This window comes from Alnus glutinosa, chromosome 5 (assembly GCF_958979055.1).
Source record: "Alnus glutinosa chromosome 5, dhAlnGlut1.1, whole genome shotgun sequence".
Lineage (NCBI taxonomy): Eukaryota > Viridiplantae > Streptophyta > Magnoliopsida > Fagales > Betulaceae > Alnus > Alnus glutinosa.
In genome coordinates, this window is record NC_084890.1 from 7520985 (window position 1) to 7590721 (window position 69737).

The window sequence follows — 69737 nt, forward strand, 5'->3', positions numbered from 1 at the left end:
GGAAGGGGGCAGCCTTTTCCTCTTCAATCAACTCCACACTTTCTATGACAAATAATCTAGGGTTAGGACACTTGTGACCAGTATGCCATTTAGCATCACAGCTATAGCATAAACCCTTTTTCCTTCTTTCTTCCATCTGAGCTTGTGAAATTTTTTGAATAGGAACTGCTGATTTAACTGAACCAGCACCATTTCCACTAGAACCAGGAGCTGGTGGACCCCCTGACTTGTAATTCCCAGCATTAGAAAAATTACCAACAGGAGATCTGTAGGCTCTTCTAGAATTCAAAACATACTCCTCTTGAATTTTTGCTAAACCATAAGCAGCAAGCAACGTCTTAGGAGCAAACATACGAACTGGAAGTCGGATTTCTTCTTTCAATCCACTTAAAAAACAACTCAGCTTATACCCTTCCGACAAATCCCTCAATCTATTTGAAAGAATTTCAAATTTCCCTTTATAATCTTCCACAGATGTCTGCTGTCTTAGCCGTGTTAAAGACTCCATAGGATCATCATACGCACTTGACCCAAATCTTTCCAACAAAGCTTGAGTCAAGGCATCCCAATTAGGTAATTGCCCTGAATGAAACAAATCCTGAAACCAAACTAAGGCCTTCCCTTCCATGTTATAAGAGGCTAATAAGTTCTTGAATTCAGGTGGAGTATTGTAAACAAAAAAATATTGATTAGCCTTATAAATCCATTCAGAAGGCTCACCTCCATCAAACTTAGGAAAAATCATTTTTGCTGACCTTGGAAATAAATTGCGAGGATCATCCTGTGGAAATTGATTAGGCTGCATCTGTGCTCTTCCATTATCATGATTGAATCCCCATGCTCCCCTATCTTGATGAACAACACCATATCCATGAGGTCTGCCATTATCCTGCTGTAACCCCCATGCTCCTCTGTTTTCAGGTTGAAAACCCCAAGGAGGAATGTTTGAATTGCTTTTCTCATCCCCTCTGTTCCTTGGCTGATAACCCCAACCCATGGTATCTTGCTGATCAACATTAGGAATTGGGACTTCCACTTCTACATTCTTGGAATGACTGCTCTCACCCATGTGAATTCTTTCTGTATTGTAGGTATTCCGATCCTGCCACTGCATTGCATCTGCATTCTGTTGAACCGGTTGCACAGGAGGAACAAGTTTCTCATTCTGTAACTTCATCTGATCCACGAGCAACTGAATTTGACTCTGCATCTGGGCCTGTGAAGCAACTATCTGTGCAGCAAATTGAGCTTGTGCTTGAGCTAAGTCATCACACTTTTTTTCCAGCCCATTAACATTCTCTGTAAGCTGATGAATTCTCGTGCCTTCTGCCATGGAAGCAATGGATGAAGAATCGTTTGAGCTCTGATACCACTTGTAACACTTCAGTTATTTTTATATGGCTTTTCTGTAACTTTTGTAAGAAATCAACAATGGAACTCAATGAGAAATACTGAATTGCATTGATTGAGAATAGAATGATTCTTTTACAAGAACTGGTCTGATTCGAGGTAGACCGGGCCTCCAATTATCAACTAAGCTAGCTAACAGGAACTAAGCTATCATTATACATCAATATTCTGAATGCCCTCCAACTTCTACAGGATTGCATTATATACAAGGTTTCTGGCCCAACAAACTTCTAACGCCCAACCCATTCAGTTTGGCCGTTCAACCCATGTGCTCCTTAGCCCAATAAGCTCGAATCCACACACCTGATTATGCATCCACGTGTCTCCTTCAACTGACTCCAAATACAATGAATCTGGATGCCAACTAACTCCAGCTGTAACCCACATCTAACCCTCCTCTAGCTGTCACCTTGGCCTTCTCACACGCCCATCTTCCATACAACTTTGCTGTGACTCATCTCTTCCTTTCTCCTTTGAAAACCCTAACGCCTCCTCTCAGCACGCTACTGTATCCCTCCATCAACGGCTCTTTTTCAAAGTTCCATAAAAACCCTTCCAGCCAATATAGCCGTTACATAGTCAAAGGAGGATAGGATTGAGAAGCAAAAAAGAAAAACGGATCAAGATTGTGCGCAGTACTTAGAACGCAACAAGTGCATTAATATGGGCTATTTATTTCAAATAAATGACCCACAAGGCCACAACACATAAGAAAGGATGGCTCGGCTGCTTTGAAGTATTGGATTACCTATTTTAAATCCTTCTTTTCCACTAGATAAGGCATTAGATCTAAAGCATGTAGAAGACCTAGTTTAAGATAAGAAGATAACAGTATTTTAAGATTCAAATATTTAAAGGTGGTCTAGCCATCCTCAATTTGGTCTATAAACTATGAGCTAAACCACCGCTATGATCAAAAGTAATAGTTTGGCCAAACCAACCTAACATTTGGTTGTGGTTGAACGTCCCCTTGTGTCCAAAGATAGTGGTAGTTCGGCCACCCTAACCTGATCTTTGAAGGTGACCAAACCTTCCCTATGGCTGATCCACCAAATAGGCCGGGGCAATTCGACCACCTTGAACCTGGCTTTGTTTGCTCCCGAACTACCCCTAATAGTCAAAATGGATTGTTTGGCCACCTTCAATTGACCTTTGAAAGGTGATTGATGTAACGCTCCGACCGAATTTATATAAGGTCGATTAAATTTTTGTATATTCCACACATCGCTGCTACTTTACCTTAATGATGCAGCAAAAAAGTAGTCTGTCTATTATTTTTCAAACCCTAATACACATAATGTATCATACACACACATATCAACCAAGTCCATACTCATGCATTGTTTTAAAACATCAAAGGTGGTAGCTTTTATTTTCCCATAATCAAACCCATCATCAAAACGTTTGAATGTTATGTTCCAAGTTTGATCGTTCGATTTTCGTAAAATTTAATAATTAAAAGCCTTTTTCCAAATTTGTTTATGGAATGGGTGCATACACGTTATTTTTAAGAGGAAAATATAAATGTATTTACATCTTCATACACTACTTTAGCTATGCCTTTTCCATACACATTCCAACATATCCTCGATTCTCTTATCTACTTTCTTTTAAATATTATTTTTCATTCTTTTAATAATATTTTTGCCAACACTTTTATCAAACACCATTATCATAGTGCTTTTTTCAGAACCCCTGGCCTCTCTCTACTTCCTTATGCAGCGCCAGTTTTTTTTTTTTCCTAATTGACGAGGAAAAAAGGAACTACAAGGGAGGATTTTTCCCATTCTTGATCCGAATAGAAGAGAGAATGGGAGATCCTATGGAAATGCTTCCAAACACAAGGTCTCATTTTGCTAACACATGTGCACGAAAATTTGCACATCTAGACACCTTCACAGCAGACCAGCTATGAAAGGAAGATAGAACTAAGTTAATATTAGAGAGAAAACTAGCAAAATTCCAAGAGGAAAAAATAAGAGTATTAATAGCTAATACAACCAAAAGAGCATCCCCTTCAAAAACAAAAGAAGTCACTCCACAAACAGCAGTCAACCGTGTGGTTAATAGGGCAGCAACATCTTCCCCCATACCAACATCCGTGAAGAAAAACTTCTGAGTAGCAGCACCAATAATATTACCAGTAGAATCGCTAACAACAGCAAAATCCTCCATAATAGCAACATCAAAATTCCCTTTGACAACACCAGAAGGAGGAGCAGACCAAAAAGAATGAAGAACAAAGCCACTCCAAGCCCTCAAATGCAATTCCAGAGAAGCAGCTATCATCTTGGAAGCTTTTACAGGATCAAGTTTCAATCCTTCAAAGATTAACTTGTTTCTAGACAACCAAATGAAATCCAAAGTAAGAGCTGGAAAAATTTGAAATTTCTGAACCTCTTTCCTAGGAATTGCTAGCAACACAGCAGGATTAACAATAGCAGCAATCCAATCAGCAATAGGTCTAGCAACAAGGCTTGAGGTAATAAGAGGCCAAGGGGAATTCCACCAAAGCAGTCTATCCAAATCACACTCCAAGAATAGATGACTCAAAGTCTCCTGAGGACCTTTATAGAAGGGACAAACCCATGAGTTCAAATCAACACTCGAAACAAATCTCCCAATATTTGTACGAGAAGGCAATATATCCCAAGCTATCTTCCAAAGCAGATGTTTAAGCCTAGCTTGAAGCTTAAGACCCCACAACATAAACCAAGCCTTAGGATAAAAAGGAGAACTTCTACCAGAAGAGGAAGCTGAAACTAACATATGAGCAGATTTAACTGAAAAAAGACCTGAAGGAGATGGAGCCCACAACCACTTATCAAATGAGGTAACCTGAGGAATATGAATATTCAAAATATTCTGAACTGAATCAGTATCAAACAGATCATACAATAACTTCAAATTCCAAGCTCTAACACCAGGAAGAATCAATTCAGCCATTGTGAAGGGAGGACACTCTAACAAATTAACATTCGGCCTAGGCTTAAAATTTGGCAAAGTAGGAATCCAATGAGAATTCCAGACATCAATATTCAGTCCATTAGAAATAGAAATGCAAGCACCCAACTCCACCACTTTCCTATTTTTCAACAAACCTTTCCAAATCCCAGAAGATAGAGAATTAAAAGGAGCATTTAGAAAAGAAATACCATGCTAAAGATATTTACCTCTAAGAGCATCTACCCAAAAGAGAGGTTGATTAGTAGTCATCTTCCAACCAAGCCCACCCAACAAGGAGCTATTCTGAAATTCCATAGAACAAAGCCCTAAACCACCCAAAGCCTTCAGTGAACATATATTATCCCAAGAGAGAAAAGAAAGATTATGATTCTTGTCTTGAGGAAAACCCCCACCAAAATTTTCGTATCAAAGTATTAATCTCCGAACAAAAATACTTGGGCAGAAGAAAGAGAGACATAATATATGTGGGAATAGCATTGACAACAGATTTAACAAGAGTTGTCCAGGCCGTCTGGATAAAAGACGAGCTTTCCAACCAGTAATTTTGGCAAAAATCCGATCTTTAAGTTCAATAAATGTATCTTTCTTCTTCCGACGCATAAAAAGGGGAATGCCAAGATATTTAGCCTTAGCAGGAATAAGAGGAAGATTCAAAATACTCTTAATGGACCTTTTAACAGAATGATGACAATTCTTGCTAAAAAACACGGCAGACTTAGACAAATTTATGTGTTGTCCAAACCAAAGAGAATAAACAGAAAGACAATGTAGAATAACATTAGCTTCATTGGAAGTAGCCCGAGAAAAGATCATAACATCATCGACAAACAAAAGATGAGAGATAGGAGGACTAAGTCTCGCAATCTTGATACCATGTAAACATCCCTGAGATTCCTCTTTGAAAATTAGTCAAGAAAAAATTTCAGAATCCAAGATAAAGAGAAAAGGAGACAGAGGATCACCTTGCCGAAGACCCTTAGTAGGGTAAAACTTACCATACAGAGCACCATCAAGAAGGATGGAGAAAGAAGAAGTCATTATACATTGAATAATCCATTGAATCCATCAAGAACTAAAACCAAGCAGAGACAAAATCTTCAAAATGAAATCCCATTCCATCGAATCAAAAGCTTTCTCCATGTCTAACTTCACAGCCATAAGACCACCATTCCCTTTTCTTTTCTTTTCTTTTTTTTTTTTTTTTTTGTTTCATGGAGTGGAAAATCTCATGTGCCAAGATAGTATTATCATGAATTGAACGACCCTTAAGGAAGGCAGACTGAGTAGGAGAAATGATCTTATGCAGAAGAGGTTTAAGACGATTGGACAAGATTTTAGAAATAATCTTGTAATTGAAGTTGGTAAGACTTATAGGTCAAAAATGATTAACCTGAGAAGGATTATCAATCTTTAGACTGAGAGAAATATTAGTATGATTAAATTCCTTCAACATATAACATCCTCTAAAAAAAGACTGAATCGAAGCAACAACACTACATTTCACAATCGGCCAGTAAGACTTATAAAACAAACCAGTCATACCATCAGGTCCTGGTGCTTTGTTCAAACCTAAATCAGAAATTGCAGAAAAGATTTCACCTTCATCAGTAATAACCACATCCACCAACTCCGCAATACCCTCATCTAAGATGGGATTAGTAGTCGAAAAAAGAGAACTAAAATGATTCACCAAACTAGAACCAATGTTCTCTCTCCCAATAATAACAAAACCATCCAAATTCTTCAAAGAAGAAATAGAATTATACCTGCGTCTACAAGCTGTGGAAGCATGGAGAATTTCGTATTTAAATCAGTACAAGTGAGCCACAATTCTCTGGATTTTTGCTTCCAAAGTGCTTCCTCTCGCAATAATTGTTCCTGCAAAGCTTCTTGAAGAGCTGTCTCCTTAACCACATTAGCAGCAAAATGAGGACTAGATTGGATCACACTAATATCAGACATCAAAGACTTAATCTTCAATTGAATATTCCCAAAATGATGAGTATTCCAATGTTTAAGGGCCCCTTTCGTCTTCTTCCACTTTTTGCTCAACAAAAAGGCAGGAGAACCTTCTATATTCGAAAGCCAAGCTTCAGCTACAACCGCATAACTGGACCGATCCCTAGTCCAAAAAGCTTCAAATCTAAAAGGCTTGGGAAAATTAAAATACGAACCAGCAGTGGATAATAAAAGAGGACAATGATCTGAATTAGAGGCCGGCAAATGATTTATAATTGAATTGGGAAAGAAATGAACCCACTCCCGAGTAGCAAAACCTCTGTCCAAACGCTTTCTAATATTCGCCAAGCCAAAACGATGGTTGCTCCAAGTATACTTATTACCAACAAAACCCAAATCAACAAGAGCATTAGAATGGACAAAATCAGTAAATTCATTATGAGAAGAAGAACCAAAATCTCTGCCACCACATTTATCCAAAAAGGAAAGAATAGTATCAAAATCCCCCAACAAAATCCAATGACCACCAAAAGAATTCCCCAATTCACACAACTTCGACCAAAAAACACTACAACTCTGCCTGGAATGAGGAGCATGGATGCAAGAAAGTAACCAAGGAGAATTAGAATGATCTGAATACACCAAACAAGAAATCATATTCTGATCAAGCCAATAAGGCTCAATAATGACACCTTGCTTCCATGCGAGAAAAAGACCCCCTTTAATACCAATTAGGGGAACTTCCAACCAAGCAGAAAAACCAAACTTCTCAAAAACCAATTGAAAACGATTAGATTGCACCATAGTCTCCGACAGAAAGAAAACATCAATGATGGGCCCCATGGTAGGTCGAATCTTAAAGATCCATTGCAAGTTCCAGATGGGCCAATTACAAGGTCAAGAGCTAAGAAGATCAAGGAAGCAATGCAAGGATTGGTGCAATCCACTTGAGCCGAGTTTGCAAATTTATCGAGCAAGACCCCAACATTCAATATGGGCTTGAAAGAAGATGAACCAACTTTAATGCATGTGATCCAAGCTACATAAGGATAAGATTATGGTAGATAGGTTTAATAGTTGAGTTGGAATGAAATTCCAACTTATTAGGATTAGATTATCTACTATATCCTAGTGGATTGACAATGATCATATTAGAGTAAGAGGTGGAACTGGAATATAATACCAACTCATTAGTATTAGATTAGGATTAGAATTTATTTGAATTTGAATTTGATTTCTAGATATTATCACTTTAGATTTTATCCATTTCTATTTCTATTTAAAGACCCTTTGGGTCCTTGATGGAAACAGAATTTGATAATGAATAAAGTTTTCTTCATAGAGAATTTTCAGTTTTCTCTACTTGTTCTTTATTGAACTAAGAACTTATCAAAGGCATTTGCTTTGTGGCGTTCTCACCAATCTAGGTTCTTGAAACAAGATTTCAACGGGTCTAGATCTTCTTGACTTGATTCTTGGCTTTCTTGGGTAGGTTTCAATTTGATTGTAGGTTCAAGGGAGATCGATCCCACAAGTTCACATCAATCAGGCTTATTAATCTTGAGTAGAGCTCGAAGAGTACGAACTGTCGGGGATCGAGCCAGCCCCTGACAGTTCCATGCCATAACTTTTATAGGAGAGAGCCTAGAGAGACCCAAACATAGCTTCAAAAGCAATAGACAACAAATCATTATACGGCTTCACTGTTATTCTTTCTTTTCTTTTGCTGAATCAATGGGTTGCATAGAAAGAAAACCATAGTTAGCATAATAACTTTTGGAAGGAATCAGAAGACCCTTGGTACAAAATAAAAATTCCGTCGCCCCGAATGCTTCTAGTCCACAAATAAAATCGAAGAATTGGAAACCGCAACAGAACAACGATGACTTAGAGGGAACCACCAAAACACTGCAAGTCAAACTGGGAATCGCCGATGCTTGAGAATAGATAGAAGACAAAGGAAATTTTTCAAAGGAAGTTGAAAATTGCAAAAGGGATGAAAAGAGGTGACAAAAACCTAAGTTTTTCCTTATGAGTGAAGGAGGAGATTCTCTCTCTAGGAGAGCAGATTTTTAGGTAATCTGCACAAGGAGGAAGATAAACCTCACAAGGAGGTGGAAAAGCCACACAAGGAGGCCGGAAAAACTGCACAGGGCAGAATAGATAAAGGGAGAAAATTAGGGCAAAAAGACGATTATTTTGTTTAGGTAACTAAGCAAAACAAGGATAAGAGCTTGCCGCAAGGGCTGTGTATAAGCCTCTCAAAGAGGCTGGAAGACTATACTGATCGGAGAGAAAAAAAATCGTGGAAGGAAGAGAACTTTATTTCTAGAGAGAAGGAAGAGCCTCTCTCCCTGTAAAAGATCTTTTGAATTCACCACAGCCCAATCTCAACTCATGTATGCAGCGCCAATTTGAGTGGCTTTAAGGATGGGGTTATGCAAAATTAAAGAAGGTTGCTTTCCCCTTGGTTTCTCTAAGAATTAAATAGCAAAGCTTTTCTTAGAAAAAGTCTCATCCATCTCCTTCTAGCTAGCACACGACGCAGACTCGCAGAGGTAGAGAAGAAAAATACACCCCTTTTTCCTAGTTCATCTTCGACAAGAGGGACAGAGGAAGAGGTAAGATTTTGTTTTGGTTGATTTAGGGTTTAGCGGAAGCAATAGAAAGAAAAAAGATAGAGAATTTATGTGGTTCGGTCTTTGACCTACGTACACAGGGTAAAGCCCAAAGGGCTACATTGAGCTCATTAACTTAATTGTTTACAGTATATATGTCCCTATTTATAGTTGAATAAGTCGACCTATACAAGTAAATCTAAATCAAATTATACAAGGAAATACAAATCGACCTAGACTAAGAAATATAAATCAATTATATTATATTTAGATTCTAAGATCCCCATCAAATTCAAGGTGAACAATTCTAGAAGCTTGAGTTTGAAAATAGAAAACGAAGGCCAGTGGTGAAAACTGACGGACGCTGCAGGAGGAGATAAGAGGCTGGCAAGCGGCAGGTGACAGTCACTGGTGAAGACTGACTAACGCTGACTTGAGCATGAAACTGAAAAAGGAATGATCCACTTCTCATTTTCTTTTCTTTTTTTCTTCTTCTTTTCTCTCTTTTTTTTTTTTTTTTTTTTTTGAAAATGGGTTGACAACGGGCCAAAAACTGAAAAGAGGCCAACTACAGGCCATGACCAAACAAATAAAAAATAAAAAATTGATGAGCTCACTTGGGCGGTTATCGCTAGGCGATGTGGGCCTACAACCAACTAGGGGCCGACTGCGAGCCAAGAAGAAAAAATATGAGCTCAATTGGACGGTTATCGGTAGGTATTGTGGGCCAAGAACCGACTAGGGGTCGATTGTGGGCCAAGAAGAAGAAAAAAAAAAAAGATTAGCCCAATTGGGCGGTTATTGGTAGGAGTTGTGGGCCAAGAACTAACTATGGGCCGACTGCGGGCCAAGAAGACAAAAAAAAAAAAAAAAAAAAAAAAAAAAAAAAAAAAAAAAAGCTCAATTGGGTGGTTATCGGTAGGCGCTGTGGGGCAAGAACTGACTAGGGGCTGACTACTGGCAAGGAATAGAAAAGGGCCAACTGTGGGCCAAAGTTAAATAAATAATAATAAAAAAAAAAAATGAGTGAGCCCCACTTGGGCTGTTGTCAAGTTGGCGCACCGAACTCGACTCGCGCCTTACGCATGAAGTGATCAGTTTTTTTTTTTTTTTCCCCAACCCGTTGGATGGATTCGAATCTGGTGCATGCATGAGCAGTCTAAGCTTGTGAGCTTCGCTGAAGGATATGATCAAGTGTGGGTGAGTATATCGAAAGGAAAGTAGGACCTCAAGTCTACAATCCAATGTGGTGCGTATAGGTGAAGCAGTGGGCTGGGATCCGGTGTGGCGCAAAGAAACTGGACTTGTGAGCCTTGGTGCATGGAAGACACGCACAGTCAATAGAGACAGCGTGTGGTTGCGGCGGTCCAGTAGATCGACAATTTCTGATCCTGGATCCGAAGTTTTCTTCCTCAGATGGCTGGTGGAGGCTGCGTGTGATTGCCAGCGGAGGTGCGTGGAGCAGAGCGGCAAAAGATTCAGGTAACGCTAGATTGTGCGTGGAGGATCTGATGGCTATGAACTTGGTAGATCTGGAATTTTCGACAATTGATCTGTCCAATGGCATACTAGCAATGTTTTTGGAGGACTGAGGTGGCTCATGGCTAAACGGGCATAATTTTTGGGTTGGGCATGGCGACGTGTGACATGGACTATGTTAGTGGTTTCAGCAGCGATGGACACATCTGCTTCATATCTATCGATTGGTGCTTGTAGCAAGGTGATTGGACCACTTTGGAGGGGTGGAGTTTCAAAGGCAGAAACTCTTGACGGTGCATGGAGGCGTGACTTAACTGTTTAGGCTTAGAAAAGATGGCTCTAATATCATGTTAATATATTATCAGTAATAGTTAAAGATTAATGCTAGGGAAAATAGATTAACGAACAATTTATTTTTTATTTTTTTTATCTCGATAATGCTATGAATTGGCTATGATCCTTCTTTGGGGTTAAGAGCCGGGGATGATGGTAGTTTCAAAGCAAACTCTGGTAGGCATTATTTGAAGATTTTCTCTCGTGGTTTGGGTTTTATTTTTTGGTGAAAATGTTAGGAAAATGGTAGATATTTTCTCTTTTCCTTTTTTGTTTTTCATATGTTTTTATGAAAAGTTTTGGTTTTGCTGATAACCATTTAGTTTATGTGGTGGGTTTTGTGAATGATTTTTTAGAGCATTGAAAATTTGTGAAATTTTGGTGAAAAAAGTGTAATAGCAATCACATTAAACCCTTCAAAGTTTCTCTAAATTTAACTTTAGTTGATTTAACTAGCCACTTTTCAAAACCACTAAATATCAAACTTTCTAAATATTTTTTTACTTTAAATAAATATTCTATTTTATTGATGAAACCAAATTTATGCATTAAGAATTTACTTTAGTTGAGACGAAAGAAGAAAAATTATGAAAGAGAAAGAACATTAAAAAGTCTTTGACTTTCACTCTTGAACTCTTTACAAAAATTAAATTTAACATTGAGTAGAGTTTGTTTAAATTTAAATGGTGTATTTTGTGAGTTTTGTTAAAATTTTAGAGAAATATAGAAGTAAAGAGTTCATTATGAATACTCTACCAATGTATTTGTTTCTTCTTTGCTTCTATAAAAAGGTTTGGATTTTTTGTGATACACATGTCATTTCTGTAGGGGGTTTGGTTAGTGATTGTTTAAAGGTTTGAAAATATGTGAAATATTGATGGAAAGGACCCGTGATTCAACATTGTTTTTAGTTAGGGTTAAATACGTTTGATCACCCTATGGTTTAACACTTTTATTTTTTGCTTCATGTGGTTCATTTCATATCGTAAATGGTACATTGTTTCTGGCTAAAGATGGAAATAATACTTCCATCCAAAAGTTGACGGAAATCTACGTCAACACCTCTCAAGTGTTGATACGTGTCATATGCATTAAAAAAACTTAAAAAAATTAAAATAATAAAACTTAAAAAAAAAAAAATTAAAGCATTAAAAAAAAATTTAAAAAAAAAAATAGAAGGGGGGAGGGGGGCTCGAGCCTTTTTAGTAACTCTTCAAAATAGTTTTTTAGATAATTTGATAAAATTGTCACCAAATAAAAAAAAAATACTATAAAAAAAATTCTTTTCATTTTTTTTATTTTTAATTTTTTCTAATGCATCACACACAATTTTCTTTTTGAAAAAAATTATTTAAATAAAATAGTAATAATAGATAACCAAAATAGTAAAGCTGCTAAAATACCTTTAAAAAGCTAGTGGATGATTAAAATAAAAAAATGACAATAATAATTTTTAACTATTTTAACTTTAAAAAAAAAAAAGGTGATGAAGCTAGCTATTAAAAATGCGGAGGATCATTTCTATTCGAGCAAACATATGAGGTCGAAAAGGTGCCAGATCGAAGGTGGTGATCATACTGAACTAGCTATAAGTCCGAGGTCTGTCCCACATCTTTTTGGCTGGTTTATCCCACTTTTCTTTGCTCCCCAACTTGCTTCAATCTTTTTGAGGTGTCAATGGCGGACGAGGTAGTTCTGCTGGATTTCTGTCCCAGCATGTTTGGGATGAGGGTCAGGGTCGCGCTGGCTGAGAAGGGGATCAAGTACGAGTACAAGGAGGAGGACTTGAGGAACAAGAGCGATCTGCTTCTCAAGATGAACCCGGTTCACAAGAAGATCCCGGTTCTCATCCACAACGGGAAACCGGTCTGTGACTCCCTCATCATCGTTCAGTACATAGACGAGGTCTGGAACGACAAGTGTCCGTTGCTGCCCTCCGATCCTCACGAAAGAGCACACGCCAGGTTCTGGGCTGATTTTGTTGATCAGAAGGTACGTACTAGTGTTCTACGTAGTACGTCTCTGCAATATCTTATCTTTTTCTTTTCTTCTAATGTTATTCTAATTTTTTTAAAACCAAAGAAACTAATACCAAATTAGTTGGAGCTCAAATATTTTAGTTTATTTATTTATTTTTATTGATTAATTTATAATTATAGAGTTGATAAACATCTCCATATATATTTTAAAACTTTAATTCATTAATATTTCTAACTTTCTTACGTTTTTGTTGTATCCCTATTTGGAATAAGAAGATCTGAACTATTTAATTTAAAAAATAATGATTAGAATTTTCCAGAATTTAATTGTTTCCAACTTTCTTACCTTTTCCTTTTTAACCTTATCTCTTCCTTCCTAGTATTTTTTTTTTTTTTTTTAAATTTATTCTACTTGCAGTCATTATGTCTCAACCACCACCATATCCTTCAAACTGAAGCCCTTGATGAGAATTAAAAAATTCTGATGTGTGTTATTTATTAGAATTTAGTATTTCATAGGAAAGATTCATTTAGCATGATGACTCTACAATGTATTTGACATGCAGGTGTATGGTGTCGGAAGGAAGTTATTGGCCACAAAAGGAGAAGAGCTGGAGGCAGCAAAGAAGGATTTCTTGGAAATATTCAAGACATTGGAGAGAGAGCTTGGCGACAAGCCTTACTTTGGGGGTGAAATGTTTGGGTTTGTCGACATTGCTCTCATCACTTTCTACAGCTTCTATGTCTTTGAGACTTTTGGCAAATTCAGCATAGAGGCAGAGTGTCCCGAGATTATTTTATGGAATAAGAGGTGTATGTTGAAGGAGAGTGTCGCCAAGACTCTTCCTAACCAGAAGCAGACTTATGAGTTTTCCTTGGAAAGGTTTGGACTAGAGTAATGGAATAAGAAAGACACTTTGTTGGGTCGATCTGCTAAATGTCAGATGAAAATGAAATGAAATTGAGTCTTTCTAGGAGAGGAATGATATATATACATCTGTCTTCTTTTCTTTTTGAACTTTTCTTTTGCTCTCTAGAAAGACAACCGTGTATGATGTCTGCTAAATGCTCGAAGTTTAGAAAGACAACAAAAGCAAATTACATTCACCAATTCGACATAAGAAACAAGCAACATCATGCACGGTGCGACAGAAGTAGTGCAAGCAAATTCCAGCAGATTTGGATGTTATCTCAGACAGGGAACAAAGCCCCCCCACAACAGAAAAGAAACTAACAAAAAACCAACAAGAAAACATGATAGAAACATAGGATTATCCCAACAATCACAGCATCTCATCACAACTGGGGAGAGGAGAACCTTCGACTTCATCTTCCTCGGGCGTCGCAGGAGAAAAATCTGTGGGACGAAAATGTGCAACATTGACCTCGGGATGGAGAATGGTGTGCCTCCATGCCTCTTCCGAAGGCTTCAAAATTTCAAATCCATCCAAAAAGCCATCAATCCATGTCTCGTCGACTTGAGCCCGCTGGAGCTGATCGATCTTCAAGTTCTGCCGAGCGGATCCTCTCAACCTCCAAGTTCTGCCACGCCTCAATTGCTCCATTATTCTCGGTGACAAAGTAGACGACACCTTCAAGTACTTATCAGTGAGCATGGACTCTTCCACATTAAAGAATAACAGTCTCACTCAATCACCTGGCCAGTAACAGTACTTGACTAGCTTTGTATAACATCCATATATATATATATATATATATATATATATATAGCTCTATATATACAAAGAGAATCGTGTTACCCATACACATTTCAACAATGGAAACATTCACATTTCTCTTCTTCCCCATATGTAACCAATTTAGATTGGAATCTCAATCGATCTGCATGAAACCAATTTTGTACCTTTCTTTCTCGTACTTTGCTAAAAAAAAAAATTCAAATCTGGGACGGAATTAAAAATTTAGTTTTACAGACCGGGCTGTATTGAACTTTATTTTAGGAACTAAAATAAAATAAAAGAAGAAGAAGAAGACCTAAACTATTCTATTTAAGAAATTTAAAGATGATAATATTTTTGTTTAACATATCTTTTGGGGTGGAGGCCCTGGCCTGGAGGGTCTCCCCCTGAATCAGACCCCACGCAGCACTGCACCAGAGCTTACGTGATGCATTTGCCATATGACGAAACCACCGACGTTGCCAGGACTTCGGAAAGACGTAGAAAGATGGTCAAACCATCAAAAGCCATCCCTAGGAAAGAAAATGCATACAAAACGACACAACCAACCCACCCACCTTCATTGCAATTTGCAACCCTTTCATGCTAGGAGTCCGAGGACTGTCCCACGTATTTTGGCCTCTCTGTCCCACTTTTCTGTTAGGAAATTTATCTTATTTTTTAGGACACGTGAGATGCAAAAAATTAAAAAAAAAAAAATATAATTAAATCAGTCACATATAATATCAAGATTTAAATAGCTCATTTAATATGAGGTACATCTATTGATAGAAGCAATCGCAAAGTAATAATAATAATAATAATAATAATAATAATAATAATAATAATAATAACAATAACAGATAAAAAAAAAAAAAAAAAAAAAAAAAAAAAAAAAAAAAACAAAGAACTCTCACTCTTTTTAGTGCTCTCACCTTCTTCTTTTTCTCTCACTATAACACTTCCTCCCCCATGTCCCAATCCCAAGTCCCCCCGAACGAAACGAAATCATGTTAATCAGGAACTCCATTTCCCTTCTAGGCTCCGTTCGGCTAAGGAGAAAATCATCGCACACAAAAAATTCAACCAAACAAATTTTCTTTGCTTGGATTTCACGGCAAACAAACAGGTTTATTAGTCGACAGAGGCAGAAAATGTTGTGGTAAAGGAATCGGACTACAAATTGAAAGAAGTGGATCCTTTACCTGTAGAGATATACTCGAAAGAAAATGATTTTTACACAACAAAAGTGAGTTCCACATATATGGGTCTCACTCATGTATTTTGTTGTACATATGTTGTGCACATGCACTTTTGTTGTGCATGTATCTCTCCTCATACTCGAAAGGAAAATAGAGAGATTCAAAGCGCGGTTGAGAACAATGTTTGGGATCACAAGCGATTCTGTGATTATTAATTACTCTTAGATGGAGAAAATGAGAGAGAAAAAGAGAAGAAATGAATAAGAAAACAAATAAACAAATAAATAATATTTTAATGTTATATGAAAAGATAAAAGAAAGTTAGAGCATCCAAATCAAGCTCTCCAAAATTTTCTCCAAATTTAACCTAATCAATCTACTTTTTTGATTTTATCCCTCACTTTTGAAACACTTCCTACATCAAACTCTCTAAATATTTCTCTATTTTAATTATATATTGTTTTTTATTAGTTTGGACATCAACCAATTTAACTGTATAAACATCAAATTTTTCTACCAAAAACAATCCCACCACAATCGGCTACCTACATAACCAAAAACTTCAAATTAGGATGTGGGATTTTCTACCAATTTTCATCTCACTCTCTTAAATCAAATCCCAAAGCACAACAATCACCAAAAAATAAAAATTATTTTTCTACCAATTTGAAGACAACCCAAATCGGACGACTTTCAGAGGGATGAGGAGCTCGGATTTTCTACCAATTTTGAAGGGGCGAGGAGCTAGAAACCCGGATCCGACGACGAGGAGCTAGAAAAAAGGGATTTTCTCCGACGACGAGGAGGAGCTCAGATTTTCTACCAATTTCAGAGTGATGAGGAGATAGAAACCTAGCTCGGCTTTCAACACAGATCCAACAACGAGGACGATCCAGTGGTCAGATCCGGGCGCTGCTGCCTTGCAGTGGATTCTGGGACCGGTCTCTCTGCGGATGCACGACACACCGGCACCGTTGTTGCCGAGGAAGCCGTGGGTGCCGAGGGTTCTGCCAGTGCGAGCCAGGTGTGGAAAATAAAATCTTGGTCTTGGGCATGAAGAAAGGGAGGAAGGCAGAGGGAGATGAAAGTGAAGAAGGGAAGAAGGGGTGAGAATGAGATAAAATAATAAAAAATAGAATGGCGTAGAGATTTTGAGCGTTAAATTTGGTGATAGAATCTGACAAGATCCATTTTAGTGAAAGAATGGAAAATTTGATGCATGAGAGATTTTGAAAAGTTTCACCAATATTTGGAGAAAAATTTGAAATACCGAGTTTGATATGGATGCTCTTACGGTCGGTCTATTTGTTTAGAGAAACGAAGAGTAGTTTTTTTTTTCTACATTTAAAAAAGAAAAGAAAAAAAAAAAAAAAAAAAAAAAAAAAAAAAAAAAAAAGCTAGATAGTTGCTGAGATATTGGGCGGTGCTCTTTTCCTCCCTTATTGTGAGAAATTCGAGTGTCAACACAAAGAAACCAACCATTAAAGCTGGACCACACACTTGACAATTCAAGTCATACCACAACATTTTCTTTGCTCCCCAAGTTGCTTCAATCTTTAGGAGGTGTGTGAGCGTGACGTACAATGGCAGACGAGGTGGTTCTGCTGGATTTCTGGCCCAGCGTGTTTGGGATGAGGGTCAGGATCGCATTGGCTGAGAAGGGGATCGAGTACGAGTACAAGGACGACGACTTGAGGAACAAGAGCGATCTACTTCTCAAGATGAACCCGGTTCACAAGAAGATCCCAGTTCTCATCCACAACGGAAAACCGGTTTGTGAGTCCCTCATCATCGTTCAGTACATAGACGAGGTCTGGAACGAAAAGTCTCCGTTGCTTCCCTCCGATCCTTACCAGAGAGCTCACGCCAGGTTCTGGGCTGATTTTGTTGATCAGAAGGTTGTGCTTCTTTCTCTGCAATTTCTTTTTTCTTCGATCTGTAGACCGTAGAGTTGGAATTAGTAGGAATTAATCCCAATTAGTTTATTTCTTTATTTTTATTGATTAATTTATAGAGTTATAAAACATCTCAATAGTTGCCTCCGCGCGTTTAGACCTATTCATTGTTTCTTACGTTTTTGTTGTCTTTGGGATAGTAAGATCTGAACTATTTAATTTTAAGGGTTAAATAGCTAATTGCTACATGTGATTTACAAACTTTATTTTTTGTCTTTGAGTTTTCATTTTTATCATAAAAGGTACTTGTGTTATGAAAAAGACGGAAATAGTACCTCCGTTTATTTTTTCGTCCAAAACTAACGTTCCGTCATGTCATCCTACATATGTCGACTTACTTGTAAGACACCTGTCCTCAGAGCCATGCTAGCGCTAACGTGACTACTATCTATTTTATTTTTATTTTAAGGACTAAAAAAAAAAAAAAAAAAAAAACTCAGCCACCCCCAAGGCCAATTTTGGGGGTGGCCGAACCACCCCCATGGCCCTTAGAGGTGGTTCGGCCACCCCCATATCGGCCGGTCTTGGAGTGGCCGAATCACCCCTAGGCCAAATTGAGGTGGCTCAAACCAAATGGGAGTGGTTTCGACCACCTCCAAGGGCCATGGGAGTGTTTCAGCCACCCCCTTGGCCAAAATAGGAGTGGCCAGCCACCCTCATGTGACCCAAATTAAGGGGTGGCTTAGAATTTATTTTTTATTTTATTTTTTTAAAGTCCTTAAAATAAAATAAAATAAAATAAAATAAATATATATATATATATATATATATATATATATATATATATATAGTAGCCACGTCAGCGCTGACATGGCTCTGAGGACAGTTGTCGCACAGGTAAGCCGACCGTGTAGGATGACATGGTGTGACGTTAGTTTTGGACGAAAAAATGAACGGAGGTACTATTTCTGTCTTTTCCCATAGTGCAAGTACCTCCTATGATAAAAATGAAAATTCAGGGGGTAAAAAATAAAATTTTTAAACCACAGAAATGTGTAAGGTATTTAACCCTAATTTTAATGATTAAGGTTTCAAGAATTTATTTGCACGTGGGATAATAAGATCTAAACTACTTATTAAAAGAGAAATGCTATTAGGTATTCCTTTGTTCTTTTCACATCCTTCTATGTTAATTTGACATTGTTAATCTACCATTTATTTTTATTTTATTTTTAATTAAGATTAATCTAAAGGTAGATTGACAACATCAAGAAAAAAGATAAGAAAATGACAAAAGAATAACAAAGAGCATTTCTCTTACTAAAATTAAGTATTTGACCCTTAAGTTTTTCTTTTAGATTCTCAATGAAGTATTCGAAATTGAAGACAATTTAAAGTCAAGAAATAATACTTTGTATTCTCTTGTCATTTTCTCATCCTTTTTTGTTAACGTGACATTGTCAATTTATCATTGTATCTTTTTTTTAATTAAGATTAATTTAAAGATAGATTGACAATGCCACGTCAAAAAACAAAAAAAAAGTACGAAAAAAAATCGAAGAGAATAATATATATCACTTCTGTTTATAATCAACAGAGTGCTAATTATAATGTAATGCGAGTGCCAAAATACAGGTGCAGGGTGCTGGAAAGAAGTTATATACCACAAAAGGAGAAGAGCATGAGGCAGCAAAGAAGGATTTCTTGGAAATATACAAGACATTGGAGGGAGAGCTTGGCGACAAGCCTTACTTTGAGGGTGAGACATTTGGGTTTGTCGACATTGCTCTCATCACTTTCTACAGCTGGTTCTGTGTGTATGAAACTTTAGGAAAATTGAGCATGGTGGCGGAGTGCCCCAAGATTATTGCATGGGCTAAGAGATGCATGCAGAAGAAGAGTGTCGCCAAGGCTCTTCCCGACCAGAAGAAGATTTACAAGTTTCTCTTAGAGTGGTATGGACTAGTGTAATGGTCCGGCCAGAGTTACAGAATATCGAAGTGCTTTGCTTATATATATTAGCATGGTTTTGAACTTTGTTGGATTGTTTTGGTCATGTATTACGTATCTTATCATTGAATACGTCGTTGTTTGCTAAGTGTTTGATGAAACTACGTACGCGTTTCTACCATAGGAAAAAGAAAGACACAAAAGACTGTGTTAATGACTTAATGTGTTTTAGGATGTTTTTTACTTTAAAAAGTGTTCTCATAAAAATTGTTTTTTATATTTTAGAGGTATTTTGTATTTGAGTGGTTTGTTATGTCTCCTAAATATTAGTTGAAACTGAAATTGGGCCTTTTCTTTGTGAACTTTTCTCTTGCCCTTTATCGTAGTCTAAGAAGGAAAAGCAATAAATATTTTTAACAAAATCTATATCCAATTTTGATTTTATTTTTTTTTAAAAAAAAATTAATTAATTAATGAAAATTTAATTGCAAAAAAGATTGCTTAAAGGAGGATTGACAAGACGGATCGAGATTGCGTGCAATATTTTAGAACGCGACAATAGCCTTAATATGAGTCATTTATTTCAAATAAACAGCCCAAAATGCCCCAACAAGTAAAAAATTGTTATATTTTAAATAATATAACATGCACTATATAAATCATAAATTAGACAGATGAGCTTATAAGTCTTTCTTTCTATTTAATCGAGATTAACAATTGAGGGTAGTCGAACCAATACTATAAAAAAAAATGGTTGTTTCTAGATGGTTGTTTTTAGACGGTTATCAAAACTGTCTAGAATTATAGTTTTACAGTCGGTTTTATAAAACAGTCTGTAAAGTCATTTTTAACCAAATAGTCTGAAATATAATTTTTTTTTTTCTATTTTTTTTCCCCATTCCTTTCTTTTTAAAACAAAAGAACCATCGTTCTTCTTTCTTCTACTTTTTTCCTTGTTTGCCTTCTAGAAAAAACTAAATCGTCTCTCTCTCTCTCTCTCTCTCTCTCTCTCTCTCTACGGTCGCCAACTGAAGATGGGCGACGGGATCTGGACGGTCGGCGAGAAGCCAGGATCTCGCAACTGGAGAGAGTGGGTTTTCGGCTGGATCTGTCAAACCTATGCCGGTGTGTGTGGGTTTGACAAATCAGACCCGATCCGGTCGAAACCCACGCTCGGTCAGATCTCTGGCCAGAATACAGAGAGAGATCTAGTCGGATCTCTTTTTTTTTCTTCTTCTTTTTTAGGGTAAGTGAAATTCTTTGGTTTGATTTACATTTTGTGTTTGTTTTGGGTTTGGACTATAATGATTCATGGTTGAAAGAAGGGATTGTGAAAAATTTTGGGTTTGATGTGTAGGTTCGTGATGTTACTTATCCAACTGTGACAAAATTAGGAGTTGATGGTTTTGAGAAAAAGAACAAGAAGGTAGGATTTGTGAAGAATCCAGGAAGGCACAAACTAGTCGTGGGTTTGTGAAGGATTTGTGCAGAAGGCTCAGTACGAACACTATTTTCGTCCTCTCCATCGTCGACTTGGCGGCACCGTTAACAAAAATGAATCGAGACGGAAAAAAAAAAATTATGGAAAAGAAATAAATAATTTTAAAAAAAGAAATATTAATTAATGATATATATATATATATATATATATATATAAAATAATAATAAATCGAGACAGGAAAAAAAAATTATTAATTCAGAATGGTTTGGGCCAAACCATCTGAAATTCCGGACGATTTGGCCAAAACCGTCTATAACCCAAATTCCCGACCCATATTTCTGGACGGTTTTAAACCGTCTAGAATAAACCGTCTGGACTTTGTTCCAAACGTTTTTTTGCCATTTTTGGACGGTTTGAAACCGTCCAAAAATCTTTGAATTTTTTTAGTGCAACCCAAAAAGGGTGGTTGGACCACCCTCAACCTGACCTTTGGGAGTGGTCGAATCCCCATTAATGGACAGATGGGTGGTTCAGTCACTCTCAAGTTGACCTTTGTACGTAGTTAAACCATCTCCAATGATAAAAAAAAAAAATGGTGGTTTGACTACTCCCAACTGACTTTTGGGTGGTGGTCGAACCACTTTTGTTGGAAAAAATGGTGGTTCAACCACCTCCAACTTAGCATTTTTGGGTGTTCGAAACACTCACATTGACCAAAAGGGAAGGTTGGTCACTCCAACTTGATCTTTCAAGGTGTTCGAACCACCTTAGTGACAAAATGGGGTGCTTAAGCCAAACCAAATCTAGTCTATGAGCATTGCCAAACCACACTTATATTTGTGACGACGACGACAACAACAAAAGAACCACTCCAAATCTGGATTTTGCGATTATCCAAACCATCCTAGTGTTTAAATGGGTGGTTTGACCACCCAACCTAGCCTTTAGAGGTGGCTGAACGGTGGCTAGCCATGCTACTTTGTCTATACAATGAGAGAGAGAGAGAGAGAGAGAGAGAGAGAGAAGCTTTTAGTGGTAAACCGGCAATGGCTGTGACTATGGAGGTAGGGATCAACAACTAAGAAGAAAGATAGTTTAAATTTCTAATATGCAATGATGATGTGACAGATCCTAGGCCATTCATTTAAAATAAATTGCCTAAATTAAAGCTATTGTACCCCATGCAATACTTAAACCAAATCTCAATCCCAGAAAAATGACTTACTTTTGTGGATTCTTTAGTCGCTCTTGCAAAAGCCAACATTGTATGCGTCATATAGAACAATCACGTCTCCTTGTGACACGTGTCCAATTTGGATCCCCACCATGGCATGTGTCAGTAGAATCCGAACATCCGCAACCACTGATGGGTTCCAATCGAACCTGTCGGGACTTGGGCTAGAGGGAATAGGATCCTTTTCATTTTATTTAAAATGGAGAAGAACTAATTAGTTATAAAACAAGTCATAAAATTGTCATTTTAACTTTTTTGAACAATTTTACTTTTGTTTTATAATTAATAGGCTCTTTCTCCGTTTCATATGAATAGGCTCTTCTCCGTTTGATATGAAATAGATCCGTTTCCAGGCAAGAGGGAGGAGCTTTTTGACATAGAGGGATAGAGCCACTTCATAGGTAATATGTCAAACTGTTTTAGCAAACTAAAACTCACCATCGATCAGTAGAAGTCCAATTAAAAAATATTCTTTAAAAAATAGAAGGATTGGGAAGCAGTAAAGAAAAACGACTTAGGGCACTCACAATTAATTAATTAATCTAAATTTAATTTCCTAAATTTGGATAAACCCCTCCATTTTTTTCTTTTTTCCTGTTCATTTTCATCCAAAAACTAAGTCAAACTCATTTATTCACATCAACAAACAACTTCACATTCACAAAAAAAATAAAAACTAATTTAATCTTTATATCATATCAATTCATTCATTTATCTTTGGTCATCTAAGAGCACTAGTAGCATATACCATATAGGTAATTCATTTTCTTAAATATATATAATAAAAAAAAAAATCACTTGCAACAGATTCCCTACGGGTTCTCTAAACATTGGAAACGCTACAGTAATTTTCAATGAATTGGAAAGCATTGTAACATTCCCTATGATTATTATAATCATAAACTCGATTCTCTCTCATCTTATCTCTCTAAGCTCTCTTCTCCTTCTATACGCAACTTCAACCCTTCGCCCATTTCTTCTTCTTTTTTGTTCAAGCAATTCCCCCTTCCCCCTTGGTTCTTGTGCGCAAAGAGAGAGAGAGAGAGAGAGAGAGAAGGCGAGGCGGGAGGCAAAGAGCTCACTGGAGGAGGAGTCAACGACGGTGGAGCATTTTCTGTCAGCGGAGATCAGAGGTCCAACCAGTCCAAAGAGTGATATTGAGAAGATCGGAGGGCAATCTCGATCTAGATCTTGCCAAAGCTAGATCGAAATCCGTTGGCTCAGCCGCTTCCCACTCACAGCGACGGTGGCGTAACCATTACTGCTTCCTACGCAAGTCCAAGTTTGTTTAGATTTTCAGCAGATTTCTAGTAAACCCATTACCGACAAGTCTAAGATTTTGAGGCAAGTCCAAAATTAGAAGACTTTAGCTATGACTTGTTAAAAAATCAGAGCATCAGAAACTAAACAAGGTTAATTTGAAAGGAAGGAGTGGCTAACTTAATGTCTACCTTCAGACGAGGAGAGAAAGGGGAAAAAAAACAAAAAAAAAAAATGAAAAAAAAAAGTAAAAATAAAAAAAAATATATATTTTTTAATAATTTAGAAAAAGAAAATTAAAGAAAATTATTATGAAATATTTTTAAATAGAAAAATAAAAAAATAATTTTATTCCTTAAATTTTTTTAAATAATAATAATAATTAGACGTATGGTGCTAATGCTCTAAACAATCTTTGCCAAAGACGTACTTCTCTTTCTGTACTATTTCTTCTGTATAGTTTTCTTTGTTTCAATTGAATTTTGTTCTCGAATTCAGTTGTTTCTCGGTACTAACTCATCTATTTAAAAAATAAAATAATAATCCAGAGTGCCGTAAGAACAGATAGGCGCAGGATTGATATTTATGTAATGAAATTATTGTACTATTGATCTTGATGGTTATCTTAAATTACGAATCATTTTATGTAGTATAAAAAGTTTATGAAGAGTCTTTCTAATAAATTATAATTACGAATCACTCCCTAAATCCATTTTTCGTCAACCAAATTAACAGAATTCGTTAGTTTACCACGTTATATAAATAGTAAAACAACCTCTAAATATCATTTGTATTGTAATCTATTAACGGACTTTATTTACTTGGTGAATAGAAAACAAATCGAGAGAATGATTTGTAATTACAATATTACAATGAGTAATTCGTACTTTATGCTAACCTCAAATATAGTCATAATTACCCTTATGGAAATGTAAACTTTAATGGGGACCACAATTTAAGGGGAATAGCATCCTCTCCTTTAATAACGACGGATCATTCGGGGAATCTTTAAATGTAGATGGATGGAATAATTGGTAGTGGGTCACCCACCCTTCGGGATAATTGCTATATCCATATGTACAGAAACCTTTCGTACATAATTATTAAGGGAAATGATCCTTACACTTATTTCTCACAATAGCTCTACTACAAACTAACGTGGTTGGTAGTATTTTATTTTATTTTTACGAAAAGGAAAAAAAAAAAAAACAAAAAAAGTAATAAAATATCACCAGCCACGTCAGCTTGTTGTGGGACTGTTGTGAGAAATAAGTGTAAGAATCATTTCTCTTCTCCATAATTAATAAATGAAAAATGATTCTTACACTCATTCTCACAACAAGCTGACGTAACTGGTAATATTTTATTATTTTTTTTTGTTTTATTTTCTTTTCTTTTTGTAAAAAAATAATAAAATATTACCAACCACATCAGCTTGTTGTGGGACTGTTGTGAGAAATGAGTGTAGAGATCATTTCTCTTTACTCATTTCTCACAACAACCCCACAACAAGCTGACGTGGCTGGTAATATTTTATTATTATTTTTTTTTTCTTTTTGTAAAAAAATAATAAAATATTATCAACTACATCAACTTGTTACGAGACTGTCGTGAAAAATGAGTGTAGGAATCATTTTTCGTAAATAAATAAACCCCAACACACATTAGCATACTCAGTTAGCTCCTAGTCCGAGGACTGTTCCACTTCCTCATATTGTCGGTTGCTCTGTCACACTTTTCTTAGCCTCCCAAGTTGCTTCAATCTTTTTCAGGTGTTTGATAATGGCGGACGAGGTGGTTGTGCTGGATACCTGGGTCAGCATGTTTGGGATGAGGGTGAGGATCGCGCTGGCTGAGAAGGGGATCCAGTACGAGTACAAGGAGCAGGACCTGAGGAACAAGAGCGACCTGCTTCTCAAGATGAACCCGGTTCACAAGAAGATCCCGGTTCTCATCCACAACGGGAAACCGGTCTGTGAGTCCCTCATCATCGTTCAGTACATAGACGAGGTCTGGAACGACAGCACTCCGTTGCTGCCCGCTGATCCTTACCAGAGAGCTCAAGCCAGGTTCTGGGCTGATTTCATTGATGCGAAGGTACATCACTGCAATATCCCTTTTCCTTTTCCTTTTTTATTTTTTTTTTTATTTTTATTTTTATGCTGTTTTAGCTTATTTTACGGTTTGATTTGTTTGACAAATTTGATTGAACTTCAGCATTTTTTCGTAGAAGTTTGATTTTTATTTTTATTTCTTGAAGCATGAAACTAAACCCAAAATATTAGTTCAAAGGAGCTCCAATATTTTATTTTGTTGTTTTAATCTCTGGATTTTCATGGAGAGCATCCTTGTCCCAAGAGGTTATTTGGTTAAATCTGCAATATTTCTTTCAAGAAAACTATCATTTTTTTATTTTTTATTTTATTTTATATATAATCTTAAAGAAAACAATATGTTAATAATTAGACTACTCTAGTACGAATAGTGCGAAACTATATCGATAATTGATAAAAAATAATAATAATAATAATAATTAGACTACTCTCTGTAGACTCTGTGCATATATAGAACATAGAATTCACATACCCCAAGTCTTTTATCGCGAAATCAGATTCTTGGGTACCTCTGGACTGGTGGATTCCGAATTCTCAGTGGATTCTAGCCCTTTCTCGTAGGTTCCACAACCCCCCTCTTCTTCCGAACATTTATTAATCTCTGAAATACTTATCAAAAAAAAAGTCTTTTATCGCTGATCTGCACTTCAGCTACACCGGTAACAACTTTTGTATGGAAAATTTCAATTTTTTTTTTTTTGGCAAAGATTTAATTTTTTCAGCTTAGTATTCTTTTCCTGCTTCAAAGATTCGTTTTTCCAGCTTGGTATTGAGTTTTTTTTCGCATGAAAGATTGAGTCTTTCATGTGAGTATTGCTTGCTATTTGTGAACATGAGCTGAGTGTTACCTTCTGATTTTGTTCCCTTGCATTTGGGATGGATGGAATGAGTTCTGTAATTTCTGATAAATGGAATGAGTTCCTTCAATCATTTATCTCTTGTTTAGATTCTTTTACATAATATTCATCCAAAAAAAAAAAGATTTTACCTGATCAATGTAAATGTGCTCATTACATGAGTGGCCGGATGCATTTTTAGGATGGAATTAGAAGCGTGTATGTTGTTGGCAAAAAGTCATAGGTAGTTCTAGTTTGGGAGGGGAAGAGGAAGATTAACTTGTTATATGCAATGAAAACAGCCCTAAAGGATTTGTTTATGAAATGTTTGCAGTCGGTTCTTTATTAATAATGTATTCTAGATTTGTTAATGCAGTGCAGAATCTAAGAAATATAACCAATGAAATGGTTGGAAGTGGTTGCTCTAAAATAAACCCAATATATATAGGTGTATTAGTTAAAGTAAAGAAATATTTAGAGAGTTTGATATTTGATGCTTTCTAAAAGTGAGTAGCTAAAGTACTAACAAAAGTAGGCTTTTTAGCTAAAATTTGGCTAAACTTTGAGGATATATATATATATATATATAGAGGGTTAAAGGGCAACCGAGTGAAGGGATGGTTGGACTACCCCAACCAAACACTCCCCCTTAGGAGTAGCCAACCACATTAAAACGCAACCACCCTTTTTTTTTTTTTTTTTGGCTTTTTGTTTCTTTTGTTTTCTTTTTCTTTTATAATAATGTTAGAAACCATATTTTTATCCACAACTATCTCACGATGTTGACGTAAGAGTTTCAATTAACCTTTGGATTAGTCCTAGTTATATTTTTTTAAAAAAAAATAAGGGGTTGGTTAGATGATATAAAAGAAACCAAAAGCCAAAAAATAGTGGTTGCCGGACCACCTTTTAAGGTCCACGTTTCTGACTAGAGTTTTTCTTTCCAGATTCTTAAGAAATGAAGAAATATTGGAAATTGAAGGGATAACTCATAGTCTTTAATCTCTTCCATCTGCTCTTTCAATTTCGACCCACTTTCTAGTTCTTGACCCCTTAATGGCCAAAAAGAAAGACATATAAAAGAAATACAGAGAACAAAAAATAGAAAATCAATGCTTCATGTTTGCCTTTTGAATTGATTAAGATCTTTCAGATTTTCTACGTTGATTTTGTTATGGAGTTTAATTAAATTTCTGCCCAAAATGGGAATGGGCTAGGATTTTTCAAAACTCCATGGACATGTAGAAGAGAAATGCTGGTTTATTCTTTACTTTTGTATAACCTATATTGGAGTGTGGTAATACAATGTGAGTGCAAAATGCAGGTGTATAGTGTTTCAAGGAGGGTATGGGCCACAAAAGGGGAGGAGCAGGAGGCAGCAAAGAAGGAGTACTTTGAAACCTTCAAGATACTGGAGGGGGAGCTTGGTGACAAACCTTACTTTGGGGGAGAAACATTTGGGTTTGTCGACATTGCTCTCGTCACTTTCTACAGCTGGTTCTATGTTTATGAGAGTTTTGGCAACTTCAGCATGGAGGCGGAGTTCCCCAAGATTATGACATGGGTTAAGAGGTGCATGCAGAAGGAGAGTGTCGCCAAGACTCTTCCTGACCAGAGGAAGGTTTATGGGTTTGTGGAGGACTTGAGGAAGAAGCTTAGCTTGGACTAGAACAATGGTGGTTTGGCCCCAGTATGGGAAGTATAGTAGCGTATTAGCATGGTTTTGGGTGGTCGTGTTTTATGTCCGTTAAGCTTTTGTTGGACACTTCGGTGTGTCTTTATCAGAAGAACATGTCTTGTATCACGCATGTTATCGTGAATAAGGAGAGACCCTTTGTTGTGTCTGCTATGTGTTTGATGAAATTGTGCCTTCTACAACATTTGGAGTGTACATCGGTTTTGGGGTATCCGTGTATGCAGAGCATTGATGTCTATCTTCATTTCTTTTTGAACCTTTCTACCCTCTATCCATAGCCTCAGAAAGGAAAGAAAGAAAGAAACAAAAATTTAAAAAATCACGAAAGATAATGTGCAAGGTATGAATTTTTGTTTCCGTTTGTTTCTTTAGATTATATTTTTATATTAAAACATTTTTCGGAATATGATTAGGATGTTTGGTGGTTGACATCTTAAAAACTAATTTTGAAGTGTTTGGTTGTACTAAGAACACAAAAAATTGAGATAGTAACGGTTGTGGTAATGGTGGTGGTAGGAGGATTGGGGTTGCAGATGGTGGTGGTGCCAACGAGAAGTGGGGGGAGAGAGGTTTGTAGGAAGGAGGAAAAGGAGGTGGGGGAGAGAGGTGGTGTATTGTAGACAAGATCCCATAAATTGTAAAATGATGGCTAGAAATTTGTTCTTTTCTTTTGGGTTCTCATAGTAATTTTAGAATTGTGGAGAGTGCAAGGTTTGAATATGCAAACCTCGAACGCAATGTGATCTTTCAATTCAATCAGGGCGCTTTACATAGGCCTTTTGGGGTCATCCAGACATTTTGTTTACCAAGCGTTCAAACTCTATTAATTTGGTACTATTTTGGCAAATACGTGTGAAGACCTCGTTGTAGTCCTCGAACTCGGTAAGGCCGAACTGCCTGGCGTGAGGATCTCTTTTTCAGACAGCGCCCAAGTAACCGTAGAACCCTCCGCTTCGTACATCTTCTGTAGCCATTGACACCATTGATTCGCCCTTCAAGGTAAAAGAAAACAAAGAAGACCTTTTGATCATCTGGTGGTGTCCTCTGTAGTTGAAGAATTGTTCTGCACAATTGATCATGGGGTTTCGAAAGCATCCCCCTGATGCATGTCCAGCATCTACTATGGAAAGAGCAATATGCTAGTTTCCTTAATTCTTTATTATAGAGTCACGCATTTTATTCTGCTTCCCTAATTTTTTCTTTTTCTTTTACTCGGCCTTTATTTTGGATGCAGCATTCCTTTTCAGAGTCGTGCCTCTTTGGTCTATCAAACTATGTTTCAGTCATTTTTTTATAGTTACTATAAAATTATAAATTTATCTTCAAATTAGAAAAAAAAATGGTTTAGGTGGGGTGGCCGGCTACCTTTAGAACCAACCGCTGGAAGGCCAAACCAATTCTACAATAATTAGGGGTGCGCAGGACCCGACGAACCCGCCCTGCACCACCTCTATTTTTGAAACAAACTGCAGTTTAGGTGTAGTTCACGGTCTGTTTTTTATTTACCTGTGCGATGCAGTTTGTAGATGGGGAGTTTGAAAAATATCGAGGACCCGCCCCGCCTCGCCCCGCACCACATAAAACTTAAAAAAAAAAAAAAAAAAAAAAAAAAAAAAAAAACCCTAAATATAAGTTCCACACTTCCACATTGCGCCATCTACGACTTAACTCTAGAATGTTCGTTCTTCTTCAATCTTTGTTCTTGTTGACACAGATTCTGGTAGGTGACGTGTCGATCAGCAATTCGCCGAGGTGCTCCTTCTTCCAAACCTGCAAGTAAAAGCTGTGTCGGGGGATTCCGACAATCCCACTCCGATGCTTAAGTAAGTGTATTGTCTAAGAGTAAATGCTCAGAGTAATGTTACAAAGACAAAATGAGTGTACCTCAACCTCTGATGAGATCCTGGTATTTGTAGAGATCAAAGAGTAGTTAAGATAGTTCCCTGTATATGCGGGAATCAGTAGTTGAAGAAAACGTGGTCTCGGGTGCACGGATATTTCGGGTTCCATGACCGCTTATCTTGGACGCACGATCCTTTATGGGTGACATGTCCTTCGTGAAGCTTCGGGTGCACGATCTAGTTTTGTATCGTGCGTTATGTCCCTTAGATCCCGAGTAATCCCGAGATATACGTGGGCGTAGGTGTCACTAGGTACTTGGGTCGGGTAGTCGAGTCAGTTGAACCGGTTAGGCCCTAATGATCTTGACAGGTTTGGATAGATTAATTACCCTTGAACCGTTTTGACCTGGTCGGGTGGACCCAATGGGCCTGGTGTTCGGGTTGGACTTGTTACCCGAGGAGGCCAATATTCTCCCTAACTGTTCTTCTTCAATTCTTTGGTTCTTCTTCAGTTCTTCCCATCTCTTCTTTGGATGTGTTTGTATTTAAAATAATTCTTGAATATTTTTATTTTTATTTTTTTATATTGTGCCACGTGTCAACCTCTGAGAGGTTGACACGTGGCATATTGTTAAATATTGGACGGAAAAATAGACGGAGATACCAAATTCGTCTTTTTTTCAAAATTCAAGTACTATCTGTAATACGAATTGAAACTTATGTATCAAAAAATAAAGTTGTCAAAACTCATATACTAAAAGAGTATTTAGCCCTAAAAAATAAAATAATAATCCCGAGGGTCGAAAGAAGAGATAGGCCGTAGGATTGATATTTATGCAAACTTTAATGGTGACCACAATTTAAGGGGAATAGGATCGTCTCCTTTATTAATGACGGATCATTCGGGGAATCTTTAAATGTAGATGGATGGAATTATTGGCAGTGGGTCACCCTTTGGGATAATTGCTATATCTAGATGTGCAGAAACCTTTCATACATAATAAATAAATAAGGGGTAATTACCTTTTTCTTCCATGAACTACCGGCCTGTGTCATTTTGCCCCACACGAACTACCACTTCGACCAAAAGAGAGCATTAAACTACCATTTTTACGCACTTTGCCCCCTTCCGTCAGTCTAATTCATGCAAAGACTTAAATGCCCTAACTCAATTTCAAAAATGACATAAATATCCTCATCTTAAAAAAAAAAATAAAGGAAAAGGGGTTGGCGGCAGTCACCCCCTGAGGTGGCCGGGTAGCCTGCGAGCCACCCCCAGAGGTGGCTCGCAGCCCACCGCGGCCTAAGGGGTGGCCGCATGGCCACCCCAGAGGTTGTGGGTGGCCCGCGAGCCACCCCTAAAGGTGGCTCCGACCACCTCTGGGGTGGCTCGCGGCCATCCCTTAGGCCAAGGTGGGCCGCGAGCCACCCCAAAGGTGGCCGAAGACACCTTTGGGGGTGGCTCGCTGCCACCCCTTAGGCCGGGGTGGGCCGTGAGCCACCCCAGAGGTGGCCGGAGCCACCCCAGGGGGTGGCTGGCAGGCTACCCCTTTTCCTTTAGTTTTTTTTTTTTTTTTAATATTTTTTTATTAATTACTGTAGAGGGCATTTTGGTCTTTAAATCAAAATTAACGGTAAAAAATTGCATATTCCATCCAAGTTAACGGGATTCCTGACGGAATGGGCTAAAATGTGTAAAAATGTTAGTTTGATGCTCTCTTTTGGTCGAAGTGATAGTTTGTGAAGGCAAAATGACATAAGCTAATAGTTCATGAAAAAAAAAAAAAAAAAAAAGGTAATTATCCCGATAAATGGAGACTTGGCATGCTCAGCTCCTAGTCCGAGGACTGTTCCACTTCCACATATTTGTCGGTTGCTCTATCTCACTTTTCTTAGCCTCCCAAGTTGCTTCGATCTTTTTCGGTTGTTTGACTATGGCGAACGAGGTGGTTTTGCTGGATACCTGGGTCAGCAGTTTTGGGATGAGGGTGAGGATCGCGCTGGCTGAGAAGGGGATCAAGTACGAGTACAAGGAGGAGGACCTGAGGAACAAGAGCGACCTGCTTCTCAAGATGAACCCGGTTCACAAGAAGATCCCGGTTCTCATCCACAACGGGAAACCGGTATGCGAGTCCCTCATCATCGTTCAGTACATAGACGAGGTCTGGAACGACAGCTCTCCGTTGCTGCCCGCTGATCCTTACCAGAGAGCTCAGGCCAGGTTCTGGGCTGATTTCATTGATGCGAAGGTACATCGCTGCAAATGCAATATCCTTTCTTCCTTTTCTTTATGCTGTTTTAGTTTATTTTACGGTTTGATTTGTTTGACCAATTTGAATGAACTTGAGCATTTTTTCGTTGAAGTTTGATTTTTATTTTTATTTCTTGAAGCATGAAACTAAACCCAAAATATTAGTTCAAAGGAACTCCAATATTTTATTTTGTTGTTTAATCTCTGGGTTTTCATTGAGAGGATTCTTGTCCCAAGAGGTTATTTGGTTAGATCCGCAATATTTCTTTCAAGAAAACTATCAAGTTTTATTATTATTATTATTATATAGAACATAGAATTCACATACCCCAGGTCTTTCATTGCTGATTTGCACTTCAGCTACACCGGTAACGACTTTTGTATGGAAAATTTCAAATTTTTTTTGGCAAAGATTTAATTTTTTCAGCTGGGTATTCTTTTTCTGCTTCAAAGATTCGTTTTTCCAGCTTGGTATTGAGTTTTTTAGCATGAAAGATTGAGTCTTTCATGTGGGTATTGCTTGCTATTTGTGAACATGATCGAACTGAGTGTTACCTACTGATTTTGTTCCCATGCATTTGGGATGGATGGATGGAATGAGTTCTGTAATTTCTGATAAATGGAATGAGTTCATTCAATCATTTATCTCTTGTTTAGATTCTTTTACCAAATATACATCCAACAAAAAAAAATTTATTTTACCTGATCAATGTAAGTGTGCTCATTACATGAGTGGGTGGATGCATTTTTAGGATGGAATGAATTAGAAGCGTGTATGTTATTGGCAAAAAGTCATAGGTAGACTAGGTAGTTCTAGTTTGGGAGGAGAAGATGAGATACTGGAAGATGAACTTGTTATATGCAATGAAAACAGCCCTAAAGGATTTTTATTATAAAATGTTTGCAGTTCAGAAAATCGGTTCTTTATTCATAATGTATTCTAGATTTGTTAATTTTGTGCAGAATCTCAGAAATATAACCAGTGAAATGGTTGGAAGTGGTTGCTCTAAACCCAATAAAAAAATAAAAAATAAAAAATCTTTGTTAAAGTAGAGAAATATTTACTATTTAGAGAGTTTGAATTTTGATGCTTTTTAAAAGTGAGTAGTTAAAGTAACAAAAGTATAATTTTTAGCTAAAATTTGGCTAAAATTTGAGGATATATATATATATAAAAGGGTTAAAGGGCGACCGGGTGATGGGATGGTTGGACTACCCCAACCAAACACTGCCCCTTAGGGGTAGCCAACCACATTAAAAGGTGACCACTTTTTTTTTTTTTGGCTTTTTGTTTCTTTTGTTTACTTTTTTTTTTTATAATAATGTCAGAAATCATATTTTTATCCTACAACTATCTCATGATGGTACGGTAAGAGTTTCATTCCAAGTGGTTGGTAATGGTTGGAATGATATAAAAGAAACAAAAACCAAAAAATAGTGGTCGCTGGACCACCTTTTAAGGTCCACTTTTCTTACTAGAGTTTTTCTTTCCAGATTCTCAAGAAATGAAGAAATATTGGAAATTGAAGGATAACTCAATACTCTTTAATCTTTATCTCTTCCATCTGCTCATGCAATTTCGACCAACTTTCAAGTTCTTGACCCCTTTACGGCCAAAAAGAAAGACATATAAAAGAAATACAGAGAACAAAAAATAGAAAATCAATGCTTCGTGTTTGCCTTTTGAATTGATTAAGATCCTTCAGATTTTCTACGTTGATTTTGTTATGGAGTTTAATTAAACTGGTTTATTCTTGACTTTTGTATAACCTATTTGGGAGTGTGGTGATACAATGTACGTGAGTGCAAAATGCAGGTGCAGAGTGTTACAAGGAGGGTATGGACCACAAAAGGGGAGGAGCAAGAGGCAGCAAAGAAGGAGTACTTTGAAACCTTCAAGATACTGGAGGGGGAGCTTGGTGACAAGCCTTACTTTGGGGGAGAAACATTTGGGTTTGTCGACATTGCACTCGTCACTTTGTACAGCTGGTTCTATGTTTATGAGAGTTTTGGCAACTTCAGCATGGAGGCGGAGTTCCCCAAGATTATGACATGGGTTAAGAGGTGCATGCAGAAGGAGAGTGTCGCCAAGACTCTTCCTGACCAGAAGAAGGTTTATGGGCTTGTGGTGGACTTAAGGAAGAAGCTTGGCTTGGACTAGAACAATGGTGGTTTGGCCCCAGTATGGGAAGTATAGACTGTATAGTAGCATATATCAGCATGGTTTTGGGTGGTCGTGTTTTATGTGTTTGATGAAATTGTGCCTTCTACAACATTTGGAGTGTACATCGGTCTTGGGGTATCCGTGTATGCAGAGCATTGATGTCTATCTTCATTTCTTTTTGAACTTTTCTGCCCTCTATCCATAGCCTCATAAAGGAAAGAAAGAAAGAAACAAATATTTAAAAAATCACGAAAGATAATGTGCAAGGTATGAATTTTTGTTCCTAAACAAAATCAGAAGTTGTTCCTATTGGTGGAGTAGAGGATGTCGAAAGGCTGGTTAATCTTCTTGGATGTCGGGTTGCTTCTTTGCCTATGACTTATTTGGGTTTGCCGTTGGGTGCTTCTTATAAGTCCACCTCTATTTGGAATGGTGTTATTGAGAAAATAGAAAGGAGGTTGGCGGGTTGGAAGCGAATGTATTTGTCGAAGGGTGCCCGATTGACTCTTATTAATAGTACGCTCTCCAACATCCCCACGTATTATTTATCATTGTTTCCTATTCCAGTGAGGGTGGCTAATCGTCTTGATAAAATTCGAAAGGATTTTCTTTGGGGTGGCATTAGTGACGAGACCAAATTTCATCTAGTTAATTGGAACAAGATTTGCACACCTTTGCATACAGGTGGGTTGGGAGTTCACAATTTCATTCGGTTCAATCGAGCTCTTTTGGGTAAGTGGTTGTGGAGATATGGTAGGAAGAGAGAGGCTTTATGGCGTTTGGTGATTGATGCCAAATTTGAGAGCTTAAAGGAGGGGGGGAGGGGGGGGTGTGGTGTTCGAAAGAGGCTTCGAGTTCATTTGAAGTAGGTGTATGGAAACATATAAGGAGGGGGTGGGAGGAATTTCGTAATTTTGTTCGTTTTGAACTGGGGAATGGATCAAATATTAGTTTTTGGCAAGATTGGTGGTGTGAGGATAGATCCTTGAAGCAATGCTTTCCAGCTCTTTTTAGTATAGCAAGGAATAAAGACGCGACGGTAGAAGATAATTTGGTGGTACATAATGGTGCTACTCAGTGGAATGTTCTCTTCACGCGACAAATCCAAGATTGGGAGTTGGATATGGTCCTTTCTTTCTTCGATCGTCTATACTCCAGTTCAGCTCGACATGGGGAGGGTGACAGGTTAGTGTGGAATCCCTCTAAAAAAGGTTTATTTGAGGTGAGATCCTTCTACAAAGAGCTTATTAGGAAAGATGGCCCATTTGTCCCGTATTTCCCTTGGAAAAATATTTGGCGTGTTAAGGCTCCAACAAGGGTGGCCTTCTTCGTTTGGTCAGCTGCTTTGGGCAAAATATTAACGCATGATAACTTGCATAAGAGGAAGGTGATAGTAATTGAGTGGTGTTATTTATATAAGAAGAGTGAAAAGTCTATTGATCACTTGTTGCTTCACTGCGAGGTCGCCCAGGCTCTTTAGAGCTACGTCCTTATTTTATTTGGGGTTGAATGGGTTATGCCACGTACGGTGTTGGAGTTGCTGAATAGTTAGGGGGGGCGCTTGGGGGTGGTCATGCTATAGAGGCTTGGCGGTTAGCTCCTTTATGCTTGCTGTGGTGTATTTGGAGGGAGCGGAATGCTCGGCTGTTTGAAGATGTAGAGACATCCATGGTGGAGCTACGGAAGCGGTTGCTTAATACTTTATATTTTTGGATAGCGCACAATCTTAGTTTGAGTGCTTTTACTTATGTAGAATTTTTAAATTTATTCTCTGTTCGTCCCTGTTAGGGGTTCTCTTGTATACTTCCCGTGTATAAGGGTGCGCCCCTTTGCGTTTTTTTTTTTTATATAATTGCAATTACTTATCAAAAAAAAAAAATTGTTTCTTTAGATTATATTTTTATATTAAAACATTTTTCTGAATATGATTAGGATGTTTGGTGGTTGACATTTTAAAAACTAATTTTGAAGTGTTTGGTTGTACTAAGAACACAGAAAATTGAGATAGTAACGGTTGTGGTAATGGTGGTGGTAGGAGGATTGGGGTCGCAGATGGTGGTGGTGCCAATGTGAAGTGGGGGGAGGGAGGTGGTTGTAGGACGGAGGAAAAGGAGGTGGTGTATTATAGACAAGATCCCTTAAATTGTAAAATGGGGGCTAGAAATTTGTTCATTTCTTTTGGATTCTCAATAATTTTAGAATTGTGGAGAGTGTAGGGTTTGAATATGCAAACCTCGAACGCAATGTTAGCTTTCAACTCAATTAGGGCGCTTTACAAGGGCCTTTTAAGGTCATCTAGACACTCTGTTTACTGAGCGCTCAAACTCTATTAATTTGGTACTATTCTGGCAAATACGTGTGAAGGCCCCGTTGTTGTCCTCGAACTCAGTAAAGCCAAACCATGTGGCGTGAGGATCTCTTTTTGGAACCGCGCCCAAGTAACCGTAGTACTGTCCCCTTGGTACATCTTATGTAGCCATTGCCACCATTGATTCGTCCTTCAAGGGAAAAGAAAACAAAGACGACCTTTTGATCATCTGGTGTCCTCTGTAGTTGAAGAATTGTTCTGCACAATTGATCATGGGGTTTCTCCAGCATCCCCCCGATGCATGTCCAGCATCTACTATGGAGAGAGCAATATGCTAGTTTCCTTAATTCTTTATTATAGAGTCATGCCTTTTTTTTTTTTCTGCTTCCCTAATTTTTTTTTTACTCGGCCTTTATTTTGGATTCAGCATTCCTTTTCAGAGTCGTGCCTCTTGGGTCTATCAGACTATATTTCAGTCATTTTTTTATAGAGTCAGTATGAAATTATAAATTTATCTTCAAATTAAAAATTTTTTTTAAAAAAAAAATAGAAGAAAAAAAAAATGGATTAGGTGGGGCGATCGGCTACCTTTAGAACCAACCGTTGGAAGGCCGAACCAACACTTCAATAACTAGGGGTGTGCAGGACCCAACGAACCGCCCCGCCCCTATTTTTGAAACAAACCACGTTTTAGGTGCGGTTCACGGTTTGTTTTTGATTTACCTATACGGTGCAGTGCGGTTCGCAAGTGGGGAGTTTGGAAAATATCGAGGACTTGCCCTGCCTCACCTCACACCGCACCGCATAAAACTTAAAACAAAAAAAAAAAAAAAACCTAAATATAAGTTCCACATTGCGCCATCTACGACCTAACTCTAGAATGTTCATTCTTCTTCGGTCTTTGTTCTTTTTTCAGTCCTTCGTTCTTCTTCAATTCTTCCCATTGATCTCTTCTTTGGGAAGAGATGACCATAGAGAACTTGATAGGGCCTCGCCGAGTTGTCGATCCTGTGGGGATGTCATGAAGCCCCAAATCAAGGTTAACGAGGAGACCAGGAATGAGGGGAAGATCGTCGACGCTCGCTTCAAGACCAGTATTGAATGATTCCACTCTGACATCTAATCCTTTTTTGTGATTTGTTTGAATCTGACTTTTGTGATTTGTTTGAATCTGATTTTCTTGTTTGGTTCCAGAGAAAATCAGCTTTGGTTTCTCATGTTTTTAAATATAAGTATTAAACCTGCCTCACCCCGCACCCCTCGCCTCGCGTCATCCTGTACCACACGGATTTTTCCTTTTTTGTGCAGTTCACAGGTACGATTTTTGCAACCCACAAGGATGCGGGGTAAGGGCAAAAAGGGCAAAAATCCGCCCCGCCCCTAACAATAAATGTTTATGCTAATTCTCTCTCTCTCTCTCTCTCTCTCTCTCTAGGTCTCTCTCCATGGCTAAATCAAGAAAAACCAAAGCATCCAATAAAGTGGTCAAAGAAGAAGAAAATCAATTACATAGGTGACATCTCTCTATTTGTTGCTTTAAAAATTACAAATACTCCAAAACCTTTATCCAAAAAGGCCGGTTTAGGGGGTGGTTTGGCCACCCCCAACAATCGGTTCTAGGGTGGCCCAAACCACCCTTATAGGCCCACCCTCAAATTCAATCACGGGGTAGCCAACCACCCCCACCCCAACACCAATCCATTTTTATATATATATAATTTTTTATTTGATAATAAATTTGTAATTTCATAAACTCTATAGATAAATAAAAAAAAAAAAAAAATCAAAATTTGCACAAATGGATCAACTTGTTACCTAACCCCAAGCATACCCCCATAACTAATAAGTTTATTTCGATTCTTTGAAACCACGTAGATTTATTTTATTACAAGTTGGAACTACAAACTAGAAAGATGAATTTAATAACTGTTCCTAATTTTATGAGACAGAATTCACCGCCTCCAATGTCGGTCCTCTCTTTTTACTAATTGTCTTGAATTTGCTTAATTTCAGAAGCAAAAGTCACGTCGTCCGAAATATGGGCCATATGGCGCCGTGATCCCTACGTAAACGGGAATACGGGATAGAGATACATCTCGTAATCACATAAATATGGAGGCCCAGTGACACGTTCGAGGAAATACCTTGATTCTTGAGACTTCTCACCAGTTTTTATTTTATTTTATTTTATTTTATTTTTTCAAATTTAGGTTAAAAACACTAATTTTTATTTTCATATTCAAATATATTTTCGAATAGCTTTCTTTATCTTTTTTTTTTTTTTTTATTCCATTAAAATATTATCTCTTTACAAAATACAAGTTTCTACTTACCCTCACAATTTTTTACAAAATTTTAACAGTCTCCAATTAAAACAGAAAAGAGAAAACTAAAACAGTCCCTTTGATTTTCTTTAGATTTAGGTTACAAAACAATTTTTTGGTTCCTTATCCAAATACATTCCACAATAATTTTCCTTATCTTTCTATATATCATTAAATTATTATTTCTTTATAAAATACAAATTTTTCCTACTTACTCTCACATTTTTTACAAAATCCCAACACAGACCTTAATAAAAGGCAAAGAAAGGAGAGTAAAATATTATGTTTTAAAATAATAGATAAGGAAGTTATTTTGAGAGCATTCCTAGTAGCCTCACCAAATTTTACTCACCAAAATAATTAAAAATTACTTTTTTCTATTCTGGTGAGCCACTTTATTAAAATTCCTCCAACAGCCTCACCATTTTAACTAGTTAATATTCACTATTCCATTTAAATAATAATTTTTTCATATTTATTTTTTTTTTCTATATAATTTTTTTACAAAAAATCATTCATATCCATGAAATAAGGACATTATCATGTGAGAGATGGGAGATGAGAGAAGAAAATGAGAGAAAAAAGGAAAAAAGTGTGCTAATCATGTGAGAGAGAAAGGTGAAACAAAATTTGGTGAGTGGGTTGTTGAGTGAAAATGCCTTATAATTTGGTTAGTACTTTTAGTCATCAAATTTTTTTGGTTAAAATAGTGAGGCTGCTGGGAGTGGTTTTTTAGGATTTTCATCAAATTGGCTCACTAAAATAGCTAAAAAACTATTTTGGTGAGGCTACTAGGAATGCTCTAATGCATTGGGTAACATACCCAATATTTAGGGAAACAATAGGAAAACTAGTCCATATAGTTTACTTAATTTACAATTAGTTCTTTGTGGTATTAAAATGAATTCAAAGGTCCCTAAGATATGTCAAAAAAATAATTTACTCCTTATAGTCAAATTACATCAACAGAATTAACAGATTCCGATAGTTTTATGACATGTGTTCGTAAATTTTTATTCAAGTCAGTGTCACACTAACGAAATCAATTAAGTCAGTGGACGAAATTTAATTGTATGGGGTAAAAAAAAAAAAATTGGCCTACGTCAGGGACCGCTGAGTTCATTTTGATACCACGATAAACTATTTGTAAATCAAATAAACCATGTGATATAATTTATATTTCTTTTTACAAAAAAAAAAAAAAAAAAAAAATCTCTTTATTTACAGAATAAAATAGGTTATTGAAAAGCTGCTATGAGTACTATATATATACTATGTTCAACAGTTTAAGAAAGAAATATCATATCTGCTGAGGTGGCTTATGGAATTTTTATTTTTTTTTTTATTTTTTTTTTATAATTAGAAAAAAAAGAAAGAAAAAAAAAAAGAAGAAGAAGAAGCTGCTTGATTGCTGAGAGACAGAGGATGAGGAACACGTATAGTGAAAGCGAACGAGGGCTAAGACCACATGCACTGAATAGTCTGAATGATTGAATTGTGTCCCAGTGTCCACAAGGGGTTTTAAGAGTTATAAAAGAAACTAACTAATCCATCTTTTCTTAATTTAAAGCACGTCCCTTTCTCACTTACCATCAACTTCACTTCACAGGAACCACATCTTTTTGTAGCCCAATATATATATATATATAGATCCCATGTGCCCACTACTACGTACACCTTCTTTATTTATTTATTTTTCTCTCTACCATGATGCTATATTGACCCTCCAATGTTGCTTCGCATTTAAGTGGGTTTGGATCCGTCAACGTCAGAATACATAATTGCCAATTATACTTCTGATTTGGACCATTAATTCAAAATTAATTTTGATTATTGCAACAACATCGGATAAACCAAAAAATAAAAAAAATAAAAGCTTTGATATGAATAGGTAATTTATTAATGTTTGAGACAATGGGTTCCAATTAATTGAATGCATTTCTTATATGATTTTAGTTAATGTAAGGTCGAGAATACAATAAATAAACGGTGAAGTCATTGACTTGGAAGCTCTCGATTTCTTCTTACATTGATTTTTTTTTTTTTTTTTTTTTTAAAAAAAATTATTATTATTATTTTTTTTTTTGTCAGAAATTTATGATGAATATGCTTTAAGATAAGCCCTTGCTAAGGCCACCCCTCAATTGTCACGCTTAAATGGTTAGATAGAAGCTTGTGATTCAACTAACCAAGGCCTTGTTCTCAGTAGATTGATCACCACAGCTGCGTGTGCTCTTCCTCATACCCAAAACATTTACATGAAACTTTGTCCCTGCAAATACGGCTCGTTTGGCAACACTTTTTAACCTAGCTTTTTTTTATTATTATTATTTCTTTAGAGACAATCAAAATATATTAACAAACAAATTAAAATTATTTCCATTTTTATGTTACTCGAATATTCCGTTTGATAACCTACTACTAATTCTTCTTCTGCTTCTAGTAAATCAAAAGGTAATCTCTCGCATTCTAATAGGGGAAGAAATTATAAAAACGATAAACCTATAGGTTGACGCCACAAATTCCACCCCCAAAAATCATATTTTGATTGAGCCTCAGCTATATTAACTGTATTTAAACTGTTAGATAATCATAGCAGGTGATAATATCATTGTTATCATCGCTGTTACAGAACAGTACATGAGATTTTCACCTTATAGGGCTCCCTTGGAGCCATAAAATATTCATATCTGTCCTAAAAGCTTAAACTAATAGTAAGAGGTAAATTTAATCATTTAATCAAATACTAAACTTTTAAACTAGTGGTGATTTAACATCGTATCAAAACAAAGGTCCTGAATTTGAATTATGATGGGTTTGGGTGCACTACCCTTTTTACGATAGAATATCTTTTAGTTTTATTTACTAATTCTATTCTTTGATAAGCAATTCTTCCCCAAAAAATAATAATAAATAAACAAAGAACAAAAACAAAAACCAAACTTAATGTGGTCCTGAATCTTGATGCCAACAATTCTAGAAAATATATTTATTTATTTATTTATTGGCCAATCCACTACCTCCTGCAAGATTAAAATCTGATACAACTACGTACGAGATCTACAACCCACCTTTTTCTTTTTTTTTTTCTTTCTTATTTATTTATTTATTTCTTGGAAGACAAAAGGAAGGTGGGAAGGAGGGTGTTCGCAGAAAATATGAGACCAAGATAGCGTGTTTAACTAAGAGGTAGACAATAAGATAACATAATTAATTAGCAGCGGAATTCTTGGATTGGTGATCCTGCATCAATCACACCGAAATATTATTCCATTAATGTGTGTTTGACTTGTGTATATATTGTATTGTGTGCTTCACATGGTTGAGAAAGATTCATTCATATTGATTCCCACGTAATGACTATAGTACTCGTTAGGTTGGGAAGAGTATTATATCTATAAGGTATATATAATGTTATATTATTTATTATTATTTAAAAAAAGAAAAGAAAAAAGAAATGTGTCAACATTGATATAGTGTACACCATTAAATGCATTAACTTTAAATCCTGACCGTGAAATAGATACAAAATAAAGAGGATTCTGTTGCCACAAGATACAACGAAGTGTTGGTAGAGGATGTGGATTGCAGCAATTTGGTGTTTGGATAGTTAAAAGTTTGGATAGCACTTGGGAGAAATCTTTTATGGAGTCCACCTGTTCGAACAGACGGATGATTCCCACCAACAAAAGGAAATTCTAACAATTTTACTCTCCGAACTAGTAGCAATTCAGACAATGATCTCTGACTGTTGATAAATTCAAATCCAAAACAGAGAAAATTTACGTAAGCAGGTAAAACAAGGACAGAAAGTTGGTGCCAGATAAAACAAGGCCAGAAAGCAGATAAATCACTTTCACAATGTACTTACTACTTAACTCAAATGGCCTTCAAGACGGTGATAATTAAGCTTCTTTCTTTAGTTTCTTAAACACTCAAATTCTATTTCAGACTTGAACTGCCATCTCAGGCATATGCCTTCTAATTCACAAAATAACATTGCAATATGTCATCCTCAAGAACAACAACATAAACATTGAATCTTAAAATTATATTTATTTTTTCCATTTTTGGATCTTATAGAAAGATACAAGTAAAACAAATTAAAGGGCTCAACCAAGTTCTTATTGACTATGAATAAGGGATGATTTTAAAGAAGAAAAAGCTCATCATTTCCTAACATACTTTCTTTCGGGACTATGATGGTGGCATGGACCAAGTTGGTCCAGTGCACAAGACAATTTACAAACTGTCTACTTATTCTTCTATGGCTACAAGCTCGAGATCGAAGAATTGCAGAATATACAACAGCCGGACACTATAGAATCGATGATGCTTCCCTGTTCAACCTCTAGCTCCCTGCTCTGCTTGTTCCACAAGTGAACAGAGAAACTGTGAGACTGAATATAACTCAACTTTTTGCGCAGCCATTTTGAATGCAGCTCGTCTCTAGGCCCCCGAAAGAGACTTTGAATCCTACTCCAATCAACTGGATAAAAGGCAGAGGGTGGCAATACAGTGAAGTTAAATCCAGGCCGTCCACTCAGCCTGGAAACAACCCTTGAGACTAAGTAAGGGCCATTGTGCCCCCACTTGTTCCCATCAAAAGTTAGAGCAAATTCTTCAATGAACTTGTAAAGCAGTGGATGATTCTTGTCAAAGATCAGCACAGCATTGTTCAGCCGACTCCAATTCCCAGTTTCAAGATCAATTGTCTGTGCACCAATCACATTCCTCATCTTTGAGAATCTCTTTAATACTATAACATCTGTGTCTATATAAATGCCACCAAACTTGTACAACAAAGCAAGTCTAAGCAAATTAGACAGATTTTGACCCAAAGAAACCTCCCCAGGATCAACATCCCCTTTCCTTAACCTATCAAACCAAGCTTCTGCGCGCGTATTCTCGAACAGATAATCATAATCAGGATCAATAGCCATTATCCGAAACCCCTTTTCCAAAAAGGGTCTTAGAATTTGACTCCCTTTCTTTGATTTCATTGAATTTGAGACTATTACCAAACAAGCATTTGGGTGAGACTTAAACAAGCTCTCCATAGCTAAAACTTCTCTTTCACCAAAAGACTTTAACGAAATTCTAGTCATAAAGAATCGAAACTTACAAGAAGTAGTAGAGTTTCCAGCGAAGAATTCAGCCATTCTTGCTGGGAAATGACTGGACCGAGCTTCAGTGAGCACGCTCTTGAGCTTACGCTTGTGCTTCCGGACTCGTCTCGGCCTGGAACTCGAAGAATTAGTAATGGGTATGAATGAAAAGCGTGATTCGCGCAAACGGAGCAAATGGGTATTCAGAATCACAGTCGGATGTTCTTCTTTCACTGCATACATCACTGAAGAAGCTAGCTTTGAAGAAGAAGAAGACCATTTTCTCACTGTTTCTCCGGCCGAATTTCCTGGCGGAAAATTGGCGGGCACAGGCGGGGACTTGGCCGGAAAAGGGAGGTGAAAGTAGAAGACAGAGAAGCCATTGTAGGCCAAGAGGAGAAGGAGAAGGAGAGCGAAAAGGGAGGTGGGCAAGCAAAGGAGAAGAGCTAGGACAGATCTCTTCAGCTCCTGTAATTGGTGAAGAAGATGGAGAAGGAAAGGCTCAGAAGGCTTGGTGGAATATTCGTACATGGTCTTGCTTGTCTGTGCTAAACTGGGCAATCGAGTTTTGAGTACGGTCCTCCTTTGTGTTGGTGTGGTGAAAAGCTGCTAGTAGCTGCGGAGGAAGTTGAAGAACATCAATGGCGGGAGCGGCAAAACATCCAAAAAAAAAAAGTGGTTTTGTGTTTTTGACACTGGGAACCAAAATGCATAAATATATACATATATATATACTGAAAGGCCAAAGGCGTGGGAGACTGCTTTCTTCCCCCCACCAGCTTTGGAGAGAGAGAGAGAGAGAGAGAGGGAGCAGCATTGAAAGCTTTGCTGAAGTTAGATCAACTTTTTCTTTTCTTTCTTTTTTGGCGAGCATCGTCCTTTTTTTATTTCGATAGAGCTGCATAATAAAGTGAAATTTTCGCCCTGTTTTCTGTGATGTATGTAAGGAATGAGTCTTGTTTTTCAGTAATGACTCGGTCAGAATAAAAAGAATAGAAAATTTTTCTCTTTTACGCCAGCAAATAAACCCAAATTTACTGATAATTCGTGTTAGGACCTTAATTATAAAATTATTTATACTAATTTTAATTTGACAACTTCATCTTAATTCATTAATTTCGTGTTGAGTTCATATCAAATTTACGAGTCGTGTAAAAAATTATCAACACTACATATCATGTGTTTGAGTTTGAATCATATCGAGACATAAATATAAGATTATATAAATTAGTTCTAACCCAACTCATATAATTAAACGAATTAAATTTTTTAACTTTAATTTATTAATTTCATATTAAATTCATAACAAATTCACATTTTCTGTCGGAAGTTACCATCCATACCCAAATCGATTAAACAGGACACACTTGGAACTTTGAAGGACGGATAACACGGTCACTCCTAAGGTATGTTCTTGTCTAAGTTGTCAGCATTTTCGTCATGGTTTTTGGCTTCCTTACCTACCAGCTCTTCATGTAATTACTTCTTATTATGTGCTCAATTTTAATTATTTGAAGTAAGTTTTTCTCTTCTTTTTTTTTTTCTTTTTTTTTCTAATCAAGTAAATGCAAAGGAGAAGAGTGAATGGAACCTAACAGACAGATGTGGACCTTCAGTTATTTATTGTCTAAATTGCTAACAATTTTGGCAGCACATTATGAGAGTTTGTAAAGATTTACTTACTCAAATAAATCGTAAGTTATCCAGCCACTTATTTGAACAAGTAAATTCCATCTAAATTTTCTATTATGTACGGCTTAAATTACTAGTAATTTAAAAAAAAAAAAAAAAAAGTTATTGAATATCTTAATCCATTAAACATACTCTCGCAAAGATGGATAGATGGTCAAATAAATCTTTTACAAATAATAGAAAATCTCAAACTAGAGATGGTGCAAGAAAACAAAACAAAGGTTATAAGGACGATGATGTGGTTTAAAGAAAAACAAACAGCAGAGGATGAGACTCATCAGTAGGGGTGAAGAAATGCCCGCGGACCCGTCCAAACCCACATGCCCCGCCCCGTTCCTAAAATTTTGGGTTTTAATTGATTTTTTTGCAGGTACGGGTCCAAAAATGATACAACCGGGAGGGGTGGGGCTGGTTGCGGATTGGGATTTTAAAAAATCCTAGGGACTCGCCTTGCCCCGCTAACTATCTAAATACCTAAAATTCTAAAAACTCTACCCATAATTTCTATTTTCTTAGCTAAAGGACCCTTGCGCCGTTGCCATTCGTCTTCTTCCTTTTCTCCTTCACCCCCTCACCCCCTTCTTCCCTTAGTCTTCTTCCTTCTATTTCTGAGGAAGGAACCACCGTGGAGACCTTTGCTTGCTTTGCCTGGAGCCGCTTGATGAGAATCTACAAGTCATTGACGAAAAGCAGCAGCAGAAGCAGGAGGGAAAGCAAGTCATGTCGCGCCATCAAACGTCTGAATGGCTAAAGGAGCTTCCGCATGCAGTCTATCCTCCAGAGGGTTAGACTCATTAACAATATGCTCGCATGCAGCATGCTTGTAATCCTTTACTTTCATATCATTTTTTATTTTTATTTTTTTCTGGTTGTCATGGCCTTTAGTTTAAATTGAATTATGATATTGCAATGGCCAGTGGGGCTCTGTTGCTATCATTTCTTTATAAATATGACTTAAATTTAGGTATTGAATCTTTGCTAGCTTTCTAGGTATTGAATCTTTGCTAACTTTCTAGGTATTGAATCTGGCTTTATTTGATTTTTCTCATGTTTTAGCATGAATCGGGAATACCTGCACAACCCGCACCACACCACCCTTGCCCTACACGGATGTAGGGAAATTTTAGCGGGGTGCGGGGCCAAAAAAGAGGCATCCCCCCCCCCCCCCCCCTAGCCCCATGCTCAGCCTTACTCATCAGAGTGGGTTTACGACCTCCATATCTTAAGACATTCACAGCAGTTACCCTATAATTGTTTTGTTCCCTATATGTAGGAAAATTCTCAAAAAAAAAAAAAAAACTATAAAAATGAGCATGTTGCAGCTTCCTTGCTTTGCTTGTTCCCTAAGCATCAGAAATGCTACAATTCTACTCAATGCATTGGGTAGAACTCTAGTCTCTAGCATACCCATTGCATAATAAAATGAAAAAAAAACGACACTCTCTCTTATCTCGCAACTCCTTATATGCTCTACATGTTTTACACGCAACATCTCAAATCGATGACGTCTCTTCTTCTTCGTTGAAACACGGTGCAACCCATGTCTCTTCTTCTTCTTCGTTCAAGCTTCAAACTGGTCTTTAATGGAGAGTTCAATCAGTATCCCACACGGCACCACCTCCACCACCTCAAATGCCCGATTTGCCTCTTCAACTATGACCCACCCCATGGACGCCGACCACCACGCCAAATTTGCATAGCACCCAACACAAAGCCCCAAGCCCTTCTCTTTCTTGCTTGTCCTCTCTCTCCGCTCAATCCCTCTCTGACGATCTCATCTCTCTCTATCGACCATGCCTAGTGAGTGGTAAAGGACTGAAATGGAATGGATCAAGGAAGGGATCAATACTTGAGTTTTCTACATCTTGTCTTCTTGCTTGACGAAGATGCAAAGAGAGAGAGAGAGAGAGAGAGAGAGAGTAAAAAAACTAAAGTAAAAGGAAAGAAAACAATATTTTAATGTTATAGGAAATATAAAGACAAGCTATTGTAAAGTGTATTTCGATAAGAAAATAAAAAGTAGTTTTGTTCCCTATATCTAGGAAAAATCGTTGAGGAGAGGTTGAGAATTCTCTTAAACTGTCCAAATTTCACAAAGAAATTCGAGTAGTTTAATAACAAAAAATTCCCAATCTCGCCTTGGCGTCCCTTCAAGCCTTCACCATTTTCAATGACTTGGAGGCGATTGCTTGAGAAAACGAAACCAGAGGCAGAGAGGCCAAGAATTTGAAACTAAAACCCTAATTAGGGTTCGAGTTTATAGACAGAAATTCGTGTTCCATAAAATCTCTAGGGTCTATGAGCATAAGTTATGGGCGTAGGAGTGCGTATAGGGGAAAATACTCACGAGGCCCAATTCTCTCATGGGATACATATATTTGGGTCGCCAGGCCCAATTGTCTATTATTAAATATTAACATTGGGTTTTGTTTTTCTGTAAGAAAAAAAGTCATATTTAATTCTTAAGTTTTAATGCGATTTTAATTTAAAATTTGAATATTTAATTTTGACAAGACCTGGTGCGTTTGGGTATTGAATTTTGAGAATTAGAATTGAATTCTAATTCTATTTACAAATATTGGGGTAAAAAATTGTGTTTGGATGTTGAATTTTGAGATTGAAAAATATTATATTTTAATGGTAAGAAATGATTGGAAATTTAAAAAGTTGTGTATAATGATTGATATTTTGAAAAGTTGTGTAAAATAATAATAATTTATTATATATTGATTATTTAATTAAAAAATAAATAAATAATTTAAAATTAAAATTAAAAAAAAAAAATTAAAAAAAAAATGATGCAAAGGTGGCTGCTGGCAGCCACCCCCAAGGGTCGGGGGTGACCGCGCGGCCACCCCCGCTGGTCGGGGGAGGCCGCGCGGCCACCCCCGGTTGGCAGCCACCCCTTCTTTTTTAATTAATTTCTTTTAATTTTTTTTTATTTAAATTTGTATTATTTTTTTATTTATATGTGGGACCCACGCGTTTTTTGGGAGACAGCTTGTCCTGCGCGTGGGTCCCAGCCATTACTCAAAATGTCAGCTTAGAATTCAAATGAAATTCGGGTCAAACTCGGGTATTTGGGAGGGCGGGTGGACGGGTTTTTGAAAAAACCCGAGTGGAATAATTATTCCACTCGGTTGCCAAACACACCATAAATCTTTTCCTGATTTCAAATAAGTTCTCCCATTAAATTATTTAAAACTAAAAAAGAACCTATTTAAATCTAAAGAAAGAACTAAGTAAACATTTCGTGCGTAAAATATTTTTCTGAAAATGTTTTTCATATTCTCTAGGGTTTGATGCAACTGAAAATTATAGTCAAACTGAATTTTTTTTTTTTTGATTTGACCAAAAAAGTTATTTTAGTTTAGAAAATAATTTTCATTTTTAAATTTTGAAAACCATTTAATTTGACAACCTCACCATTTTTTGAGTTTGAGTTTTTACTCGGCAAAAGTTGACAACCGTTTTCTGTTGTCGCTCATTTTCCGTATTAGCCCAACACCAAAAAATATTTTCAGTTGTTTTTTCTTAAAAAATATTTTCGTTAAAAATATTTTCTTGTAAAAAACATTTTACTTCGAAAGAGACTAAGCCTAATTGTAAAAATTAAAATTGCCTATAAATTTGATTTTTACCAAAATGTAACTTTAAACCAGGCTCCAAGTTTGCATACTCCTAATGATTAATTTCATAACTGCAATTTGAGATCAAATATGGGATGATTCATGATTAAGTTTGGGCTTGACCACTTATAGATGTACATATTACGTAAGCAAAATTTGTTTCTTAATTGGAAATCGGAATGGGATGATGTTCCACACTATAACATCTTACATCCTCAACCAAGTAGAAAGCAGACAACAATCAGGCAGCCAAACTTGATGAAAGCAATTGTTATAAATAACTAATAGCAGGAAAATGGCAGCCAAATGATGTGCTTATTTTAAGAAGATAGTGGAAATGTGGAATCACCCGCCATGAGCGCGAACACTCTCACGAGTCACAATAAAGAACTAAAATTTCCAGTCACACAGCACCCATCAGTCAAGAAAAAGACAAGAAGACAAAACCTCAATATCTGAATTTCTCCAACTCTATTTCAACTAAAATCTTCAGTTTCTACAGTTTCTACAGATACAAAATGATTATAGGATTTGATTATATTATTATGAAACCATTAAAGCCAAATTCCACAAAACAAAACCTAATAGTACTTACCAGGAAAACTTGTACAAGAAAAATTGTTCGAGGACACAAGTATTTACCTTTCAAATCTGCAATTACTGAATCAATTTGACTCAAGAAAGCACATAATGAAGTCATGTATCTGACATGACTGTGGAACAGCATTTCAGAGAAGCCCTCTTCTTCTCTTATAGTCACTAACTGTCAGGGTCAGGGCGTGCCTCCTACCGTCATTCTCCGGGACTTTGCATCCAACCGTTGCTTCTATCCTCTGTTTCCTGGCCATAAATCCAGCCTGAGCTCCCTGGGGCCCACCAAATCTATGAAGTGCCGCCAATGAAATCGGCAGCTCAAAATTATGCAGAATATTTGATACAGTCCCTTGATCCACAGGAGCACTAGTATCAACCAACTTCCCCGCATCAGCTGCAGCTTCCAAGGCTGCGGCTGTAGCTTCCATGCCAAATTCTGCGGTTACCTTATCTCCAGCCCCATTACTGATTGCAGTGGCAGATGCCCCAATAGCATCACCGTTTGCCACTGGGGCTACTCCACCGGGCTTTGAAACGTAGTAATTCCTTGACCTAGTCCATCTCCTTGAAAAGGGATCATAGCCAGCCTCCCCCGCTTTCAAAGATGTGTTTACCCGTTTCATTTCCGATGCATTTTTGAAATTCTCAACCCGGTTCTTTCTGTTCATCTCAGCCAGCCTAATAGCCTTGGAATCTTTATCCTGCGTTTGCCTGGAGGCCTCTAATTGCTGCAATCTTATCTTGATCCTCTCCACCTCAGCCTCATCGTGCTTGCTTTGTGCAATATCCAACTCCCTCCTCAACCGGTCCTTCTCAGCTGCAACGTTCAATGGTCTAGATGAAGCAGACTTTTTCTCTTGTAACATCTGCTTCACAGTGGCTGCTGAGTAAACATATGAGTTGGTTTTTTTAATGGCCTCCTTCTTTTCCAACACATCATGTTTGATTGGCATCCGGCCACCGCTTCGTTCTACCTCCTTAACCCACTGTTTATACTCTTCCTCCTGTGGTCCAGAGTCAGAAACCATAGCCATCTGCCACCTAGCAGCAGAGCTTTCATTGCCCCAAACAACATTTAGATACTTATATGTGGTTTTATTCTCTAGTTTGTACTGCCGCTCAGGTTCTGTGGCATCAACATTCCGAACCATGCAGAGCCTATATATAGGCCCAGACTTTGACCTCCCAATTCCTACCCTAACAAAGCAACCCACTATCAACTCCTCAAAGAATGGCTCCATAAACCATTTTGCAAGTTTTGACCTCCTGATAGTAATTTCCTTTATATCTTCAAAAGATGGCACATCAGATCCCAGCATGCCTCTCTCGTCATCACTGTCAATCATTGCAGCATCTCCTGTTGAACCATCATCTTCACTGTGGGACCTACTTTCACTCTCGCTCTGACTGGAGCTACTCAGACTTGCTCTACTGAAGGATTTTCGCTTCGGAGAAAAAGTTCGACCCCCTGAACTTCCTCTAGATGCATCTCTCAACTTCCGGTGAGCCTCAGGGTCCTGCTGCTTCAACCGTTTTGCTCGCAATTCATTCAATGCGTCATCCTTTGCAGCTGACCGATCAGCAGATCTAGCTGACAAGCGCATACGAGATGGTGGAAGAGGTGGAGTCTCTTTTCGAGATTGGGTCGTCTTTCCACTCTCCCGCTTGGATCTTATTTTCTCCCTCAAATTCTTATCAATTTTCTTGGATGCTCTATCTGACAAGATCATCTCTCTTTCAAGTTCAGTCATCTGTGCAAGCTTTCGCCTGTCATCTTCATTCTTGTAAAGATCATCCCCAACATCAGATTCATCACTGGTGTCACCCTCACGATCAGAAACACCACCATCACCTTCTTCTTGGCTGCCCAGATCATCATCTCTTTCAGTCGGGTCCAACCTCTTTTTCAAAGGAACTTGGGATCCAGAAGGCTTTCTGCTAGCATAACCACGATCATCATCTGAGTCATCATCCCTAGAGTCACTTCCACCATCAGAATATGAACCTTCACGTCGCCTTCTAGATGATGGAAGTGAGTTCCGGTTTCTGCCTGCTGAACTGGTTCTTCCTGCAGCCTCCAGGAGCAAATTTTCTAGGTCTGCCATGATCTTCTATATCTTTGTATAAACTGGGACAATTACACTCCCTCCTGAATAAGTTGCAAAGTGTTAATTAACTAGCTCAATAGTTGATAAAAGAAACAAAGTTGAATATGTACACAAGATATATCATAGTTTTGTTACGACCTATAAAAATTATTAAAATGCAAAGAGACAAGATCAATGACTTACAACTTCTTTTCCCATCTAATCGCAAAAAACCATTTAACTTTATTATCTAAAGAACATTAGTATATAGAACTCTTTTTAATCAGTTATGTTAATGATAAATCAAAGTGACACACAGCTAAAAAGCTCAAGTTCATCATGACTTGTATAGAATAGTTTTTATTTATTGACTATACAAGTGCAATCAGATGGATCAATTCCAGTGTCCATTGACTTTTATGTTTCTAGCTATTCATACATGTGGGATTTCTACTTTAGTCGCAACAACACCAAGCAATTTTCTGAAACCCCTCAGCCACCAGATGCAGAGTGTTATGCTCTATGCCAGATACAAATGCAATCCCCCTATTATCTTAATCATTCACTCTTTTTTTATTTTGGCCTATTACTAGTCATTTACAAAGAAAGTCCCAAATTCACTACACTCAAAAGAGATAGAACACATAAATAAGTATCAGATATTAATGCTATATTGCAAATTTCTCAAGCGAAAACAAAAAATCTTCAAAATTACTCATCATAGTTTATATTCCAAACAACAAGCAGAGATGTTGATTACAGATCCTTTCCTCCAGTAATAGTGAGAGTTCTCCAAACATGTTCATACAATACAGGTAAACTATAAATAATGGAAATTATGTCCATTTATATGTTATAGAATACATCAAAGAGGCAATACATTATGGATTAGGAATGCAACATGATAAATAATTTGAAAATATATATATATATATATATATATATATATATATATATATATATATATATATATATTTCCTTTCCTTCTTCACATATTCTAAGCAACAAAACAAAAATTTATCCTTAATATTCCCAGCTGTCAATTAGTTAAAATATGTATAAAAATAACAGTACCTATAAATACTCTACTAAATTAATAGAAAAGCCATAAATCGGATTCCAAAATTCTGAACCCAAAAGCTACAGTACATTGTCAAAAGCTATCTTGAGACAACCTTGAAATAGATTTTACAGCTCTAGCATCCATGAAAGACTTGCACAACATGTTAAGCCCAATTTTACAAATAATTCAAGCATACCTATATTATTTTATCGTTTTTGGATTTTTTTTTTTTTTTTTAAAAAAAAAGAAACAAAATCATCGACAATATACCAATTCCCCACTTCGTCTGATTAAAGAAAACCTAAATTTACAACAACAAAGGAAAAGTTCTTGTTCATTAAAAAAAATAAAAAATACAAGATTACCTTAAATCCGCTTCTAATACTGAACAAAAAACAAAAACTCGAAGCAGACCAAACAGGACAAAGTCACCAAAAAATTAAAAAAAAATCGATATTTTTTTAATCCCGTTGAGCTAAATTTCTCATAAACATAATCTAAAACAAACCCTAGCGAGTAAATCGGGCATGGATTGTGATACATACCTCGTTCGAAGACTACGTTGGTGAATCTCAGATCCTCGTACTTGCGTCGTACTCTTGAGGAAACAGAGGGTTTGGGTATTGCTGGGCTCTTGAGAAAGTTTGGATCGATGGGATTGAAGGTACTAAAGTTGCAGTACGAACTTATAAGGCTTCTATTTCCCCTTTGTGTCCCTGGAGACTTCTGAAATTATATTTCCCCCCAACTTTTGTTTGTTTCGCGCTTTCCTTGACTCGTGTAGGGACGATATTTGATATTTGAGATCATATATTGGAAAAAAATGCAAATATGGGTTAGCTTAATTTATAAATAATTTTTAGGAGAAATGCTAGACATTCCAACACTTTTTTTCAGAATTTTGTTCCAAATTGATATGTCACAATCCTATGAGATTGTGGCACACTTCCCAAAATGATAGATCTCATGGGATTGTGACACATCAGTTTGGAACTAAATTCTGGAAACAAGTGTTTGGATGCCTAGCATTCCTCAATTTTTAGTTGTATAAAAAATAATTCAGAAGTTTTTGAAGTAAATTAAAATAACAATTTAGTCTTTGCAGTCAAATTCTATCAAAACACTTGACGGATTTCGTTAATATGTCACGTCAACACCAATAGAATGATGACATATGTCACTCTTAATAATAAAAAAATATATATTAAACCTAAATATTAAAACTTTAAAATTATTTTTTTAGAAAAAAAAATACCGCAATAAGCAATTTGTAAGTTTTTGTCAACCAAATACTTTGGTTTTGCTTTTTTTATTCATATATATTATATAATATGAGTACCGTTATATACAATATTTTTATTTTACAATACTTATATGACATCTCAATTAATTTTTGAATTTCTTTTTTTTAATAATGATGAGTTTAAAAGTTTGTTGGAATGACCACGTCAACTATCCATCTCATCCAAAACTAAATTTGTTTTAAGAAAAATATTTTAGGATCTTTTTGTATTTTTTCGAGCTCGTTGAGAATACTATTTAAGTCAAACCGGGTTACTTGACAAGCTCAGCTCAACTAGAGTTCGAGCGGCTATTAAATTTTGCAATGTGTGATTAAAGCGAAGTTCAAGCCTGAATTTATGAACAACCTCTATACATTTATTAATAACATAAATATATAATATGTAACTATATAAAGCATATTATAAAATATAGTACATAACTATAGTCTATAAGTAACAAAATAACATGTTATTGTATACAACTAGAGAGTATAAATTATGGTATTTATATTGTGAGCAAGTAGTAAGTCTAATATATTTTATATAACTAAGTAACTATAATATAAGTATAATATATTAACTATTAACAACTTAATATGTTAGTTTAACATATTAAATATTATTATCAAAGTATTATAATTAGAGTAATGATTCACTACCACCTAAATATACAATTTTTCACCACATTTCCTATATGACAAGGTGGTCCCTTACCTTCATTTATTTTTTTTTTTAAAAAAAAAAAAACTCAAAAAGTAGTAGGGGACCATCTTCCCACATAGGCAAGGTGATGAAAAGTTGTATATTTGGGTGGCATTAAATCATTACTCTTATAATTAATATGTAATAGAGAAATGATAGGGGTACCAAATTCTTTTACCAAAAGATGGGTACCAAATGATGTGGAGTTTATTCATTGGTACTTGTAGCATTTCTTTTTATTAATTGTTTTGATCATCTCCAATGAATAAGCTCCACATCATTTGGTACTCATCTTTTGGTAAAAGAATTTGGTACACCTAGCATCCCTCTATGTAATATATATGGTTAACTACTCTCTCTCTCTCTCTCTCTCTCTCTATATATATATATATATTTACTTAGTATATGTTAATTAACTGGATAATATTTTAGTTTATGAACTAACTAGTTTGTATGTTAACTAAGACACACATATATAAATATTAAGTAACATATATAATATATATTACTTAATTACTAATATACATGCTTAAATTTATATAACTCATTTTTAATTATATATTAATATACACACACGCAAGAGATATGAACGAGCTAACGAGTTGCACTAACGAGCTGAGCGAGTGATCCAGTCGAACTTTAAATGAACTGAACTCGCGAGTCTCTATCGAGCTTTGTTGAGCGAGTTGGGTATGTATTACTTACTAATCGAACGAGTTTCTATAGTATCGAGCTCAAGTTCAGATCGGATTAAACAGAGCGAGTTGAGTTGTCGAACGAACTAATTTATTTTCATCCCTACATGGGGTGGTTGGCCAAATGGCATTTTCACATTAGAAATGCTATTTAGCATTTTCCTAACATTTCCAATTGACGTGGTATGTTCAATCTACCGATGGTTTTTTTTTTTTTTAATTAAAATTGATTTAAGAGTAAAAATTGAGAATATGTCACGCCAACTGAATATGTTAAAAGAATACTGACAAAATGCTAAATAACATATCTCTTCCCACCTAAGGAAGGCCAGCCCTGAGCTTTGCTTGCTCTAGATCTTTCCCTTCTCCACCATTCGGCTTTGTCCTTGGTCACGTAACAGCTACCGCAAAGTAATGCTATAAATCACTCTTTTGTTACTCGTGTTCCTTTAAAAATGATGTGGCTTTTAAAATTACCATTAAGCTTGTGATTTCTCATTATTGAATCTTAATCAAAATGTGATTTTAAAAGCCACATCATTATTGGAAGAGTGACTTTATAGAATTACTCGCTGAGATGGCACCGTCAATCCACTCTTATTTATTTATTTATTTTAAATGACTGATCTAACGATTAATTTATAGTACCATATCAAAATAGTAAAATATTTATAAGATTAAAATAAATAAAATAATTTACAGCAATTTTCAATCCGAATTATGTCATGCACGATCTAACTTACCACATCACTTCATCCATCAGTATTGGAAGCATTCTCGCTCACTCTCTTTTTCATAATTTCATGGACTTTGTTTTTTAAAACACAAAATACTTTTTAAGCATAAATTCCATCAAAAATATTTATGATGTTTATATTAGGTTTGGCGATTCGGGTTAGCGGATTGGGTTTGTGTCGACTTGGCTGACCTGATTACACAAACGGGTTAAACACGAAACCGACCCGATTACTATTCCGGCTGGAACTTGTGACCCGAACACGACCCGACTGTGAACCGGGTAACGCGAACTCGACCCACTAAACACGATTGAACTCGGTGTTATTTGGAGCATCGTTCTGGTGGATCTTGTTTCTTGTGGTCATGACCCATCACCCACGGCTTGTAAAGCTCTATAGGATATGCAATTGCGGACATTTCTGACGGATATCAACCAGATCTTGTAAGGTTCTAATACCGTTTGGAGAAGGTGTTGTCGGAGGTGATGGAGATCTTGTTCTTCTCACGGGTGACGGTGACAGATTTGCCGAGAGCGCTGGCCTTGTCGCCGACCTTGATGCGCTCCTGGAGGAACTTCTCCAATGAGGCGATGTCCATGATCTTGTCCTCCGCCGGCTTCGCACAGTCGACCATGAACGTCACTCCCTTCTTCTTCTATGTCAAAAGGCGTGCAGTTGGTTTGGTTTGGTTTGGTTTCTTTTCTTCGTCAGAAATGTGTGTTTGGTTTGTTTTTGTTTATTTTCTTCTATCTCCTTTTGGTTGAGGGGGGAGGTTATTTAGTGGAGGAGGGCTTTCACACCAGTGGAGAAGTGTGGTGGGGATTGTGGTTTTGAGATGGGTCTGTACGTGCGCTGATGAAAACACTGAAAAATGGCCAAAAGGCGCGCAGTGCTGCTAGGGTTCTTCACTGAATGTTTGAAATCTGAATCACTAATTTTTTTTAAAAAAAAGAAACCGTGTCATAATCGCGTTCGTGGGTCAACCCGCGAAACATGATTATAAACGAGTCATAATCAGGTTGACCCGATTATGACCCGAACCCGATAATGCTAAACCTAAATTCTATTTTTTTGTGTCGTGTTCGTATCGAGTTCGCGAGTCGTGTCAAAAATTGTCAAGCTTAATTTATATCACATTAAAATACTATTTTAGAATCAAATTTTTAAAAATACTTTTTAAAATCATTATATTATTTTTTTTATTTTATATATAAAAAAATACTGCTTTTTTTTTTTTGTTTTTTCTTCAAATCACCCCAAGAAGGACAAAAGAGAATCTAGCTCTGATAAATAAGTTATAACCGACGAGGAAGAAGAGGAAGAGGAGGAGAACAGGAGACCCAGTTCAGTGGAAGTCAGTAAACCAACGCTCTCAGCTCTGAAGGCTACAGAAAATGGACCAAATCCAGCACAAGTTCATCGACGTACGGGGACTGAAGCTCCACTTTGCCGAGATAGGAGCTGGTCGTGAAAATCCAATGCTAAACATCTTCATTTTCTCATCTTATCCTCCACCCCGACCACCCCACATCGCTCATTCAATCTGACATTCTAACACCCTTCGGCCTTCCTTTATTTTTTTTTATATGTCCTCAGGTCCTAAGGTGGTCGTGTTCCTACACGGGTTTCCGGAGATATGGTACACGTGGCGCAACCAGATGATCGCCGGAGCAAACGCCGGGTTCCGAGCGATCGCACCCGATTACAGAGGGTACGGACTCTCCGACCCTCCACCCGAACTCGAAAAGGCTGGCTTTGATGATCTTCTCAGTGATCTCCTTGCAATTCTCGATGCCCTCGGAATTGCCAAGGTATTAATTATATAACTATAATTTGTTTGTTTGGTTGGTAGGAAAATATATGAATTATGTTCAGTAATCTCAACTGTTGCTTGGAAGTTTGGGGCATCAAGGTTCAAATCTAAGGGTGTGAAGTAAGGATGCTGACCCACATGCCACATTGCTTTTTGTGTCATGTGGAGAGCAATATTAGTTAGTTTATGACTTATTTTTCAAGCTTACTTTGGTCTGCAAATCGCCTGTAGAAAGGTTGAACCATAAAGTTGACACAGACGTATGTGTTTATGATTCATGTGAATAATTCTCTTTTTGATGATAAAGTACATCTAACCTATTTGTTCTCCCACCCACAAAAGATAAATCACAATCTAATACTTAGCAAAAGAAAATTCTTATCTAGAAATCTTTTTGCATTTTAATCTCTCATTCTCTCCCTCATGTTATGTACGTGTACAGGTTTTTCTTGTTGCAAAGGATTTTGGAGCTCGGCCTGCCTACCTTTTTGCCATTCTCCACCCGGAGAGGGTCTTGGGAGTTGTAACAATAGGAGTGCCTTTCATGCCACAGCGCTCTACATTCCATAAGCACCTTCCTGAAGGCTTCTACATTTCAAGATGGAGGGTATACAGATCCTCAGGACCTCATCCTTTCTATCTTAAGTCTCCCTTTGTTACCTGCTTGCAACTTCATGTCTTTGAACTCTTTCCAGGAGCCTGGACGAGCAGAAGCGGATTTTGGGCGCTTTGACACTAAAACAGTTGTAAGGAAGATTTATATCCTATTTTCCAGAAGTGAAATGCCAATAGCTGCAGAAAACCAGGAGATCATGGATTTGGTGGAGCCATCTACTCCTCTTCCACCTTGGTTCACAGAGGAAGATCTCGCCGCATATGGAGCTCTGTATGAGAAATCTGGATTCCCATCTGCATTGCAAATTGCATATAGGTAATGAACTGATCCTAATTCAACACAAGCGACCAAGAAGTATCACTTACATAAGAGGGTCTGCTTCTTCACCCTTGTAACATACTATTAGAACAGAGCTTCTAAGTTCGAACCATGTTATTTCAGTTAAATATTCTAGCAAGGAACATTATGGTTGTTCATTGAATCAATGGGTTGTGACAATTTTCTGGAGTAATGTTGAGTATAGTCTGTATAGACCACTGTGCTTTCAATTGTGATGGGAATCCCACTGGTTCTGAATTGGTTAGGTTGTTAGTAGGTAAGGATGCTAATTATTTTTTGTTGATATTATGCATTAATAGGTCAGGTGAAGGCTTCAAAATAACAGATCCAACAGTGAAAGCTCCAGCACTTTTGATAATGGGCGGTAAGGACTATATCCTCAAATTTCCAGGCATAGAGGATTACATAAAGAGTGGGAAGGTGAAAGAGTTTGTACCCGATTTGGAGATCACATTTTTGCCTCAAGGGACCCATTTTGTTCCGGAGCAGTCACCTGAGGAGGTGAATCAGCTAATCCTCTCCTTCCTTAGCAAGCATGTTTGATCATGGACACTTCAGTTAAGGTTAGTTGTCTGCTAGTAACGTCTGAAGTTTGGCCGAGTTTTACTTGTGTACTTGTAAAATCTGAACCGTAGTTTTTATATGAGTTAAGTTTCAATAAGCAAGCGTTTGGAAGTGAATTTCACAGAAATTTACAACTTGAGATCAATGAGATGGGCTACCTTGCCAGTTGCCACAGGTAGGTGAATCCCGCACCCTAGGCTACTCGGGACAAACGGGCCCTATAACTCCTTATATAAAATTCGGGTAGCTTAATAATAGAGAATTTCTATCCGACTAAAACTGATAGAGATTTTCAAAAGAAATTGCTACAATCTAAGCAACAATTGTGAAAGAGTTCCTACAGAACACGCCTATCGCACCTATCCGAACAGGTCTTAGACAGTCCACTTATATGTTTCGATAGATAAGTGCATAAAAAAACTCACATTTTATGCTCAAATAGCAAATTGTTGAAAATTCAAACTAAAACTGTATGATTCTGGTGCATGTTTGTTTCGCCCAAAATAAAGGACCTTAAAAGAGTCTTCTTTGCCTCGAAATTTGCAAACTAAATAAAAATTTAATTCAAACAAACCATAAATCGACAGAGGCCCGTATGGAAGGCTATTCAAGAAGCTATAGTCGTCGAGATATACTAGGAAAAAGCATATTTTTATGGCCCACTCCATGAGGTACGAACCTTTTAATCTTCTAGTGAAATGGGCCTTGATACACATACAACCTCCACTCAATTATTGTACAACTCCAATATTCCTTAGGGTTGTGCAATAGTTAGATGAGGGTTGTAATTTTAGCATTTTCCCTAGTGAAGGGCAGTAGTCTCCTCGATCCCAATAATTACCTCAAAATTAACTTTGATGTTTGCTGTCCATGACTCCTTTTCCTTGAGTGTTGCAATTTATTGTGATTTCAAAGGTGATTTTCTCTTTGCATGGACAAAGAAGTTTTTCGCAGGAGACCATTTAGTGGGTGAGGCGAGGGCTGCTTTACTAGTCATTTGATCTGTAATGAAGAGGGTCTTAACAATATCATAATAGAGGGTATTGCTATCTGGATCTTTTAATCTTTGAAGCTCGTGGGGTTTTGAACCATATTCCTTTGTGGTCTTTTTGTAAAATTCACCGCAATGCTAATTTACAAATTATTTTCATAATAATAAAAAAAATGAAGCACAGTTCCTGCACTTATTAATTTTCTTTAAAAAATAATTAAAAAAAAAACTATTTTTGGTTAGATTTTTTTTTTTTTTTTTTGACATGTTCACAGAAGAGGAGGGTGGAGAATTCAAATTAGTGACCTCCGCTTAATGAGACGTGGTCCACAGCCGATTAAATTATCCCTTGGAGACATTTTTTGTTAGGGTTCAGACTTGCATTAATAAAATATTACGTATATTTGTAATTTTAAGGAAAATGAGTTAAGGTATTGAAAAATCAAAGCAATTCAAGATGTGCGATGACTGTCATTTCACAAGACAGAAGGGGTGATGGTAAGTTTATGTGGAAGCATAAAAGCAATGAAAAATTATTTTTGGACAATCAAAAAGTGCACAATATATTGGTGAGATTTATGCATATAGGTTCTTGAATGAGTCTTATCGATGTGTTTTAATTGCGTAAAAATTTGCACTTTTAGTTGGTTGGGTAACTAACACATCCCAAAAGCAAAACAAGTTCTATAACTCACTGTGCAAGAATTGATAGGCCAGTCATATTTATTGTCATATCTATATATATATATATATATATATATATATATATATATATATATATATATATATATATATATATATATATATATATATTAACAGATTTGCTATGTACTACTGGAAAATGGTGTACTACAAGGCAAAGCACTAGCGTAAAGATATGTGATCTGTGCAGTGAAAAAGATTAGCTCGCTATCTTTCACGAGACTGAGACCGAGACCGAACGACACGCTACTTCCTTGATAGGCATCTAACAAGTCGAATTCTCACTTATTAATTTTTATAAATTAATAAGAATTTGTAATTGATACATTAAGAGTAAACTTTAGAGTTTATTATGTAATTATTTCAAATAATTCCTTATTAATACACGAAAATATAGATATAAATAAAATCCGTCGTTTCAATTTTTCAAATCTCCATGTCTCTTTCCCACCAAATTTATTCTTCTTCCTTTTTTTTTTTTTTTTTTTTTTTTTTTACTGTCACCAAATTTAATCTTAAAAAAACAAAAGGAGCAAACAAAGGGAGCAAGAGGACAAATCAAAAGGGTACGACGACAAGTCAACATCAATAAATCAGAACCTTAGAAAATAAAAAAGATCCCAAGAAGGAGCAGAGGAAGAGGAAGAGGAGACCCAGTTCAGTGGAAGTCAGTAAGACAACGTTCTCAGCTCTGAGACTATAGAAAATGGACCAAATCCAGCACAAGTTCGTCGACGTACGAGGACTGAAGCTCCACTTAGCCGAGATCGGAACTGGTCATGAAAATCCAATGCTACGCATCTTCATTTTCTAATCTTATGTTCCACCCCGCATCACTCATTTTTTTTTTTTTTTTTTTAATGTCCTCAGGTCCTAAGGTGGTCGTGTTCCTACACGGGTTTCCGGAGATATGGTACACGTGGCGTCACCAGATGATCGCCGTAGCAAACGCCGGGTTCCGAGCGATCGCACCCGATTACAGAGGGTACGGGCTCTCCGACCCACCACCCGAACCCGAAAAGGCTACGTTTGATGACCTTCTGGCGGACCTCCTTGGTATTCTCGATGCCCTCGGAATTCCCAAGGTACGTATTATGAATATATCAGAATCTGCCATTGCTGGAACATTGATACTAGTCTACTGATGTAATTCTAGTTCTGTTCTGTTGGCAGTCTTTGTTTTGTTGGGGGTCTGGTTTTCACCAGTTTGTTTCTGTTGTTTCTAGTTTGGTGTGCTTTCGAGCTTGTTGTTTTGATGTTCTGTTTTGTTGGATTTTGGGAATAGTTTGTACAGTTGTTTCTGCTATTAATATAGTTCACTTATCCATTGAAAAAAAAATGAATTTGTTTAGAAATCTGATAAATAGGTATTGCAAGCTGCCTAAAATAGCTCTAATCTTGGCATAGCTGTAATCTAGACCGTTCGTGTTAAATAAATGGTTTTAGCAGTAGTTGTCTTTTATGAAGCCACTTAAAACACGCTATATCAGTCGGTGTGAAATGAGTGTGAAGAGTAGCATTACTTACTGAGGAATATTAGTTAATCTAGGCTGTGTATTCAATTTCAAGCTTATGTTGGTCCATGAAATGTCTTGTAAAGAGATGCAAATGTTAAGTTGACATGTGCTTGTGTAGGTTAATTGGTCACATTTTATTCATGAAATGGGTTGGATTGGTATTAGTCTGGACACAGCAAAGTAATTCTATTAGATTTAATGTACTTATTAGATCTAATATGTATCTTGTGTCAAAATTGAGAATTCTATGGCTCGAATCTTTAGTATTCTCTTATTTATTACCTTTGTTACTATTTAGGCAGAATACCACCACCCGTTGTTACTAAGAAACTGAAAGAAACCTTAGAAATGGAAGAAAGCGGTATTAGGTCATGTGATAATTTTCTTTTTTGATGGTGAAGCCTATTTATAAAGTTTAAACATCTAACCTATTTGTTCGCACACCCACAAAAGATTAGTCACAATCTACTGAGCAAAGAAAATTCCTATCTAGAGATCTTTTTGCATTCTAACTCTCTTTCTCTCCCTCATGTTATGTGCATAGGTTTTTCTTGTTGGAAAGGATTTTGGAGCTCGGCCTGCCTACCTATTTGCCATTCTCCACCCGGAGAGGGTCTTGGGAGTTGTAGCAATGGGGGTGCCACATGTCCCTCCTGGCCCCTCTACATACCATAAGTACCTTCCTGAAGGCTTCTATATTTCAAGATGGCAGGTATACGTGTACTTTCCCTCTTAAGTTTTGGATATGAATCCGTCATTAACCTTAGCTGCTTGCAACTTCATGTCTATGAACTCTTTCCAGGAGCCTGGACGAGCAGAAGCAGATTTCGGGCGCTTCGATGCTAAAACTGTCGTAAGGAAGATTTATATCCTATTTTCCAGAAGTGAAGTACCAATAGCTGCAGAAAACCAGGAGATCATGGATTTGGTCGACCCGTCTACTCCTCTTCCACCTTGGTTCACTGATGAGGATCTCGCGACTTATGGAGCTTTGTACGAGAAATCTGGATTCCGAACTGCATTGCAAGTTCCATATAGGTAATGAACTGATCCTAGTTCGACACAATCAATAACCTTGCAGCTGGTAAGTATTCCACTCATTGGTGTAGAAATATTAGCATCATTTTACAAAAGCTAGGCAAATTATAGCTGTTGATCTGTTTCAATGGTTGCAACATTTTTGAGTTAAGCATAGTGTGGACCACTGTGATTGCATCATGTCTGCCATTGCCAGAGGAGCCCCATTCCCTGCAAAGTCGTCTAAGTTCTTTAGTTGGAATTGGATACTTTGTTAATTAATTTTGTTTATGTTATGGATTACTAGGTCATTGGGTGAAGACTTCAACATAACGGATCCAATAGTTAAAGTTCCATCACTTTTTATAATGGGTGGTAAGGACTATGTCCTCAAATTTCCAGGCATGGAGGATTACATTAAGAGTGGAAAGGTGAAAGAGTTTGTCCCGAATTTGGAGATCACATTTTTGCCTCAAGGAACCCATTTTGTTCATGAGCAGTCACCTGATGAGGTGAATCAACTAGTCCTCTCCTTCCTTAGCAAGCATGTCTGATCATCGACACTTCAATTACAGCGAGTTGACTGTCATCTTGTCGACCGAGGTTTGCTTGCGTACTTGTAAAATCTCAAACACAGTTATTGATATGACCTTACTTTCAATAAGACTATGTTGTACAGAGACTACAACTGTCTGTTTGATCCGAGTAATGTGTAATGTTTGTCTTTGAACGCTATGAAATAGTGTGCACTTCCTCTCTGGGTTGGCTTTTAGGTTTCAATGAGAATGGTCCATTTGAAAATGTAAGATCCTAGCATCTCTGGATTTATGTTTTTTTCTTAATTTTGTTTTCCTCTTGTTGTCTTGTAGATCATAACACTTAATTCTCTTAGTCATACAAAAACAAAGAGTGTTGCTTCGAATGAAACAAAGAGTTTTTTCGGATAAATATAAATTTACTTCTTGAATAATCGTGTAATTTCAATTTACTCCTTGAGTTTTTAAATCCGACTTTTAACTAATGTTTTTCGAATCTTTCATTTCATTCCTTTCATCCAAAATTTTCTGAAACCGTTATACTTGTACATATGCCACTTTTCTTTTTGGTGAATCAGGACTTTGTCCAAGAATCTATATCGTTAGAATATGTATTGAATGCTTGAACGTTGGATTCACGAACATTCGTTTTGTTTTTATAGTTTTGGTTAGTTTCGAGTTTTTTGAGCAATAAATATTCTAAGATTTATGTTGGAGGTGTTTTACTTCTTTGGTTTATGCATTTCCATTGTCAGGCCTTTTGAATACAGTGAAGGCCATTCAAGCAGGTGCAGGTCCCAGAGTCGTCAAGATTTTGCTAGGAAAACATACTTATGGCCATGAGGTACAAACTGAATCTTTCATTCTACTATCAATTTTTCGTATACAAGCGGCTCAACCTGCACAAATGGTGCAAAAAGAGCTAAAAAAGAATACAATCTAGTAAAGAAACAAAAAGAGAAAAGGAGCCTAACAATAAAGAAGAAAAACAAACAGAAGGATCAATCAGACTACATCACAGGCCTGTGGTCAGCTGCTGGCTATCAATATTGATATGACTTATTGATAGTCATTGCGAAAGCGAATGCGAGTCTTCATAGTCGCAGCTGCAAGGAATCTTTTGTTGTGACAATTGGTAGTCTTCCAGGAAGTGACAACACTGCTGCATTTGGAAAGAAACTCTGGGGCTGTACACAAATCTCTCTCTTGAGCCATCATGGCACCCTACATGATTCAATTACCTCACTCACAGCTTTATGAGTTTCCGGAGAAATCATGTTCAGTGTCAAATGAAATGCCTGGTGCAAGAGGTAAAAAAAAAAAAGCTAATTAAGTCACCATTAGCCATAAATATTATTATTCTAGAAAAAGTGGGATCTCAAGGGTTTCAACCAGTCAATTCATCATGGACATCATTGTTTTGGCAATAATTTATAGACCACTGGGGGTACGAAGTCCGGGTTTGTCGATCACTTCCACATGTTAAATGGTTAGCAGCAAAACGTGCAAATTATTTTGTATAATTGTGGCATGAGGTTCTCACCCACACCATGCCAGAATCCAATTGTGACCTGAGAATTGGACAAGCTATATAGGCTTTTGATAGTTGTTCAAGCCCAAAAGGTGGCCTCACAATGTGATAAGCTATAACAATGAGATGGTCCTCATTAATTTATTTCTTAACACACCAGATTTCATCATATATTGATTGATCTCTAGTTTCAAGCTTCATCTACTTTAGGACTAACAAGTCAAACGAAATACATACCACGAATCTCTCCAACACGGGTACAAGAATTGACAGGTTGTGATTTGGGAGACAGTCGGCAATAGCATCACGTACACTCTTACTGTAAATAGCAAATAAAACTTCTCCTTGATAAAAGCAGAGATGAAACTGAATTAACAGAAAATAGAATTTTTGAAATGGCAAATCGACCTTTCAGTTGAAAGGAATGCTAGAAGAAGGGCTGAATAAGCTTCTACAATCATCTTCTCAGCTTCTTTCTCTCCTTCTAACAGAGCTGTCTCCTCATTCTGTAACATGAAACACTAGTCAGATTTAGGTGTCAACTAAAATCAGATCCCTTCTGGCTACACCGTAAATAAATGTGTTTGAGTCCTTTTGATATTTCCTTCTTTTGCTTTCGCTTTCTATATTAATTCTACTCCTTTAAGGAAGCTAAAGTAAACTTGAACAGTCAGTTTCTTCAAAATTTGAACAGTTGGTCCACTCACCAATGGCAAATTTTCTCCTTCCCCAGCTCCTTCGCCTGCTCCTCGGTTGGCCAAAAAGATAGAGCACATAAGCGGGATTACATCTCTCTGACTTTCTTCTTCTAACCCTTCTAAGCCAGGCAAAGGAACAGTGGCTGCTGCAAGCCGTGATCTGCAGGAAACCTAATTGTTAAGTATTGATAAAATTTACTTGGCAATACCTTTCCATGCTCCAGGAACTATGATATTAAAGGCATCATAAGTTGCTGTACTTCACGATCAAAATGTAATCAGCAAACTAGCAACTCGCAAGAACAAAGAACAAAAGAAAGACAAGCTTTCAGTGACTGGCACCAATGACATATAATATCAGAGGACTGGCATCAATGCCAGGGAATAATACAATCAAGGAAAATATGAACAGAAAAATTGGAAAAGCTACCAGCAATTACCTTAAGTTTCGATGGCCAAAACATATAAATTGAACAAGAATAGGGAAGAAGGGGGGTGGGGGAGACAAATGCATAGTATAATCAGTATGAACCAACATCCCCAAGAACGACAATACAAATGCAGGTGGATAAACAAATAAGAAGTAATAACCTGTTATGACCATCTTTCTCTACCAAGTTCACAAGCAGGCCCAAAATAGCAACAAGAAAATCCAACTCTTGATCACTGAGATGTCTATCATTCTGGTGGTCAAGATCAATTCTTGAACTTTTCTCTTTTATCTCACTAGAGGGAAATGAGGATGAGCTGAATGAAGGAAAGTGGGCAGCAATCAAAGAAGACATGGTCTCCAGTCCTCCACAGCCAGCAATTTGCTGACAGCCAACAGGGTTATCATTCGTTAAGTTCATCAGAACCTGCCAACAAGGAACACCAATAAAATTTATAAATACTTTAATACCATATACTCTGTCCCAACACAAACCACCTAAATCAGTTTCATATTTCCCACATTAGATGAAATGATCATCCTCCATAACTGAATAACAAAATCAATCAGCTGATGCATATTAGAGAACCCAAAAGTCACACTGCGGAAGACATCTCATTTGTTAAAACACAAGACAGTTAAACAGTACCCAGAAAAACTAAAGGAGCAGATACATGGATGTTCTAACAACATCCAGAAATAGCTAAAGGTTCTAATCTAGGATATCAACAAACAGGCATAGTATACCATCATGCTCCACTCGATAACATATAAGTAAACATTGAGAACCACAAAAGTTCAGAACTGAAACACGGAAAGTTCAAATATTAAATCAGTGGAATACCTTAACAGCAGTAAGAAGACAGTCAGCTAGAAGCCTGGAACCCTCTTCATCAACAGCATTTGGACAGGAGAGTTCACGGCCATGATTGTTTCCATCATTACTTGATTCTTGTTGGCTCATTAAAAGCTGAGATTGACACCCATCTTCAAGTTCTCTATATGCTACCCCAATTTTTCGACTTTGAGATGTTTTTTGCTTCCCGGATAATAAGTCCCACTTAGAGGGCTCAAACTCATCTTCATCAAAAGCAAAAGGATCCTGGCTGTTCTCTAAGAGTTCAAGCTTGGCATCTTCCAGAAAGCTCGGTCTCTTACCAGGACCAAATTGCTTGCTGGAACCATTATCAGTTACAAATGTTCCACTATTAGAACCCCTTGACGTCCCACCCAGCGAGCCAGACGTGGAAGAACTGACTCTTATCTTTAGTGAACAAGTATCAGACATAGATGTGCTAGTAGTCTCAGAACTGTATACAGAATAATCAAACCGGGTAATTGGCAACCATTGGCTGTTGTCAGATATATTGAAGCTCTTCTGTGAGGAGATCCTCTCTGTGCTACAGCACTTTCTAGAGGAATTGACAGGAAACGTCTTGTTGCTGCCCACTGCAATAAGAACATCATTTTAAAAATCTAGGGTCAACACAGTTTTGTCATATTAAGGAGCCCACTGACAAGCAGCCGAAGCTGTCAACTTAATTTTACTGGACACTTCTTTATGCTCAAAAAAAATGATAACACTAATTCTTTTTATAAAGATTACATGAAGGAGTAATGCTATACACCATCCCGCCATCTCCCCATCCCCCTCTCATCCCCTTAAAGCCTATGTGACGTGGTACCCCCAACCAAATGCTATTGGAGACCACGCCACATAGGCTTTGGGGGTGGGGGGGTGTATAGCATTACTCTATCATGAAAGACTTCTTTTTCCAGGAAAAAATGTTTTTATAAATGTAATATGAGACATGATGAAATTGACATAAAATGGTCCTTGTAAAATGATATGAATCACACACATCAATCGTTATTTTTTCTCAATAACACAGCATCCTCCTTCCTCCACCATGCATGATACTGACAATCAGAAAAGTAATCTATATTTTACATCTTCTCCGGCAGGGCAAGGCTCTGTGGATTACAACAGCCTTCGTATCCATGGTTGACTAATTATTACAAAATCAAAAACCAGTTACAACATGAATTGGTTGCTTATTTATCCTATTTTCATGTTTATAATTTCCAGAAGATGTTACAATTGAACACTTATTCGGTTAAACTATTTTTTATAAGTATTCAATTAAACTATTGAAACATGAACTCTTTCCATTTATGAGTTGGTGAACAATTGACGTCTTCAAAGAGCAATCTCATACAGATTTACTAAACTTTTCTTGAGATGGGAGTTCTAGTACAGAACCATGGGGGAATTCGCTAAAAGAGGAGGGGGGGGGGGGGGGTTAAACCCTTTAATTGATACCAAGTCATTGAAATTTAAATGTGATCAATTTGTGACGTTTTTTTATCACAGAGTTTCAACTGTTCTAGCCAAATGAACAAGATCTGCAAAATATGAAGAGAAGATATATACAACTGCTCTTGTTATTCAT

At 37.0% G+C, this 69737-nt stretch overlaps 9 protein-coding genes across 9 annotated transcripts in view; 6 read left to right on the top strand and 3 right to left on the bottom strand.

Annotated features, from left to right (window-relative positions):
* The first annotated feature begins 12314 nt into the window (after positions 1 to 12314).
* On the top strand, positions 12315 to 13763 carry LOC133869870 (probable glutathione S-transferase parC). The gene is made up of 2 exons (XM_062306966.1): positions 12315 to 12758; positions 13312 to 13763. Exons 1-2 carry the CDS (start codon positions 12444 to 12446, stop codon positions 13642 to 13644), a joined length of 648 nt encoding a protein of 215 aa, XP_062162950.1. The 5' UTR covers positions 12315 to 12443; the 3' UTR covers positions 13645 to 13763.
* A 3312-nt stretch (positions 13764 to 17075) lies between these two features.
* Positions 17076 to 19755, top strand: LOC133867674 (probable glutathione S-transferase). Its single transcript, XM_062304428.1, has 2 exons — positions 17076 to 17524; positions 19157 to 19755. The coding sequence occupies exons 1-2, from the start codon at positions 17210 to 17212 to the stop codon at positions 19490 to 19492; spliced, it is 651 nt and encodes a 216-aa protein (XP_062160412.1). The 5' UTR covers positions 17076 to 17209; the 3' UTR covers positions 19493 to 19755.
* Positions 19756 to 25055: 5300 nt separating this feature from the next.
* On the top strand, positions 25056 to 28296 carry LOC133868382 (probable glutathione S-transferase parC). The gene is made up of 2 exons (XM_062305269.1): positions 25056 to 25503; positions 27681 to 28296. The coding sequence occupies exons 1-2, from the start codon at positions 25189 to 25191 to the stop codon at positions 28023 to 28025; spliced, it is 660 nt and encodes a 219-aa protein (XP_062161253.1). The 5' UTR covers positions 25056 to 25188; the 3' UTR covers positions 28026 to 28296.
* Positions 28297 to 31717: 3421 nt separating this feature from the next.
* On the top strand, positions 31718 to 34497 carry LOC133868238 (probable glutathione S-transferase). Its single transcript, XM_062305056.1, has 2 exons — positions 31718 to 32142; positions 33961 to 34497. The coding sequence occupies exons 1-2, from the start codon at positions 31828 to 31830 to the stop codon at positions 34303 to 34305; spliced, it is 660 nt and encodes a 219-aa protein (XP_062161040.1). The 5' UTR covers positions 31718 to 31827; the 3' UTR covers positions 34306 to 34497.
* An 8537-nt stretch (positions 34498 to 43034) lies between these two features.
* Positions 43035 to 44929, bottom strand: LOC133868561 (uncharacterized protein At4g19900). Its single transcript, XM_062305490.1, has one exon. The coding sequence runs from the start codon at positions 44577 to 44579 to the stop codon at positions 43212 to 43214; it is 1368 nt and encodes a 455-aa protein (XP_062161474.1). The 5' UTR covers positions 44580 to 44929; the 3' UTR covers positions 43035 to 43211.
* A 4875-nt stretch (positions 44930 to 49804) lies between these two features.
* On the bottom strand, positions 49805 to 53810 carry LOC133868479 (protein RTF1 homolog). The gene is made up of 2 exons (XM_062305380.1): positions 53659 to 53810; positions 49805 to 52112 (listed from the first exon to the last, which is right to left on the bottom strand). The coding sequence occupies exon 2, from the start codon at positions 52066 to 52068 to the stop codon at positions 50098 to 50100; it is 1971 nt and encodes a 656-aa protein (XP_062161364.1). The 5' UTR covers positions 52069 to 52112; positions 53659 to 53810; the 3' UTR covers positions 49805 to 50097.
* Positions 53811 to 57823: 4013 nt separating this feature from the next.
* Positions 57824 to 59959, top strand: LOC133869384 (uncharacterized). Its single transcript, XM_062306360.1, has 5 exons — positions 57824 to 57994; positions 58127 to 58341; positions 58786 to 58950; positions 59039 to 59274; positions 59598 to 59959. The coding sequence occupies exons 1-5, from the start codon at positions 57925 to 57927 to the stop codon at positions 59839 to 59841; spliced, it is 930 nt and encodes a 309-aa protein (XP_062162344.1). The 5' UTR covers positions 57824 to 57924; the 3' UTR covers positions 59842 to 59959.
* Positions 59960 to 62166: 2207 nt separating this feature from the next.
* Positions 62167 to 64895, top strand: LOC133869915 (uncharacterized). The gene is made up of 5 exons (XM_062307007.1): positions 62167 to 62331; positions 62426 to 62640; positions 63617 to 63784; positions 63875 to 64110; positions 64397 to 64895. The coding sequence occupies exons 1-5, from the start codon at positions 62262 to 62264 to the stop codon at positions 64641 to 64643; spliced, it is 936 nt and encodes a 311-aa protein (XP_062162991.1). The 5' UTR covers positions 62167 to 62261; the 3' UTR covers positions 64644 to 64895.
* A 570-nt stretch (positions 64896 to 65465) lies between these two features.
* The window catches only part of LOC133868242 (wings apart-like protein 1), a 9655-nt gene continuing 5383 nt past the window's right edge, over positions 65466 to 69737 (bottom strand). Inside the window, exons 8-13 of the mRNA XM_062305060.1 lie at positions 68129 to 68733; positions 67446 to 67711; positions 66864 to 67014; positions 66565 to 66662; positions 66394 to 66475; positions 65466 to 65923 (exon numbers count right to left, since the gene is read on the bottom strand). Of these exons, the coding sequence (XP_062161044.1) occupies positions 65840 to 65923; positions 66394 to 66475; positions 66565 to 66662; positions 66864 to 67014; positions 67446 to 67711; positions 68129 to 68733 (1286 nt within the window). The 3' untranslated portion in view covers positions 65466 to 65839. The remainder of the gene's footprint in view (positions 65924 to 66393; positions 66476 to 66564; positions 66663 to 66863; positions 67015 to 67445; positions 67712 to 68128; positions 68734 to 69737) is intronic.

What these genes read in the sequence shown, in the direction of transcription:
- LOC133869870 (XM_062306966.1), top strand. Translation starts at nt 12,444, where the DNA reads ATGGCGGACGAGGTAGTTCTGCTGGATTTCTGTCCCAGCATGTTTGGG. An exon ending in CTGATTTTGTTGATCAGAAG is followed by an intron (nt 12,759 to 13,311) that starts GTACGTACTAGT and finishes TTTGACATGCAG; the next exon opens with GTGTATGGTGTCGGAAGGAA.
- LOC133867674 (XM_062304428.1), top strand. Translation starts at nt 17,210, where the DNA reads ATGGCAGACGAGGTGGTTCTGCTGGATTTCTGGCCCAGCGTGTTTGGG. An exon ending in CTGATTTTGTTGATCAGAAG is followed by an intron (nt 17,525 to 19,156) that starts GTTGTGCTTCTT and finishes GCCAAAATACAG; the next exon opens with GTGCAGGGTGCTGGAAAGAA.
- LOC133868382 (XM_062305269.1), top strand. Translation starts at nt 25,189, where the DNA reads ATGGCGGACGAGGTGGTTGTGCTGGATACCTGGGTCAGCATGTTTGGG. An exon ending in CTGATTTCATTGATGCGAAG is followed by an intron (nt 25,504 to 27,680) that starts GTACATCACTGC and finishes TGCAAAATGCAG; the next exon opens with GTGTATAGTGTTTCAAGGAG.
- LOC133868238 (XM_062305056.1), top strand. Translation starts at nt 31,828, where the DNA reads ATGGCGAACGAGGTGGTTTTGCTGGATACCTGGGTCAGCAGTTTTGGG. An exon ending in CTGATTTCATTGATGCGAAG is followed by an intron (nt 32,143 to 33,960) that starts GTACATCGCTGC and finishes TGCAAAATGCAG; the next exon opens with GTGCAGAGTGTTACAAGGAG.
- LOC133868561 (XM_062305490.1), bottom strand. Translation starts at nt 44,579, where the DNA reads ATGTACGAATATTCCACCAAGCCTTCTGAGCCTTTCCTTCTCCATCTT.
- LOC133868479 (XM_062305380.1), bottom strand. Translation starts at nt 52,068, where the DNA reads ATGGCAGACCTAGAAAATTTGCTCCTGGAGGCTGCAGGAAGAACCAGT.
- LOC133869384 (XM_062306360.1), top strand. Translation starts at nt 57,925, where the DNA reads ATGGACCAAATCCAGCACAAGTTCATCGACGTACGGGGACTGAAGCTC. An exon ending in TCTACATTTCAAGATGGAGG is followed by an intron (nt 58,951 to 59,038) that starts GTATACAGATCC and finishes AACTCTTTCCAG; the next exon opens with GAGCCTGGACGAGCAGAAGC. An exon ending in GCATTGCAAATTGCATATAG is followed by an intron (nt 59,275 to 59,597) that starts GTAATGAACTGA and finishes ATGCATTAATAG; the next exon opens with GTCAGGTGAAGGCTTCAAAA.
- LOC133869915 (XM_062307007.1), top strand. Translation starts at nt 62,262, where the DNA reads ATGGACCAAATCCAGCACAAGTTCGTCGACGTACGAGGACTGAAGCTC. An exon ending in TCTATATTTCAAGATGGCAG is followed by an intron (nt 63,785 to 63,874) that starts GTATACGTGTAC and finishes AACTCTTTCCAG; the next exon opens with GAGCCTGGACGAGCAGAAGC. An exon ending in GCATTGCAAGTTCCATATAG is followed by an intron (nt 64,111 to 64,396) that starts GTAATGAACTGA and finishes ATGGATTACTAG; the next exon opens with GTCATTGGGTGAAGACTTCA.